Genomic DNA, 72089 nt, shown 5'->3' with positions numbered 1-72089 from the left:
ATGTAGAATTGTAACTTGTGAACAAAATATTAAAACATCCTAACAAAATTAATAAAGAAATCTATAAACACATTTTGCTGTCTAGATACTTTTCTATTTGATAAATTGGTCAATAGATTGACATCTTCGTATCCATATTGAGTATAAAAATGCATTCAGGGATCCATTAGACGTTAGTTAGGACGTCCAACGTATAATGATATATGATCTCGGTCAGACATTACAATGTCTAATAGTGTTATATCACTTAAAAGATTTGTGTAAGTATGTGCATTTCGCTTATTATTTCTATGAACTCATTATTATAAGATTTTCGAACACAGTTGACAACTTCAGCTACCCCAAAATATAATTTCAACTTCTTTTAACACAAATGTTTAATCATTGGATGTTTTAGATATAATTTTTTTTTTCATTTGACCAATTATTTTCTTACATGAACACATTTTAGCTATTGTTTCTACAACCTCAGTGATGCTTTCAAACAAAGTTTGGGGACAACTTTGGCTACAACCACATGTAATTTATGCTTTATTTAACACAAATGTTCTTTCATTGAATGATTTGAGTATGAAATTCTTTCATTTGATTGATTATTTTCGTGCATAAACACAGTTTAGATTACTATTTTTTCGTGATTATTGAAGCTTTCGAACATAGTCTGATGACAACTTCGATGACTATCATAGGTAATTTCTTCTTTCTTTAACACGAATATATATGTTAATTGGATTCTTTGGATAAAATTTTCTTTCATTTGATCGATTGTTTTCGGACATAGGACAAGTTCTTTTAACGACAAGTTCTCTTTACTCCCTCACCAAACGTCAATTTCCTCTATGTCCATTGTCAATGGACATCAATTTTGCTCAAGATCAAGGTAATTTGACGTTTTTGTTACTCCAATGTCAAATTGATATCTCCACCTAAGACATCAGACTAATGTCAAAGGTCAAAAATAACTAAGGTCAAAACTTGTTATAACTAAGGTCAAAACTTATTTTTGTATTAGTGTCAACATGTATTCTATTCTACTTACCTAAATTCTAATTATTATTAAACCGCAAAATAACCTCTAACATCTAGACTTCCTCGTCAATATATACACTAAAAAAACGTCACCATAAGAATTTCTTTAAGAAATTCAAGGAATTATAGAGACAAATTATTTATTATATCATATTATTTTAATTAAGTTGATTATATTTTTTTTATCATTATATATATCTTATTTTATTAATGAATATTCAATTTAGTATGAAACATTTATTTGACTAAATTAATCATTTTCTTATTGAATAAAATTTAATTTATACTAATTTTATAAGTTGTTCATATATTATGATGTATATTCTACAAGATTATGATTTTATATCTATTTTCAGGTTTACAGAAATTAAATAATTGCTTTTATTTAACAAAAATAATAATAATAATTAAATAATGATAAAACTTTTAGAACTACGTACATAATTGAGGAGATAGTGGGCCTCATGTTCCGCGATATAAAGGTAATCTAAAACCCTAAATCTCACGCCGCATCTCCTTCTCTTCATTATGTCTTCATTTTCATAATTTGGTTGGAAGTCTAAAAGCCGAAAACTTCTATGTCAGATTGTAAGTTTTCATAAAATACGAGCATGTTCTTATTTTATTAATGTTCTTGTGTATATTCTGAATAAATTTTTAAATATAGTTTGTGTACTTGTATAAGATTTTCTTTTTTCTTTTTCATTCTGAAGTAATAAGCATTATGTTTTTAACCATTTCTTTTAACATATATATATCTAATTACATTAACAAATCACTTCATTTATTCATCTCACAAAAGAAAGTAAAATAGTCTATCTATCTCAGAATTGAGAACTTAAAATTTTTTAGACATTATGTTAGTTTATACAATCTTATTCACAAATTATATTTTCTATTGTTTAATCTTCTGTGATTTTGCTATCAGGTAAGAAGAGATCCAACAAATGCATGCATTAAAAATCAACGGGGACTGATTTTATCTTTCACAGCAAAAACATTACATAATCATCGGGTTAGCATATAAAAACTACATTCCTCTTCAGATTGTTTTAAAACTTGCAATATTGTAACTTATTAACTTAAGTTAAATATATTTTTTATCTCTTAATTATATAAATAAAATTACTTTTTTTAATTTTAGATTAATATAATCTCTTGTCTTTAAAATTTAATACTTTTATTTAAATTTTATTAATTTTATTTGAGGTTTCAAATGTATTTAGCAAGTAAATCGATGAAAAAAAGTTAAATATTATAAATAATTCAAATGTTATAATAAAAATAATTAAAAAATAATACTTATTATATAGTATTTAATTATCAATAAATTCTATTAGTAATAATTAAATAGTACAAACAAATTTTATTCTGTATGTGTATTGAGAAATTGATATGAAAAAGATAAATATTGTGATACCTAAACTGTTGGTAAAGGGGCAACTTGAGCAGATATACTTTTAATCCTATCTTATATGATTTAAATTTAAAGAAATTTTGAGTATATATTTTTGACAATTTTGTAATCATATCATAAAATTTTGACATTTTTCAAGGATATTTTTTTTTTTTTACTGTTAGCAGGTAACTTGTAATAATATATATGGTGTAACTTTCTTTTAGGTGGAGAGAGCTTTCATGCCACTGGGAGCTGGAATAAGCAAACCGAGATACAGGAACTCTTTATCTGATAGAAAAAGTAGTATTACAAGATACTTCTGAATCAGATGATTTGTAGAAAAAAAATTTACTGTAGAAAATAAGCCCTTAAATAATTCCGTAGGAGAATTTTATCGAAGAAAATACGTTCTCTACTTTTTATTTGTATGCCTTCGTATATGTAGTGATGAGTACATTTACTTCATATATTGTATCAAACCCAATAGACTAAGGTTTGATAACCATCCAGTAAATCCTAAAAGAGGATTTTAGCCTATGAACCTGTTATGCTGGTGGTGGCGTTAAATAAAATTTATTTTTAATCTTAATGTAATTTGTATTGGTTTATCAACGTTAAGGATAGTAGATTAAAAATAATAGTTTATCAATGTATTCATCTTAAACAAAATTGTATAACCTTATTGTAAATAAGGTGTAAAGTTGTTTTGTATTACGAATTACTTATAAATTTTTAATAATAACAGAAATATATAGCTAAGAAAATAATAGAATTAATTAATAATGTTTCTTGGGAATGTATATATATATATAACAAATAATATTATTAATCGTAATAATATTAATAAGACAAATGTATATATTATACTTAAATCACTGGTTTCTTTGACTTGAATGGTTCCTCAATTGTTTTTCTTTTTGAAAATATGTAGAATAGTAAGAGGTGAAGGAAAATATGTTTTCCACTAATCCTTTTATAATTAGGTTTATACTTAGTTAAATAGATCATACTAAATGAGATTTTGATGCATATAAGTTTTTATGCATAAATGACAAATTGCATATTGTAAGATTCAACCATCTTGCATTTAAAATTGACCCATAATCTCTCTTATCGTATTCAAACATGCATTTACTTTCCTCACCAAAGGCTAACATGAACACATTAATGTAGCATTGAGATGCTGAATTAGGTAAATTGTGCTATTACAAGTTTAAGATAGCTGGCTCAACCAAGTTTATTCAGAAATCTGAAAAATTGTCTGAAAATGAAAAGCTAACAAAAAAGAACTAATTTATTCAGAAGGAAGGGAATTAGATTAAACAAACTTTTCATTAAGTTTTTCTATAAATCAGGATATAGCTGCTGAGCCTTAAGCGTTGAAATCTTTGTTTTGCATTCTCTTTTCAGCAATTTTCTTGGCCCTTACGGCCTCTTCTTTATTGCACTCCATCCAAAATTCAAAATGCAAAACCTAAAAGTGAGTCTACATTTAATGCAGGTTGCAGATTAACATAGAAACATAGAACCAACCGTGCCATGATCTATTGGTTGCATAATTTATTAAATAAATTTACATAAATCATTTAAAGATTAAAAAACAAGTAACGGTCTAACTTATATGCAGTATTAGTGATTGTTGATTCATTTTATTTACACATATACATTGAAATGGATATTCATTAAATTATTTCCCTAAGAAAATCAATATTCTATCAATACTACCCAAAGGTCGTCAGATAACAGTTTAAAAATCAAAATGAATTTGAATCTGAACATTGTATAGCTGCCATTTGTATTCACTCACTGTAATTCATTATCATTGCCTTTGTTGTTGACGTTGATTCTTCCAACAAGAATTGTTTGTAATTCATTATCGCTTCTAATTTTGTAAAATATACTATAAAATGATGAACTTTTAAGCATTACATTAGTAATAATAGATTTTCATCCTTTCATATAGGGTTTTCAAAATTACAAATACAATTTATTAGTCAGCTAAAGGATCCAATTAATTATTGAATAAATTCAATTTCTAAGGATTGATATATGTAATAATACATGTAACTATGAATAATAATATATCTAGCAAAATCCATAATATTAATATAAAAAAGTATTAAATTGATTAAAATGATTATCAAATTTCATTAATGCAAGTAGCTATAAAGAGTAGGTTGCAAGAACAACAAAACATAAAATAAGAACAAGTTACATGGTCATATTAATTAACACTTGCGTGTAACTTAATCTACTAACTGCACATCAATTCACAATATTAAACAAAGTGAGTTTCTCATATATACTATGCACTGTTAAAAAATAACTTTGGTGAATCATAGGATGAAAATGCAACTAAGTTGCTATCTCCTCCACAATATTGCATCTCTTCTTATCTATTTGCACAATAACATGGACTATTTATATTATAAGTACATGAAATTAGTTATTTTATTTTCTTTTTTCATATGAATAAATAAGATAATGCCAAATTTGATATACATCAAATAAATTTGGAATATTCTTATATGATATTATGCTGCTAATAAAATATACATTTAATCTTTCACAACAAAGACATTACATATTATACAAAATCTCACTACTTTATTATATTAGCATCCAAGTCACTGCAACAGATAATGAAATGTTTATTTTATAACGGTTAAGTTTGAATTCTTTGAATAACTTATTAATATTATTATGACAAATACAGTTATCTCTTTTTAAGTAATATTTGTCTAATGACATTTGTTTAATATTTCTTACAAAAGCAATGTTTATAAATATATATATATATATATATATATATATATATATATATATATATATATATATATATATATATATTCTTACTTAGATTATTGTGTTGCATTAAACTTGATGCTAATATGATGAATTTTTCTACATTATGTATTGTCTTTACTGTGAAAGATCGAATATTCACTTGATTAGCAGTATAATTCTTTAATTTTAAATATAATATAATTTTTTTATATGCAACAGTGAAGATTGATAATCATCTTGATCATTTTAACAATTTTTGTTGATATTTCATTCATTTATGGTATCGGTTAAAATATTTTAATTTATAAAATTTCATATATTAATCAGATATATTAAAATTGAATTAGGTAAAACATGTGACTAATGAGGCGTACTCATAGTTTTATAAAATAAATTATGAAAGGATGAAACTTTAACTTTTATATTAGTTATAATTGATTTTCATCCCTTCACAGTAGAATTCAAATACTACAAAAGACAATCAATTAGATACATATTTAGATTCAATTAATTATCAATCCTTAAATTTGATTAATAATAAAATCTAATCAATACATGTTACAATAAGTCAAAATATTTCTACCACCTACATTAATATAAAAAAAATTATTAAATAACTTAAAATAGCTATCAAATCTCAACAACCAATGCATATGTGACCATAGTTAATAGATTTGAATAACAAGGAAAAATGAAAATAAAGTACAGTGTCAAATCAATCAAATAATTCATGCAATTTAATATACTAATTACACTAAACAATTTATTCAGTTCACAATATTGAATTCCAAGAAATGTTAAAAAATCATTTTGATAAACAAAATGGGAATAGTACCTCTTGTTTTCTTCCTCTCCTTCCTCCACAATGATGTTTCATTCATTATATGTCTGCAAAATAGCATGGTTTTAAAGGATGGGATAACAGTAAATAAATATGATTTGTAAATAAATATCATAGAGTTTAAAGAGAGTTTCAAAATAATGACCTATTATATTAATATAAATTAAGGTTTCAAGTGTTTATAAATTTAACATAATTTCATTTTAATTATGTGGAAAGAAATAAAAATTGTTAGTTGTTTAGAGAGAAAAAAAATACTGATAAGATTAAAGAAAAATTTGAAATTTAATTATTTAAATATTTTACTTAATAATTTGACATAAAATATGAAAATATAGACAACTTACCGGCCGAGAAAGGAGCTTCCTGCAAAAAAATAAAAAAGAAAAGGAAAAAATGAGCGCTGAGGATGAGGTTTCAACTTATTAGGTTAAGTTTATATAGCCAAATATTATTTAATTATTTTTATTATTTAATTATTTAATTATTTTTATTAAATAAGACCTGTAATTCATCATATAACAATAGCTGACTTTCGATTAGAAAGCACAACAACAAAAATCAATATTCTATGATTTTCAAATTATTTAAAACTAAGATATCATTATAAGTTATCTGCTAACAGTAAAAATAAAAAAATATTCTCAAAAATGTCAAAACTTTATGTTATGATTACAAAAGTGTCAAAAATATTTACTCAAAATTTCTTTAAATTAAAATCATTGATATGATTGAAAGTATATCTGGTCAAGTTTATCTCACAGTAGTTATCTTTTTCATATCAAATTTATCAACACACATACAGAATAAAAAATAAAATTTGTCTGTAATATTGTACTATATTATTTAATTAATACTAATAGAATATATTGATAACTAAATACTATATAATGAATATTAATTCTTTCTCAATTTTATTTAATTAATTTTATAATAACATTTCAGTTATTTATACTGATTAACATTTTTTTAATGTTAATTGATAAATTTGAAACCTCAAATAAAATTAATAAAATTTGATTAAAAAATTAAATTTATACTGTTTCAAATATGAAAGATTAAATTAATCTAAAATTAAAAAAATCAAATTTATAGTTAAAAGAAAAAAAAAATATTTAACTGTGCACAGTGTTGCATGTTCTAAAAACAGGTAGATCTGAGGAGCAATGTAGTTTTTATATGCTAACCTGTAATGTTTTTGCTGTGAAAGATAAAATAGTTTATTTGATTAGCAGCCGCCGTTGATTTTTGATGCATGCATTTGTTGGATCTCTTCTTACCTGATATCAAAATCATAGAAGATTAAACAATAGAAAATATAATTTGTGAATAAGATATTTCTGCCACAACTGATTTTATAAACTAACATAATGTTTAAAAATTTTTAAGCTCTAAATTTTTTTGAGATGAATAAATGAAGTGATTTGTTAATGTAATTAGATATATATGTTGAAAGAAATTATTAAAAATAAACATAATGCTTATTACTAAATGAAAAAAAGAATCTTATAGAAGTACATAAACTAGATCCATGTTTTTCAAACAGATACCAATAACATACTATGACATAATATATTAATATAAATTAATGTTTCATATAAATTTAACATTATTTTTTAGTTATCTTAAAAAAAACTAAGAACATGCTCTTATTTTTATGAAAACTTACCATCCGACATACGACATACGAGCTTTCTGTTTGTAAGCTTCCAACCAAAATATGAGAATGAAAAGGAAAGAAGGAGGGAAGCGAAGGGAATGAGGCGTGAGACTTTAGGGTTTTAGGTTACCTGTCAAAAATTCGGCCCAATGTCGGTTTGATTCCCTGTAGTTGTAAAAGTTTTATTATTATTTAATTATTTATGTTAAATAAAATTAATAACTTAATTTCTTAAAAAATGAAAATAGGTATAAAATCATAATATTGTAGAAGATTAAGGTTTTTATTTTTTATAATTTAAGAGAATTTGGTAAGAACGTAGAAGTGACACTTGTGAACAATATATATTGTCACAAAATTAATAAAGAAAACTATATTTAAATTGTTTTAAAAGAGAATTTGAACTATTTAGTGTAAACTGAATTGAGTCGTGGTTAAAATAAGTTTAACAATATTTTCTAATTTTGAGAAAATAAAATAATAAATGTAATTATTTTTCATAAATTTATTATTATTTTAATTAGTGATTTTGTTCAAATTTTTTTCATCTTTTTACTGTATAAATTCACATTTTACATTTGAATAAAAATATGCCTTCTCGAAAGATATATCTTTTATTTAATTTTGCAACTATTATAACATTCCAGTTCTACCAGTTTATAAATGATAAAATAAAATATTATAAAATTAGTAAACAAAACAAATTATCTAATATATAAATATATAAATACGTGATATTAATACAATTATGTAAAAAGATAACCGTAATAATAAAATGCATTTAAATGAAAATGAAATATTAAGGTGTATGATTTTAATAACGTTATTTTTGTTTAATTAACCTCGTAGAACTATCAAATTCTATAAGTCTCTATTTTTAAAAATAAGGAATATTTATATTTTTTTAATTTTTGAGTTTTTAAGTAGAAACTTTAATAATAAATGTATATAACTAAAACAATAACACTTATTTAAATTTCAATAAATGGTTAGAAGCATAACAAAAGGGGTTTAAAAAGACTTACAATATACCAATAATAAAAGGTAAAATATTTATCTTTCCAAAATTATTTAATAAACTTTTAATTATTTAAAAAGTATAATAATAGAAATATCAATAAAAACTCAAATGTTTATCTTTTCTACAATTATTTAATAAACTTCTAATTATTATAAAAAATAAAATAATAATAACAACAACAAAAATAAACCTAATAAAAACATGATAATATCAATTATCACTTAATTAAGAGTAGATTAACTAAAACAAAACCAAATTTAAAAACAAATCCAAAATTCTAGTATTTTGAGTTATAGGTTGAATCTTGTTTTCGGGTCAAATAACTAAATCGATATTCAATTTAAGTTACAATTTATTTTTAAATCAATTCTAGTGTTTAGCATGTTAGTTGGATCATTTTGATGATTCTTAGGTACAACTAAATAAAAAAATCAGGTTGTTGTCAAAACCTAATAAGAATAATTAATTATCTCATTTGATAATCGATTATTTCAGTTAGAATTTCATCCTTTCTTCAAAGTTCTCTGATAAGATAATCGATTCTTTCAATCAAAAGGTCATCTTTGCATGGATTTTATCTGGAATAATCGATTATGAAGTGTGATAATTGATTATCTCTAAAAAAGAATTGTTGGGAACCTTATATATAGGTTTGGTTTCTTTTGTTTTCTTCTCTTCTGTTATTTATGAATGGACATGTTTTAATACTTTAATGATTGTTTAGTAATAGATATTGAATATTATAATGATTTATGCATGAGGTTATATATGTATTGAAGTATGGTTTGAAAGGAGTTTCTAAGGTGAAATTCTTGATGGTTGTTTCACATAGAGTAATGTATTGATGTAGGGATTGCATTGGAAGTTATTCTGACGCTTCAATAATTAGTCCATCTCAGGTAAAGAAGGGGATTATGTGGTGAGTAGTAGGAAGTCCTAATCTTGTGTGATAGTTTTGGGGAAAAAGGACAGTTGTTCCACCATTATAAGTGTACAACTTGCCATAGTCTGACATTAACTGGATTAGTCAAGTCTAGAATTTATATGTATAGTTATGTTTGATTTGGTTTGGAAATGAATTATGTTATATATTTTATAATTGCATGAGTTGATTCTTTTATAATATTAGATTATCCTTCTTGTTTTGTTATTTGTACTTATTGTATGATTTGAAATGATTATGTGATGAGTGCCAACAAAAGGAGATAAGATTTCATTGGAGTAGATATTAAGCAGTGAAGACAGAGATGTATAATGTGTTATAGTTTAGTTAGTTTTCTTTGTAGTCGTAATGTAAAAACCTTATTGCAAGTAAAAATATAGTTTCCGTTTAGAATTATATATATGACTTTGACTTATAGTTTTTAGATAACTATAAAAACTTTTTTATATACTTTTTAATTAATTTTTCTAGTTGATTAAATGTATAATGTTTCCTTAATAATATTAAACCACTTATTTGGATTTGAAGACTGATAATGACAGAAAGTGATTCATGGTGTTTGGATCCAAATGTATATTGTTGAAACTAATACTTAGACTTAAACAATGTGCCATATCTTGTCTAATGAAAATAATCTACACAATATATTGCTGAAAAGAAATACAAATGTTACTTAAGTGAAAAAAAAAATCTATAAATCCAACACTTTACAGAAATACTGAAGTGTAACCTTTCTTTTGTCTTTACACGCATATTTTCAATTAATAAATGTAAACAATGAACTAATACATTAATTAATAATTTATTTTAAATAAACTAACGTATTGTAGCATTGAGATGCTCAATTAGGTTATTAGTCGAAGACTGTAACAGTACAAAAGATTAAAGCTGTTTTAATTACAGTGAGTTTGATTGGTACAACAGATTATTGTCATTTTATCAATAAATGTCAAATTGATGGTTAGATTCAACAGCACAAGCAAATATGACACTTTTTTTAAGGTGTGCAGAACTGATACATGCAGACACAAGAAAATGTTATAACGTTAGGGACTGTTAGGACAGAAACTGATTCATGGTGTTTGGATACAAATGGCAGCCATGCAATCTTCACATTCAAATTCATTACTGTTCATTACAACTTTCTGAGATACAACAGCTGTAAATAAGTTAAATTTAAAGGAAATTATATTAAAATCTATACCTCTGTTATTTCTTTGTTCTCATTTTCATTATAAACTTGCTTTTTACTTTTTAACCGGTTTAATGCTATTTATTAGACCTACTCTGACAGTCTCCTAAGAACAGACGTTGGAATTCGAAATGGAATTCCAGCATTATCTTCTATTTTTTTTTTGGAGTAAGTATGGTAGAGAAATGATATTCAGAGATTATATTTTCTCTTATTCCATCTTCTAAACCATTCCAAAAAATGCATGTATTATCTCAATGTATCAAAAGTCAAGAAATGCTGATCTAATAAAAGATTTCATCTTTCACGCAAAATAAAAGTATCAAGTAGAACTTACTCATCTAATACACTTAAGTAGAACTAACAATTAACAAAAATGTTATATACTTTGAAATGTGTGCCATATGGATATATAATTAATTTAGTGATAGAACGTATTCAAACTTACATTTACTTTGTTCACCAAAGTTTCATGTTTAAGATAGCTGGCTCTACTAAGTTTCTTGAGAAAGGCAGAGAATTTTTGAAAATAAAAAGCCAATAAGTAAAACATCTGTCAGAAGGAAGGAGAATTCCGATGGTTAAATTTTCGGTGCCTTGGAATGCTGTCTCTACCTCGTTAAATGGAAACCAATGCATGTCTTTCATCTGACACAGTATGCAGAATGCTATCATATCTTTGCTCTTTTCATACATGTGTTCTGTAATGTTAAATGCTTGATTTGATTAACAGTGTCATTTTTTGGATCTCTTCTTATTTATTTGCAAAATTACATGGAATAATAGGAAATATTATCAATTAAGGCAATTTGTGTGTGGTAAACCTCTGCAAATAGTGATAGTTTTATCAAATCCTTCATAAATTGTTGCCGTCGGGAAAACCTCAAGTAACCATTTGTAACGTTGCTTTTTTTCAATGGTTTTTAGAACTGTGGGAATTATATTTTTTCTTGTGTAATTATTTCCTAAGTTTTTTTCAATTATTTAAATTTTCAATGCAAACAATAAATGATCTATTAATGGAGCATTGAGACAGGCACATAACAAAGCAACAAATGCGGTATTAATTACTGATTTTTTGTATCTACACTCTTAAAGAAATAATTAAATTAAGATTGTTAAATCGAAAGAAAAGTAATAACTTTGGTGTTCGTGAAATATGTTGAGATTAAAAGCCATAAAATCATAATACATTTAACATGATTTCGTTACTTTTGCATTTACTCTCGAATAATATCATTTGTTCTCTTTATACATATTAAAATAAACAAAAACATATGAAAAATTTAGAAAAAAAGTACATAAAAGTAATAGACACTCGAACAATTGAAGAGGCCAAGTCATAGACAATTGAGCAATTGAAAAGGAGCAGCCTCAACGTGTTTTCTGAAAAGAGAATTAATTAGCATTAACATTAGCATAAGAAACAAAGATAAATGTACATAATCACAACAATGAACAAACTGTTACTCACTTGCTTTCTCCATTATGTATTTACGTATTATCAACCTTTTTACACTGTACAACTCTTCCAGAGTACTGCTTTACAGAAAAACATCATAAAAAACAACTTAGGTTATATAAAAAATAAAAGAAAAAATTGTTCATTTCCGTTAAATTCATGTTATTTACAGTTGTTAAATATTACTATAACCTATTGTTAACAATAAAATAAAAAATGTAACCTCAAACTAATAAAATATTTTTCAACATTATCCCATTACCCACAGTTATAAGGTATCACAGTACTCATCTTTCACATCAAATTTCAAGATCAAAATTTTCAACACATAGAGTAGTTTTTACATACTAACCTAATGACACTGTAATATTTTTTTCTCTTTTTGACGGGAGCTTCTATAAAGTCCTTCAACCAAGCCACCCACATTCTGCTAAGATAGAATTTTGTTCCATCTAACACAAAAACGTGAACTAACTTACAGTATCATTTCCATCAACTTTTACATAGTTTTCTGCATATTCGTCATGTTCTCTATGAAAAATAATTTCATTTTTTTCGTCTGACTCCTCAAAGTTATAACGGGTCTGCAACTCGATCTTTCATAAAGTTGAATTTGAACTACTCATTTTCTCCTAAAAATATAGAATTTATGCATAATTAAGAGACAACAATAATTAATAGAATATTTAAAACAACTTCTATTGTAAGACCCATGAAAAAAAAAATATTTATAATAGTAAATTTTAGCATTTTATTAGTAATAATAATTTTAATGGATAGAAAAATATATATTTTGAATATAAAATTATAGTAATTTTAGAAGGAGAGGTTAAAATTTTTGATAACTTATTTAGTATTTTTTTTTTTTAAGAAAATCGAATAGTAAAAAATGAATAGTGAATAGTAAAAAGTGAATAGTAAATAGTAAAAAGTAAATAATAAATAGTAAAAAGTAAATAGTAAAAATAAATTTTCAGCATTAAGATTCCTTAGCATGGAAGAAAGTAGTAGGTAGAAATTAGGATCAGATTTGGTGAGAAAATGATTGAAATATTATTTTTAAATAATATTAAAATAATAAATAATATTAAAATATTAATGAATAGTAAATTTTTTTAACTATAAATAGTCATGGGAGGGAAGGGTATTTTGCACCAAGAAAAGAGGAATCAAGTGAGAGCTTGAGAAATAGAGAAGAAAGAGCTAGGGAGAAATTTTTAGTTGCAAGAAGAGTAGAGGTTCTGAAGGGTTTCGGGGAAATAAATTCAGATCAAGAGGAATCTGGAATAGAGGTAGGGGAGCTAATTTTTCTAAGCTTTTATATTATGATTTAGTACTGTTTTATTACTATTCATGTCTTGAAATTATGTATGAATATTGTTAATGCTTACTGTGTGTTTATCTATATTGATATTCGGTGTAAATATTATATGCTGTTGTTTTGAATCTGTTAATAAGAAATTTGTTAAAAACTAGTTGAGGAACACTTTGGCTAAGGAAAGACTTGGTACTTAAGTTGTCCATTGTGACGCACCTCTCTTTCCTGGAAGTCTACTCGACAGGTTTTTAACTTAAATCTTGTGTACAGATTATGTACTGTTAAATTATCATGTAATATATCTAGTTGGAATATATTCAGATTGTATGATTTCTGAAATGATTGAAGTTTATTTGATTTGAATTTATGCATCTGAACATGTATGAGTATTACGGGGAGATGTCGTAAGGGTATAATATGAGTCGATGAATGTGAGTATGGTATGAGTCTCGCGGAGAGATTCTGTAATGTCATGGTAGGTGTATGAGGATTATGGGTAGATTTCGTAATGGTATAATATGAGTTAAGGAATGTGAGCATTGTATGAGTTTCGTGGAGAGGTTCTGTAATGACATGGTATGTGCGTATATGTTGATGTTGAGGGTCATGAAGTTGGAGGTTATCCTGATACTCTAATAATCAATCAGTCTCAAGTAGAGAATGATGAATTATGTGGTGAGAGGGGAAGGAGGTCCTGGTCTATGTGCCGGTTTAGGACATAGTGAGGGGACTAACCTTGTGAATGGTATGGAGGGCAGAATGTCCTGGTCTATGTGCCGGTTTAGGACATAGTGAGGGGACTAACATTATGAATGGTATGGAGGGCAGAATGTCCTGGTCTATGTGCCGGTTTTGGACATAGTGAGGGGACTAAGAATGACATCACAAGTGAAAAACCTTCCGTTGTATCGCTCATCAACATATCGTTGGGATAAGTGCCTATTGAATATCGTGGGGATAAGTGCCTATTGGGTATTATGAAATGAGTGTTTATTTGGGTATTGTGGGATGAGTGTATATTGGGTATTGTGGAATGAGTGTTTATTGGTATTGTGGGATGAGTGTTTATTGGGTATTATGGAATGAATGTCTATTAAGTATTATGGTATTTATTGGGTATTGTGGGACGAGTGTCTAATAGGAATTGTGGTACGATGGTATGAGGGTGTCTGACATAATTATTATATGATGTTTGTATCGAAGTAATTATGCATGTCTTATAAATGAGTTGTTGCATGTTAGCTCACCCTACTTGTTTGTGTTTTGTGTTTGGGTATGTGCGATGATCGTATAATTCGTTATACGGGAGCAGATGAAGGAATGTCGCCTCACATAGTGCCAAGGAAAGGGAGGAGTAGAAGAACTATAATTAGAATCTTTTTACATGTATAGACTTATATTAACTAGGAAATTTTAAAGGGTGAGATTACGGAATGTTACCGTAAATGTAATGTTAATTATCAAGTGTGAAAATTTGGAATGTTACATTAATGTAAAAAGTTGGGTTTATACATGTGAGAATTTGGGATGTTACATCTATAGAAAGAAAAATACATTTAATACTTCTTATCATAGCAGAACCATGATATTTTATTTTATTACATTGACTCCTTGTTAGCTAACAATTATTACTTCCAATTTGAAGTAATATAAAACAACATTCATTATTCTCATTATTTAATATTAACAATGACAGTACTTTTTTTTATTAAATTATTAGGTAATAATTTAATTATACCTTTTAAAACACCTTTTCAATGACGATACTATAAACAATTATAACATTTACATCTATATATAATAAACTCATTTGTATAAATATATATTATCTATCAGATAAAAAATATCATATAAGAATAGCTGACTTTGGATGAGAAAGCACAACAACAAGAAATAATATTACATGAAATTAAAATTATTTAAAGCTAAAATATTATTACAAGTTATCTGCTAATAATAAAAATATTAAAAAACATATCTCAAAAATGTCAAAATTTTATGACATGATTACAAAATTATCAAAAATATATACTCAAAATTTCTTTAAATTTAAATCATATAAGATAGGATTAAAAGTGTATCTGTTCAAGTTGCCCCTTTACCTACAGTTTAGGTATCACAATATTTATCTTTTTCATATCAATTTCTCAATACACATGCAGAATAAAATTTGTTTGTACTATTTAATTATTACTAATAGAATTTATTGATAATTAAATACTATATAATAAGTATTATTTTTTAGTTATTTTTATAATAACATTTTAGTTATTTATAATATTTAACTTTTTTCATCGATTTACTTGTTAAATACATTTGAAACCTCGAATAAAATTAATAAAATTTGAATAAAAGAATTAAATTTTAAAGACAACAGATTATATTAATCTAAAATTAAAAATATAATTTTATTTATATAATTAAGAGATAAAAAATATATTTAACTTAACTTAATACATTGTATGCAAGTTTTAAAACATGTAGATATGAAGAGAATGTAGTTTTTATATGCTAACCCGATGATTATGTAATGTTTTTGCTGTGAAAGATAAAATCAGCCCTCGTTGATTTTTAATGCATACATTATTTGGATCTCTTCTTACCTGATAGCAAAATCACAGAAGATTAAACAATAGAAAATATAATTTGTGAATAAGATTGTATAAACTAACATAATGTCTAAAAAAATTTAAGTTCTAAATTCTGATATAGATAGACTATTTTACTTTCTTTTGTGAGATGAATAAATGAAGTGATTTGTTAATGTAATTAGATATATATGTTAAAAGAAATGGTTAAAAACATAATGCATATTACTTCAGAATGAAAAATAAAAAAGAAAATCTTATACAAGTACACAAACTATATGTAAAAATTTATTCAGAATATACAAGAACATTAATAAAATAAGAACATGCTCGTATTTTATGAAAACTTACAATCTCACAGAGGAGTTTTCGGCTTTTAGGCTTCCAACCGAAATACGAAGAGTGATTCTTCCTACACCTCACCTAGTTTATCGTGCATCTCCTAATTTACAGTTTTACCTTTCATTTAATAATATATGAAAAAGTACAATGATGATTTAATGATTAACATTTAATTAAATAAGTAATTTAATAAAAATTACAAATTTAAAAACAAATAAAATAAAATTAAACAAAAAAATATACATAATAAATAATATATAAAAAACTTAAAATTATAAAAAAAACAACAAATTCAAAAATAATTAACAAACAAATCAAAACAAATCAAAACATACTCTAAACCATATCAAATATTATTTAACATAAAAACATAACAAATAAATTAAAATTACAAAACATAAATATAAAATATTAAAAAAAAAGTATACTAAATATTATATAAATGAAAGAAAAAAAAAGTATAAAACAAAACCTAAACGCATATCCAAGTGCGTAAAAGTAAAATGAAGAAAAAAACTTAAATTGCAGATTCAACTACGGCTAACACACCACGCACCTCCAACTGCAGCTACCAACAACCGCACTTTTAAGTGCGGCTTTGTGGCTCCCATCACCCGCAACTCCAACTACGACACTCCCTTACCTGCACCTCCAACTACGACACCCTCTCACCCGCATCTCCAACTGCGGCACTCCCTCATCCGCATCTGCAACTGCAGTACTCCCTCATCCGCACTATGAGGCCTTAACTGCAGTTCCTGGTAAAATTGAGAGAGGAGGGAGGAGAGGAAGAGCACGAGAAGAGAGGAGAAAAAAAGAGGTTTAGGCTTTTAGATATAAAATGCGACAAAGAAAAGGAAAGGAGGGGAAATGAGGTGTAGGGTTTTGCAAATCTGAGATGCGGCAGGAGGAAGGGCTGGTGCTTTATATTATTCAATGGACTCAGCTTCTTTTAAAACTAAAATATTCTCTGACAAAATAAGGATACAATTGGAAATATATAAAAAAAAGGTGCAAGCTGAACTCAGTGAGGTGTAGGGAGAATCACTCAAATATGAAAATGAAGACATAATGAAGAGAAGGAGATGCGGCGTGAGACTTTAGAGTTTTAGGTTACCTTTATATAGCCGAACATGAGGCCCACTATCTCCTCGATTATGTCTGTAGTTCTAAAAGTTTTATCATTATTTAATTATTATTATTTTTGTTAAATAAAATCAATTATTTAATTTCTTAAAACATGAAAATAGATATAAAATTATAATATTGTAGAATATACATCATAATACATGAACAATTTTTAAAATTATAGTATAAATTAAATTTTATTCAATAAGAAAATGATTAATTTAGTCAAATAAATGTTTCATACTAAATTGGATATTCATTAATAAAATAAGATATATATAATGATAAAAAATATATAATCAGCTTAATTAAAATAATATCATATAATAAATAATTTGTCTCTATAATTCCTTAAATTTCTTAAAAAAATTCTTATGGTGACGTTTCTTTAGTGTATGTATTGATGTGGAAGTCTAGATGTTGGAGGTTATTTTGCAGTTTAATAATCATTCAAATTTAGCTAAGTAGAATGGAATATATGTTGACACTAATACAAAAACGAGTTTTGACCTTAGTTATTTTCGACCTTTGACATTAGTCTAAACTCTGATGTCTTAGCTAGAGATATCAATTTGACATTGGAGTAACAAAAAATGTCAAATTACCTCGATCTTAAGCAAAATTGATGTCCATTGACAATGGACAGGGAGAAAATTGACGTTTGGTGAGGGAGAAAAGAGAACTTATCGTTAAAAGAACTTGTCCTATGCCCGAAAATAATCAATCAAATGAAAGAAAATCATATCCAAAGAATCCAATTAACATATACATTCGTGTTAAAGGAAGAAGAAATTACTTATGGTAATCATCGAAGTTGTCATCGGACTATGTTCGAAAGCTTCAATAATCACGCAAAAATAGTAATCTAAACTGTATCTATGCACGAAAATAATCGATCAAACGAAAATAGTATCGATTTGATTTTTAATTGTTTGTAGACTCAAATTAAATTATGTCTATTTTAATTAAAATCGATTTGATTTGATTTGATGCATATTCTAGAATATTATGATTTTATGTCTATTTTAATGTTTTAAGAAATTAAATTATTGGTTTTATTTAATAAAAGTAATTAAATAATGATAGAGTTTTTACAACCACACATATAATTGAATAGACACCACACGAATAATTAAATAGAATAATTAAATAGTAGACAGTGGGCCTCTTATTCCTCTATATAAACTCCACCTAAAACCCTAAAACCCTAAAACTCACACACGACTCTCAGTTTTCTCTCATCTTTCCTTTTTTTTCTCGCCGCTTCCTTTTCATCTTTTTCTTTTTTTCATTTTCTTCCTTTTTTTCTTCCCTTTCTTTTACTTTCTACTTATCTATATTCTTGTTTCTGCTTTCTGATAAGTTTTCATACAGTAGATCTTCATATTTTTAAATTTATAATAACAGGTTACTTGTTTGCATGCTTTAAACTGTTAAGATCTGGTTTATGTATTTCTATATTTTGAATATATTTTTACATATACCATTTTGTTCTTTTTCATTTAGTGGTAAGCATTATCTTTATTTTTAACAATTTCTTTCAATATATATATTTAGTTACATTAACAAATCACTTCATTTATTTATTTCATAAAAGAAAGTAAAATAGTCTATCTATCTCAGAAATTTAATGCTTAAATTTTTTTAGACATTATGTTAGTTTCTACAACCACGAACTGTGGCAGAAAGATCCTCATTCACAGATTATATTTCTTATTATTGGATCTTCTAAACCATGTGATTTTGCAAGGGATAAATAAATCCAACAAATGCATACAAGTATATTATTTACAAATCATATTTATTTACTCTCATTAAGTTATAAGTATCATTTTGAAACTCACTTTAAATTATATTATATTTATTTACAAGTCATATTTATTTACTGTTATCTCATCCTTTAAACCATGCTATTTTGCAGCAAGATAATGGATGGAACACCATTGTGAGGAAAGGAGATGGTTATATTAGGTATTATCAGCATTTTTTTTTATCAAAATTATTTTTTAACATTTTCTCTTGTTATTCAAATATATTAACTATGTTTACATGCATTGTTGAGATTTGATAGTTATTTTAATTTATTTAATAGTTTTTTTATATTAATGTATTTGGTGAAATATTTTGATTTATTATCACATGTATTGATTAGATTTTATAATTAATCAAATTTAAGGATTAATAATTAATTGAATCAAAATATGTAACTAATGAATTGTCTGTGTAGTATTTGAAATCCTATTGTGAAAGGATGAAAATCTATTATAACTAATATAAAAGTTAAAGTTTCATCATTTCATAATATATTTTATAAACTATGAGTACAAGCCATTAGTCACATGTTTTATATAATTAAATTTTAATATATCTGATTAATATATATTATTTTATAAATTAAAATATTTCAACTGATACCATAAATTAATGAAATATCAAGAAAAAGTATTAAAATAATTAAGAACATTATCAATCTTCACTATTATATATAAAAATTTATATTATATCTAAAATCAAAGAATTATGCTGCTAATAAAGTGAATATTCGATCTTTCACATTAAAGACAATACATAATGTAGAAAAACTCATCATGTTAGCATCCAAGTTTAATGCAACAGAATAATCTAAGTAAGAAAATATATAAAAGCATTGCTTTTGTAAGAAATATTAAACAATGTCATTAAACAAATATCACTTAAAAAGATAAAAGTGTATTTGCCATAATAATATTAATAAATTATTCAATGAATTAAAACTTAACCGTTATAAAATAAACATTTCATTATCTGTTGCAGTGACTTGGATGCTAATATAATAAGGTAGTGAGATTTTGTATAATATGTAATGTCTTTGTTGTGAAAGATCAAATGTATATTTTATTAGCAGCATAATATCATATAAGAATATTCCAAATTTATTTGATGTATATCAAATTTGGCATTATCTTATTTATTCATAATATGAAAAAAGAAAATAAAAGAGCTAATTTCATGTACTTATAAATAGTCCATGTTATTGTGCAAATAGATAAGAAGAGATGCAATATTGTGGAGGAGATAGCAACTGATTTGCATTTTCATCATATGATTCACCAAAGTTATTTTTTAACAGTGCATAGTATATATGAGAAACTCACTTTGTTTAATATTGTGAATTGATTAAGTTTTTCTGTGTAGTTAGTACATTAAGTTCCATGAATGTGTTAATTAATTTGAGAGTGTAATTTGTTCTTATTTTATGTTTTGTTGTTCTTGCAACCTATTCTTTACAGCTACTTGTATTAATTAAATTTGATAATCATTTTAATCAATTTAATACTTTTTTATATTAATATTATGGATTTTGTTAGATATATTAATTGGATCCATTTACCTTACTAATGAGTTGTATTTGTAATTTTGAAAATCCTATATGAAAGGATGAAAATTTATTATTTGTAATTTTATAATATATTTTACAAAATTAGAAGCAATACCTATTAGTCAGATGTTTGGATTCAAATGATTGTAAAGAACATAAGATATTGTACATGAATAAACATAATAGAAGTAGGCATGAATAGAATAGGTTTCCAGAATAACAAAACTTGAAATAATGATACATTACACTCTCAAATGGATTAATGTATGAATGAAGTTTACAATGCAATTAACAAGGTGAGTTAGAATGTAAATTATGACAGCAATTTGATTGAAACATGATCTAAGAGCACACTCTCCTTCAAGATTGGATCTGAAATCTGATGCAACATGTGGCTTCAGCTTCCTCAATTATGTCGTTTAGATGTTCATTCAAAGAACTTACAATGTATTTTTATGTATCTAACCATTTCAATTATTTGTTTGGAGCATGACGTGTAATAGTTTATATTTGATTAAATTATTAATAACAATATTATAGATGTGATTTATTATTTGTTTGCAACGTTTTATGTTTTATTCACAAAAGCATCAATGCATTGCTATCTCATCAGACACTGTCTTCTGGAAATAAATAAAAAATATTGTCCTTTTCTATAATGAATTATAGTGAGTGAATACAAATGGCAGCCATGCAATGTTCAGATTCAAATTGATTACTGTGCGTTACAGTCTTTTAACGTTTTATACATAAAAGCCAAAGTAAATAACTTTAATTATCTTAAAATGTATACCACTGCTATTTCTTCGCTTATTGCAATTATTTCTGTGGTTTTCAAAAGTTTTCTGTGGTTACTTGGTGCACTATAAATACATCCAACATTCACCTAACACAATCAAAACACTTAGAATTTTCATCCTTATTCATATTTTCTTTAAACAGATAAACATTTTGTTGATGTTCAATCCCTGAGGTTTGCTCTTTCATCTTACACGAGTGAATTTATTTCTGATGCCTTTAGTTTATGCTTCTTTTTCTTTTGTGAATGTTTCTTCCTTTCATTTTCAAAAATACTTGTTGGGATTCCCTTCCCTACATTGATACATTTCCATATATCAGATTAAACTTCAATTATTCAACTTACAAAATCTGTTATCAACTTGATTTGTGTTACCGTTATCCAGTCAGAATGAATGACTTCAACATTTCTTACTGTGTTTGGTTATGCAAAAAAAATACGAAGCTCATGTACAGTTTGAAATGATAGCGTTTATTCAAGAATATAACCACACACCAATCAATATGGTTTGGGACCTCATGAAAAACATCTAGGCAATTCTCTGAATATAGAGTGTGAATTTCATGTGTTTTTTTCTTTATTTTCTATTGTATTTTTTGTTCTGTTTCAAGATATGTTTATCGTGTTCCTAAGTTAATAATATTAATAATTTGTTGCTTATTGTGATAGAATTAAACAAACACAATTTTCATTATCTGGATGTAAAATTGATAACGTATTAAAAAAGTGTTGCAGAGAGATGTTATTCAGAAATAATATTTCCTATATTTGTGATTTTACAAACAGGTAAGAAAAAATCCAAGAAATGGATGCAAGTATGTTATCTCAATGCATCAAAAAGAGATGAAGCTGCTAATCAAATCAACTATCTAATCTTTCACAGTAAAGACATTACAATATGATGCTGAATTGGATTATTAGTCCTAGACTGTAACAATACAAAAGATTAAAGCTGTTTTAATTACAGTGAGTTTGATTGGTACAACAGATTCATTATCATTTTATCAATAAATGCCAAATTGATGGTTAGATTCAACAGCCCAAGCAAATATGACACTTTTTTAAGGTGTGCAGAGCTCATACATGCAGACATAAAAAAATGTTATAATGTTAGGACAGAAACTGATGCATGGTGTTTGGATACAAATTCACTTATGAGATACAACAGCTGTAAATAACTTAAATTTAAAGGAAATTATATTAAAATAAATACCACTGTTATTTCTTTGTTCTCATTTTTCATTAAAAACTTGCTTTTCATTTTTTAACTGGTTTAATGCTAACAGACGTTGGAATTCAAAATGGAACTCCAGCAGACATTATCTTTCATTCTTTTTTAAGCTTTTTTTTTTTTATAGTTTCGATTAAAGTTTTATTTTGTTTAATGCAAATTATGTATTTGTAACATAATATGATGAATCCCAATCAGCATAATGGTATATAAAATAACATAATGATTATTTTCTGTTGGTACTCTATACTCTATAATTTAGATGAAATATGTGCATATTCATACTAACTGTGATTAGAGAGTTTTGCACGAATATAGTTTAAACTTTAAAGAGGGTAAAATTTTTAAGTAAATTCAAGCTTGATTTTTTAAAGTATTGATTGTTTTATCAAAACCTCTGCAGATAGTGGTATTTTTATCAAAAACTCTCAGAAATTGCTGCGGTCAGAGAAAACCCGTCATAACAATTAGCAACATTGCTTTTCCTAAGGGTTTTTATAACTGTGAGAATCATAATTTTCGGAAGTTAAAATCATCATAAATATTGAAAAAAACCTTGATAAAATTCAATATTTTTATAATCACTACGTTTTTTTTTTGTGTTTATTCCACAAAATCTTTTCAATTACTTAAATTTTAATGCAAACAATAAATGATCTGATACATTAATTAATAATTTATTTTTAAACAATTTAACATTGAAGCATTAATCTAGCATTGAGACTGGCACATAACAAAAAAACAAATGCGGTATTAATTACTGATTTTTGTATCTACACTCTTCCAGAAATAATTAAATTAAAATTGTTAAAGAAAATGTTTACAAAGAAAAGTAATAACTTTGGTGTTTGTCAGCTTATCAGTAAAACCAATGCTTTATAATAAGAATAACTGATCGGTTTTTATAGAAAAAACCAACTTAATATAATGGTAATGTGTTAGGGTATTCTTTGTAAACAAAAAGTTCAAATCTGACCTGGTGAGACACGATTATTATTTTTATCTTTACTTAATACAATGATACATGAAGTTTTAGCAAAAATGTTAATCGGAAATCATAATACTATGTCATTAAGAAGTCTTGTGTTTTGTTACTTAGTTCACCGTCTCAATACTACATTCATGTGTTAATGTTAATCTATTTAACATTATAACCACTTGTATGTTGAAATGAAGCTTTGATGAGAAAAGTAAATGATAATGAATATATTAAACCATTTCATAATAATTAATTAATAATATATATAATCAAATTAAGTTCTTTTATTACCCATGCTTTTAAATGATGATGAATATATTATAGTAAAAATAGAGTATGAAAAGAAATATCATTAACATGATAAAAAAGTATATCTTGAGATTAAAAGCCATAAAATCGGAATACATTTAACATGATTTAGTTACTTTTGCATGTACTCTCAAATAATATCATTTCTCTTCAAACATATTAAAATGAAACAAAAACATATGAAAAATTTAGTAAAAAATTACATAAAAGTAATACACTCGAACAATTAAAAAAGGAACAGCTTGAACATGTTTTCTGAAAAGAAAATTAATTAGTATTAGTATAAGAAACAAAAATAAATGTAGATAATCACAACAATGAACAATCTATTACTCACTTGATGTCTCGATGATGTATTTACATATTCTTAACTTTTTTACTCTTCGAGAGTACTGCATCACAGAAAACATCATTAAAAAAAATGTAACCTCAAACTAATAAAATCTTTTTCAACATCATCCATTACCCACAGTTATAAGGTATCACAGTACTCTTTCACATCAAAATTTTCAACACATGCAAGATCAAAATTTTCAACACATACAGTAGTTTTTACATACTAACCTGATGACAGTGTAATGTTTTTGCTGTGAAAGATGACATCGTTCATTTAATTAGCATCAGCATCCCTTGATTTTTTATCCATTGAGATAACATACTTGTATACATTTCCCAGATCTCTTCTTTTCTAATTGCAAAAAAAGAAAAAGACGATTTAAAAGATGGAATAATAGAAAATATTATCTGTGAATAAGATATCTCTGACACATTTTTAAAACACATGGTAAGAAAATCATGGCAAACTGGTGTATTACCTTGACAATTTAGGGTTTAAAAATGTTCAGAAAGAAAAAAACTAGAGCTTTCTGTATCACTTAGCAATCCTACTAAACTTGTCATGAGTTCTACCATTGTTTTCTTGTCAGAAACATTATAAGTTATCTGACTCTTCCTATTATCAGTTGGCATTTCATAGTTACATAATATTTTCTCATATCAAAGTAAAAGTAAAACTTAAATAAGATTAGAATTGTGAACCCAAAAAGAAAAAGAATGATCTTACAGTGTCACTTCTTTCAATTTTGACAATGTTTTCTGTAGGGTTCCCATGTTTGCTGTGAAGATATCTAAATCTTCTTCTAACTCATCAAGAATATAATTTGGCTTCTTTATACTTGATCTTTCACGAAGCCGATCAGCAAAACTATTCACATTCTGTTATGATTGAATTTTCTCATAAGCAAGCAATTCACATTATGCTATGATAGAAAAGCAGAAACAACACCAGAAAACTTTTTGTATCAATCAAGGAAATAAATTGAAATTTTAGGGAAGAAGCAACTTACATAGGTATCCCTGGTTTCCTAGGGAGAATAACTGAATCGTTAGAATCATCAATAATATTTTTTCGCTTCCTTTGACGGGAGCTTCTAGGAAGTCGTTCAACCAAGCCATCCACATTCTGCTAAGATACAATTTTCTCATAAGCATGCATAAATATATAACACAACATATAATACCAAGAAAAAAAGTTAAGAACTTAAAATATTTTATCAAATAATTCTAAACATCTTTTACATTTATCAAACTTTACAGCAAAATATCATTAACTATCATTCACTGATTGAGCAATTCCCACAATGCCTTAAATCATATAAAAATTGCTAACACAAAAATGTGAACTAACTTACGGTATCATTTCCATCAACTTTCACATCGTTTTCTGCATAATTGTCATGTCCTCTATGGAAAATCATTTGATGTTGAATCGAACTATTCATTTTCTGTTTCAAAAAAAATGTAGAATTTATGCTTAATAAAGAGAACGTCAGAATAATTAATAAAATATTTAAAACAACTTGCTATCGAAAGAAAATACATTTAATACATCTTATCATACCATAACCATGATTTTTTAAATAAGCTATAATCAATTTTGTAGTAGTGTATTGATAATAAAAAAGAATATTACAACATTTTATTAATGTTATACATTAATAATTCTCCCATTCCCGGGTAGCAAATAAAAGCATATAGAATAAAATTCAGTAGCATTTTTTATACATATACATGGCATGTGAGTTGGAAAGTAAATGCACTCATTACTACATATTTTTTTCAAATCTGCAGTAAACTTTTTTATTAACATTGAAATTTTAAAAATTACAAATATAATACATTTATCAGATGAATGTGAGCTTTTATTATAGTTAAAGCTAAAATTATGTAACTTAATAGCATATCAACTTAAATTTTAATCATAAATTTCCATTTATTCTATTAAATTGATTCCTGTTAGCTAAGGAGTATTACTTCCAAATATAAAACAACATTAATTATTCTCATTATTTAATATTAACAATGACAGTACCTTTTTTTTTTTATTAAATTATTAGGTAATAATTTAATTATTTAATTATTCCTTTACAAAATTAGAAAACCTTTTCAATGACGTACATATATACTATAAACAATTATAAGATTTACATCTATATATAATAAACTCATTTGTACAAAAATATATTATCTATCACATAAAAATATCATATAATAATAACTGACTTTGGATGAGAAAGCACACCAGTAAGAAATAATATTACATGAAATCCAAATTATTTAAAGCTAAAATATTATTTATCTGCTAATAATAAAAATAAAAAAAATATCTCAAAAATGTCAAAATTTTATGATATGATTACAAAATTGTCAAAAATATATACTCAAAAATTTCTTTAAATTTAATTCATATAAGATATTATTTATAATGTTTAACTTTTCAATGTTAGTTGTTAAATATATTTGAAACCTCAAATAAAATTAATAAAATTTGGTTAAAAAAATTAAATTTTAAAAATGAGAAACTAAATTAATCTAAAATTTAAAAAAAATCATATATATAATTAAGAGATAAAAAATATATTTAACTTAATTTAATACATTAAAGTGTTGCAAGTTTTTAAACATGTAGATCTGAAGAGGAATGTAGTTTTTATATACTAACTTGATGATTATGTAATGTTTTTGCTGTGAAAGATAAAATCTTTATTTGATCAGCAGTCGCCATTGATTTTTGATGCATGCATTTGCTGGATCTCTTCTTACCTGATAACAAAATCACACAATATTAAACAATAGAAAATATAATTTGTGAATAAGATTATATAAACTAACATAATGTCTAAAAAATTGTAAGTTCTAAATTCTGAGATAGATAGATTATTTTACTTTCTTTTTTCTTTTATGAGATGAATAAATAAAGTGATTTGTTAATGTAGTTAGATGCATATGTTAAAAGAAATGGTTAAAAATAAACATAATCCTCGTGCTTGTATTTTATGAAAACTTATTTTATGAAAACTTACTGTGTGACAGAAGAGCTTCTGCATTTAGGCTTCCAACCAAACCAAAATATGAAAGACAGAAGGAAGCGGCGTAAGCGAAGCGAAGGAATGAGGCGTGAAACTTAGGGTTTTAGGTTAGCTTTATAGCCGAGGCCCACTATCTCTTCACTCTGTTTGTATTTCTAAAAGTTTTAAATAAAATTTTACTCAATAAGAAAATTATTAATTTAGTCAAATCAACGTTTCAAACTTAATTGAATATTCGTTCATAAGATATATATAAAATGATAGAAAAGAAAGTATAATCAGCTTAATTAAAATAATATGATAACATCAACAGATTATTTATCATTATTAATAAATTAACTATCTAAATCTCTATGAAAATAATTGTAGTGTTTGTAAAAAAATAGCAAAAGTATTTAAATATTAGTTTATAAATTATAAATAATTTGTTTATATAATAGTCTTTATAATAAATAAAAAATTATAATTAATAACTAATTATATTCTATCACAACATTAATTATCAAGGTTTTGAGTACAAAAGAATTAGTATCTAAATTTTTCATTAATTGTAATTTTTTATTTATAATAGTGGCTATTTTAAAGACTATTAATTAATAGTTTATAAATTAATATTTAAATTAATCAATTATTTTTTGTCTATAAAATTATTAACTTTTTAAAAGTTTTTTATAATGAAATAAGTATTTAGTTTTAAAAAATATATAATAATTTATTTGTACTAAGGCTATAGTATTTAATAATAATTTAGACAAAATATATTAATGAATAAATGTATGGCTTCTACAATAAAAAATTTTGTCTAACATCCCAAAATATAATATAAAACTATATAATACTTATCACAATTTTTAATAATAACAAGATTAGTCCACATAGGAATTATAAAATTCTAATAGTCATCCAAAATAAACATGAAGTAAATTTATATACACATTAACTAATCAAAACTATATACAAGGTAACTAACTAATGCTACTAAACATTAGCAGTTCCCCCATCTAGTGTCTACTCCAGAGAAACCTCATCACTCTCTACTCATACCCACCGGATTATCATAGCAAAGAAAAGAAGTAAAAATACATAAAAACGCAATCACAAGAAAAATGGTAAGTTAGGTATTGAAACAATTCATATAATACACCAACATATTCATACATCAAGCATCATACATACTTAAACCATCACATAATACAATAGATACTTCTACATCATCCTCAAAGTTAAAGCATAACTCAAAGTTACCAGAAAACAAAGAAAGAAATAATCAAAATAGGTTCTAGACTAGTAGCTCAATGCACAGACTCGCTATGCAAAGACGAAAACAATGGATTCTGTTCGCTCAGCCACTACACTCGCTCAGCTACAAGTGTTTTGCTCGCTCAACTAGAATACATTGATTAAATACAATAAATCAAATAAATACACACAAACAGTTGACACTAGACTCAATTATCCAAATATAAACATTGATGTAAAATCTCAGGAACCTTTCACTTGTGGTGGCCTCTACTGCTTTAGAGAATCATTACCATACATAAGATTAGTCCATTATTATCTTTAATCAAGGTAACATCCCCTATATTAGAACATTTTGTATTTCTCACAATGCAAAATAGACTTTCAACGTCTATCGTTCAACATTTTTAATATTAAGAAAACATTTTTTAGATTAAAGTGTTTTGCGTTTACTATTTTATAAAACATTTACTTGTAATTACTATGTTTTATGATAACACAAATAATTATAATTTTTTCCAATTGTGATGGATTATGATATTTGTATATGTAAGTTAACCTAATTGGTTAAAAGTTTTAGCATTTCCTTTCTTCTTCACTCTTTCACTCTTATTTGTTGGACTATAAAACTAAATATTTTTTTTAGTGAGTGATTTTGTTCACACTCTACTCATACACAAATTTTAGAGGTATATAACTAAGTACAAAAACAATTTTCAAATTAACATAGATTTTAAAATGTCTTGCATTTATTGTAACATCCTATTTTAATAGTATAAAACTACTAAAATATTAAGTTACATATATGATAATAGAACCACTTAGATGAAAACAAACCTACAAGAAGACAATAAATCTACATTTGTAAACCTATTTAACGACTCATCTATTTTGCTCTCACCTCTCGTTGGAACAACCAAAAATATTGTTTGTCTAAGCTTACACCGTTAAGGTGATCATCACAAAAGAGAAACCAACACATAAATAGACAAGAACAAAAGCAAGGATAAGCTAGATACAAGACAAGTCATATAACATTTATAACATAGCATACATGAATCATATATATAACATACATCAACCTAAAAATCTTAACATGCAAGGACCTAGACTGACTATCCGAATATTATATGAAATGTCGAGTTGCAAAGGTTCCTGCACTAGTGTGGTGGAAGAGCTAGACTACCTCAAGCTACCATACCAGGTTAGTCCTTAAAATGCCCTTTTGCCAAATGGAGAAAGACCCCTCAAGCTAAGACCTCCTACTATTCTTACGATATGACTTGTCACTCTCTACTTGAGCGTGGATGATCATTAGAATGTCAAGATAAACCGTAGCTTAACTTCGATCATTCATACTAACAACACTTGAAACCACCAACAAGAAGTTTCTCATTGGAACTTATTTTCACAATTTTGAAACAGTTGATATCACTTCACATTCACATAGTATACCAATATCTTGGAACTCATTTTCACAACTTTGAAACCATTTAACCACATGTTCCAAACCATACCAAACATTCCATAATATATACCAAACACACCTTAAATTATCAATGTAATTATCCTTCATAAAAAAAATAAGAGAGAAATACAAAACTCATCATCATCATATATCATACATAATCATATACATAATCTTGTTTCCATTTCATATTATAAAACAATTCATACTTCACAATAAGCATTATAAGTCAATCATTCAAATAATCACATACATTGAACATACCTGAAAAAGTATAAAAAAAACTTAGTTGAAATTCTGGTATTTTCCCTCAGTCACCAGGTCTGCTCGCTCAACTAAAAGTGTCTGCCAACCCACTCGCTCAATCAGCATGACTCTATCTGCAAATATAGAAACAATGAGTTTTGCTCGTGCAGTGACTACACTCGTGCAGTGACTACACTCGTGCAGTGACTACACTCGCTCAGCTAGAAGTGTTCTACTCGCTTAGTGGATACACTCGCTCAACGAGACTACATAATTCTATAACACCAAAATTGCAGAATTTGCACCCTTCAACCACCCATGACCTATCCTATGCATATTTCCCAACTTCTAATACTCCTAGATTATATTGTAAACTAAAATGGACTTAACCAAAAGTATATAAACCAACCTAAACTCATTTTAAATTGTTCTACCACAAGATTCCAATCCAAAAATCACAAAAACCTCACTTTAGATACTAAACTTGAATTCCACAAGCTCTAGCTCATATTTGAGTAACTCAGGGGTATGAACAAGTTACAAAAGACTCAAAGACAGACCCTAACTACTCCAAATTGCCTCAAAACATTGACATAAAAATTTCACTACTCAAAACCCTCAATTTACGACTAAAAACCATCCAAAAACATCACCAATTGTATATTATACATTTCTAAACCATTTTTTCTACTAAATCACAACACAATTAAGTTTCAATTCATTATACCATAGAGATTAAAACATTATTTTTTCACTTAGACCAGTTTGCCTAAAATTCACTTATTTAACCTTCAATTTTAGACCAGAATGACCTACAACCAAGACTAACCTTTCCTTCTCACTAATTCCAATTCAATTAACATAACTAACTTCAGAAACACAAAATTCAACACATCCGAACAGATTCATCACATTCTAAAACATTCATCATCGCATCAAGCATCAATTAACTATTTTAAAGCATACAAATCTCAATTCATACAAAGGTAGATAAAATTTTATTTTTAACCAATTCAACACATCCTAATTAAAATCATGAATTAAAATAACATCAAGAAAGGTCACTAGCTCCCCTTACCTTTAAAAGAACTTTTACAACTCTAAGAACTCCCAACCATATTTTCCACCAAAAAAAAACTTTAGAAAAACCTACAACTCACCAATAGGGGATCGAAATCAACACTTAGAATCTCAAATGGACCAAAAAGCAAGAAATAAGCACTTTTGATACATGCAAAACATATTTCTCTACATGATCATAGATAAAAATAAAAGGAAAAGTGGTAAAAACTTACTTGCTCTAAACAAAGAACTGATCAGATAGAAGTAGAGATTACTCAACTATGATCTCAATGAAACTTCCTGATGGTCAAACAAATGATCAAGGAGTAAGATTTCTTAGAGAGAAGAAAGAGAAAACTAAGAGGAATAATTTTAGAAAGATAGTTTGTGTTTTAATTAAAGAGACAAGTTTAAGAAATTTTATTTATATTAGTAAATTATTTTAATTTTAAAATACTCGATTTCATTATTTTAAAATACCAATCAACTCTAATATTTTATTTTTTAGGTTCTTACATTTACTATTTTATAAAAAATTTACTTGAATTTATTATTTTTTTTCGAATAACATATATAATGATAAAATTTAAAAAACACTTAAAATTTTCATCGTTATTCATATTTTCTCTCAAGAAAACATATTTTGTTGAAGTTCAATGCCGCTCTTCCATCTTAGATGTGTAAATTTATTTCTGATGCCTTTTTATTTTATGTTTCTCTAGCTTTTGTGAAGGTTTCTTCCTTTCATTTTCAAAAACTCTTGTTGGGATTCCCTTCCCTACATTGATACATTTCTATATATCAGATTACACTTCAATATTCGACTTACAAACTAAATCATATCCATATAAGATTACACTACCTAAAGCTGTTTAAATTACAGTGAATTTGATTGGACAGATTCATTGTCATTTTATCAATAAATGCCAAATTGATGGTTAGATTCAACAGCCCAAGCAAATATGACACTTTTTTTAATGTGTGCAGAACTGATACTTGCAGACACAAGAAAATGTTATTACACTGTTAGGACAGAAACTGATTCATGGTGTTTGGATACAAATGGCAGCCATGCAATCTTCATATTCAAATTCACTTATGAGATACAACAGCTGTAAATAACTTAAATTTAAAGCAAATTATATTAAAATCTATACCATTGTTATTTCTTTGTTCACATTTTTCATTCAAATCTCATTTCTTTGTTCTTATTACTCCTAAGGCAGACGTTGGAATACAAAATGAGGAGACATTATCTTTTATTCTTTTTTAAGCTTTTTTTTTTTTAATTTGTTGCATGAGGTTTTTGGATTGCTAGTGATGTCTATTTATATTTTATGTTAAATATGAATATTTGTTGCATGAGATTTTTTTGGTCGTTTGCAATAATAAGCTTGCTTGCTGTTAGAGTTTTGTGATTTTTATTGTTTCGATTAAAGTTTTACTTTGTTTAATGCAAATTATGTATTTGATCTGACATAGTTAATAGAATCAGCTATGATGTTGTTTTGTAACATAATATTATGAATCCCAATCAGGTATATAAAATAACATAACGATTATTTTGTGTTAGTTACTCTATACCTCGTTAAATGGAAACCAATGCATGTCTTTCATCTGACACCTTAAAAAAAGAGCTACACAGTTATTTCTATGCACGGCTGAATATCTGAATTGCCATTTTTGTGTAAAATGATAAAACTTTTTACCTTTGCCATAAACTCCTGTGGATTCTGGAAGGTTTTTGCAACACCTCAATTAGTTTCAGCAATTTTTGAAAACTTTATAAATACTGGTGGTTTTATCAAAACCTCTGCAGATAATGGTATTTTTATCAAAATCTTTACTTAATATAATGATACATGAACTTTTAGAAATAAAACATTTATGAATCCTTTTACAGTGATAGTGACAGCAATTTGATTGCAACATGATCTAAGAGCACACTCTCCTTCAAGATTGGATCTGAAATCTGATGCAACATGCTGGCTTCAGCTTCCACAATTATGTCGTTTAGATGTTCATTCAAAGAACTCAGTGGCTACAATGTATTTATATGTATCTAACAATTTCAATGTATACGGTTCTTATTTGTTTGGAGCATGACGTGTAATAGTTTATATTTGATTAAATTATTAATAACAATATTATAGATGTGATTTATTATTTGTTTGCAACGTTTTATGTTTTATTCACAAAAGCATCAATGCATTGCTATCTCATCAGACACTGTCTTCTGGAAATAGTTAAAAAATATTGTCCTTTTCTATAATGAATTATAGTGAGTGAATAGAAATGGCAGGCATGCAATGTTGAGATTCAAATTAATTACTGTGCGTTACAGCCTTTTAACGTTTTATACATAAAAGCCAAAGTGGACACTCTGAGATACAACAGCTGTAAATAACTTTAATTTGAAGGAAATTATCTTAAAATCTATACACTGTTATTTCTTGGTTTAAAGTAATTATTTCTCTGTGGTTTTCAAAAGTGTTACGTGGTTACTTGGTGCACTATAAATACATCCAACATTTACCTAAACACAATCAAAACTCTTAGAATTTTCATCCTTATTCATATTTTCTTTCAACCGATAAACATTTTGTTGAAGTTCAATCCCAGAGGTTTGCTCTTCGATCTTAGACGAGTGAATTTATTTCTGATGCCTTTAGTTTATGCTTCTTTTGCTTTTGTGAATGTTTCTTTCTTTCATTTTCAAAATCACTTTTTGTTATTCCCTTCCCTACATTGACACATTTTCAAAAACTTCAATCATTCGACTTACAAAATCTGTTATCAACTGCGATATACATAAAGTAGCTAGATTGATGAATGATTTTGGTGACATCTTTCTCCTTTTTTCTTCCAAAAAAGCTTCATTTGTTTTTGGGTGCAGACTTCTTTGCATTGTAAGTTGAATCATTTACTTCACATGTTTCATTTTCAGACAATGAGTTTTTCGTTTTTTCTTTATTTTCTATTGTATTTTTTTTTTCAGTTTCAAGAAATGGATGCATATGTTATCTCAATGCATCATAATCAAGGGATGACGCTGCTAATCAAATCAACCATCTGATCTTTCACCGTAAAGACATTACAAGAAGTTTTATCATTTTACACATAAATGTCAAATCAGATATTACGAAGCTCGTGCATGGAAGTATCTGTAGCACTTGACCTTCTGCATAAAGACAAAACTCATGTATGGCGACGCTAAAAATGTTAAGATAGTGACAGAATTCAGCATCTCAATGCTACATTAATGTGTTCATGTTAGTCTTTGGTGAGGAAAGTAAATGCATGTTTGAATACTTTGTATAGGTAAATTCGTTGGATATAACCATATGTCACACAATTCAATGTATTCTGATAAGAGAGATAATGGCTCAATTTGTCTATAGCTATTAATTTGTCCATTAATACTGAGTATTTTGTTAATTTGTCATTAACTAAGTTTGTTTTCGGAAAGGTCTTTCATTAAATCTTTCTCATTAACAATTTTAGTTAAATTGAAATTTAATTTTTGTTATTACTTTTATTTCATATATATTTGCTAAAGTTTATGCTTAAAATCAAAAAAATTATAAAAGTTAATTCTTATATATTTTAAGAAATAAAAATTTATAAAATTTATTATTTCTAATAGATTAATTCAATGAAAATAACGTTACATCCTAGTATTTTAAATCCTATCGAGAGAAAATTATAAAATAAATATTTTTTTTATGCGAGGCAATGACCCAAAAATCAAATATTACATAGAATGATTTAGAAAACTTAACTCGCATGTTTTATACACAGTGTACTAAAAGAAAGTGAAACCCACATGCATTATCATTCTAAATATACTCAGACTTTACGAATTTTAAGTATATCAATTATGATTTTATAATGTTAGTTCATATATTATGTATATTCTACCCTTAGATATAGAAAAAGGGTGACGCTCCATTGCTAGAGATATAAGCAATTTAATTAAATTAAATTTTAAATACCAATTAGGGAATCACTATTAAAAAATTATAATTAAATATTATTATCCAGCCAGAATAGAGAGACATATAGGCAAAACTTTCGTCTTTAAAACTTGGACCATTACTAATTCTACTAGTGTAGCAAATAAAAACACATTCTAAGCGAGAATCAAATTCAGTAGCCTCTTTGATGCACATACAAAAGCTCGCATTTTCTTCTGTAATGTTGAAGAGCCTCTAATTGAACAACCTTCATTTATGCATAAATATGAAAGGAAGTGATTAAGTTAGTTCAAATCTGAATAAATAATAAGATGCATAGTATTGTTGGAAGAATCAAAATACATACCCCTTGAAAGATACTCGGGGCTGCTTTCATACTGCAAAAATTCTTTCTGCAAAAACTCATGTATGGAAGCTCTTTCTGCAAAAATTCTAAATTATTTTCTCCACTGACGCAAAATTCAACCGTTGAAAGATAAACTTTTTTTTAATTTATTAATGCTCGTGATTTGATCAGAGAATACGAGAGTATGTTTTGTCTTCATATGAGAATTAAGATGATACTTGTAAAATGAGAATGCTAATTATATTATTTATTTAAGAAAAAAAACAATTAAAAAAAACACACCAGTAGACATGGGTTACAGATTAAATACAATAAAAAGTAATCATATTTTTTTCAAATCTCCGGTAAATTTTTTTTAGACAAATATATTTAACTTAATTTAATATATTATTTTTGTGACTGTGCACAGTGTTGCATGTTCTAAAACATGTAGATCTGAGCAGTGTTGTATTGTTATATGCTAACCTGATGATACAGTAATGTTTTTGCTGTGAAAGATAAAATCCTTTATTTGATTAGCAGCCGCCATTGATTTTTGATCTCTTCTTACCTGATATCAAAATCACAGAAGATTAAATAATAGGAAATATAATTTGTGAATACAAGTACATAAACTAGATGTAAAAATATATTAAGAATATACAAGAACATAAACTAGGTCATGTTTTTCAAACAGATACCAATAATATGACATAAAATATTAATATAAATTAAGGTTTCATATAAATTTAACATTATTTTTTAATTATCTTTAAAAAAAATAAGAAGATGCCAGTATTTTATGAGAACTTACCATCTGATAAAAAGAGCTTTGGGTGTTTAGGCTTTCAACAAAAATGTGAAAAAGGAAAGACAGAGGGAAGCGGAGGGAATGAGGCGTGCGTTTTTAGGGTTTTAGGTTACCTTTATATAGCCTAACATGAGGCTTACTATCGGTTTGATTATGTGTAGTTGTAAAAGTTTTATTATTATTTAATTATTTTTATTTAATAAAATTAATAACTTAAGTTTTTAAAATAAGAAAATAGATATATGTATTGAAGTATGGTTTAAAAAGAGTTTTTAATGTGATATTCTTAATGATTATTTCAAGTAGAGTAATCTATTGATATAAGGACTTACCATTGAAAGTGATCCTAAACCTTTAATAATCACTCCATCTTAACTAAGAAAGGGGATTATGTGGTGAGTAGCAGAAGATCCTAGTTTATGATCATAAGTCGTTAACAAACTAATTTTGTGTAGTATTAGAGGATAGGAGACAACTGTTTCACCGTTACGAATATATAATTTATCATAGTTTGACATCAAAATATATATATATATATATATATATATATATATATATATATATATATATATATATAGATTAATCAAATATGGAATTCATATGTATGGTTAGATTTGATTTGGTTTGGAAATGAATTATGATATAGAATGTTTTATGATTGTATGAGTTTATAATATTATATAATTTAAACTAATCACCTGACGAGTGTCAATAAAAGAATATGAGATTTCACTATAATAGACCCTAAGGCGAAGATGTATAGTGTTTTATAGTTTAGTTAGTTTTTTTTGTGATTGAAATGTAAGAAACCTATTATAAATAAGAATATATATATATATATATATATATATATATATATATATATATATATATATATAATTTGATTTATAATTATATTCATGGTTTGGATAACTGTCAAGACTCTTTGGTATATATATTTTTTAATTAACTTTTCTAGTTGATTAAATATGTGATGCTTGTTTAATTGTTAAACCATTTAATTTAGATTTGAAGACTTAAAATGACAGTGATTCATGGTGTTTGGATTGAAATGAGAGGCATGTATATTGTTGAAACTAATACTTAGACGTAAACAATGTGCCATATATATCTCGTCTAATGAAAATAATGGACATATATTGTTAAAAAGAGATAAAAAGAGATATTAAAATATATATGTTACTTGAAAATAATGGACATATATTGTTAAAAAGAGATAAAAAGAGATATTAAAATATATATGTTACTTAAGTGAAAAAAAAAGTCTATAAATCCAACACTTTAAAGAAATACTGAAGTGTGAACTTTCTTTTGTCTTTACACGCATATTTTCAATTATTAAATATAAACAATGAACTGATACATTAATTAATAATTTATTTTAAATAAACTAACATATTGTAGCATTGAGATGCTCAATTAGGTTATTAGTCGAAGATTGTAACAGTACAAAAGATTAAAGCTGTTTTAATTACAGTGAGTTTGATTGGTACAACATATTATTGTCATTTTATCAATAAATGCCAAATTGATGGTTCGATTCAACAGCACAAGCAAATATGACACTTTTTTTAAGGTGTGCGGAACTGATACATGCAGACACAAGAAAATGTTAAAACCTTAGGGACTGTTAGGACAGAAACTGATTCATGGTGTTTGGATGCAAATGGTAGCCATGCACTGTTCACATTCAAATTCATTAGTGTGCATTACAACTTTCTGAGATACAACAGCTGTAAATAAGTTAAATTTAAAGGAAATTATATTAAAATCTATACCTCTGTTATTTCTTTGTTCTCATTTTCATTATAAACTTGCTTTTTACTTTTTAACCGGTTTAATGCTATTTATTAGACCTACTCTGACAGTCTCCTAAGAACAGACGTTGGAATTCGAAATGGAATTCCAGCATTATCTTCTATTTTTTTTTTTTTTGAGTATGGTAGAGAAATGATATTCAGAAATTATATTTTCTCTTATTTCATCTTCTAATCCATTCCAAAAAATGGATGTAAGTATATATTATCTCAATGTATCAAAAATCAAGAAATGCTGCTGCTAATCTAATAAAAGATTTCACGCAAAATAAAAGTATCAAGTAGAACTTACTCATCTAATACACTTCAGTAAAATATTTATTTTTTCTAAAATTATTTAATAAACTTTTAATTATTTAAAAAGTATAATAATAAATAAAAAACAAAGTACTTATTTTTTTCACAATTATTTAATAAATTCTTAATTATTTAAAAAGATAATAACAAAAATATTTTAAAAATAAACCTAATAAAAAGATGATAATATCTATTATCACTTAATAATTGGGAGTAGATTAACTAAAACAAAACAAAATTAAAAAACAAAATCTAAAAAAAGTAGTAGTCTACTGTTATGCCATAAAAGTTATTGATGTATGTTTGGTGCATTTAAAAGTCAACGATAATCTCTCTTATCAAAATACTTTGAAATGTGTGCCTTGGAATGCGGTCTCTGCCTCAGATACTTCCAATAAAGTTTAACCTCGTTAAATGGAAACCAATGCATGTCTTTTATCTGACAGAATATGAAGAATGCAAAGATGCTGCTGCTTTAATATTTTTGCTGTTTCCATACATGTGTTCTGCCATTGTGCAGAAGATAAGAAGAGCATCATCTTAAAAAAAGAGCTACACAGTTATTTCCATGCACGCCTGAATATCTGAATTGCCATTTTTGTTTAACTTAATCACGATAAGCAACATGAAATTCACAGTATCACTCTATATTCAAAGAATCGTCTAGTTGTTTTTCCATGAGCTCCCAAATCATATTGATTGGTGTGTGGTTATATTCTCGAATAAACACCATGATTTTAAACTGAGCTTCGTGTTTTTTTCATAGCCAATGACAGTTGGTACATCATAGTCATCTTCAATTGTCATGGAACGGTAAGAAATCTTGAACTCATTCATTGTCAATGAAAAACAGATTTTTCCACCAAAATATAAAGAAAGGAGACGCTAAAGAGAATGTAAAACTTTTAGCCAATTAGATTAACTGATATACACAAATATCATCATCCACCATAGTTGCAAAAAATTATTATTATTTATTTTATATTAAAAGATAGTAATTGTAAGTAAATGTTTTATAAAATAGTAAATTCAAAACACTTTAAAATATTTATGTTATTCTAAAAAATGTTTCTTAATATACTTTAGTATATATATATATATATCGAAAAATTATGTATGAGAGTGTGAATAAAATTTACTTACTCAAACAAAATATATTCAGTTTTCAGTTTCAATGCCCATTGTATAATAAAAATGATATCAAATAAATATATAAAAAAAAGAAGAACAAAAAGTGAAAATATCAACTCTCTTTTGTATAGACTTTGTTGTCAGAAAATTCAATGACCATTCGAATTTCAAAGTCCATTTTCGAAGCCGTCAGATTAGGTTTTATTGGCACTCCGAATTCCCATATCCACCTAAATGCATTCAACCAGTTAAAAAGAAAAAACAAACTTTGGATGAATAATATTATTATATTATGTTAAACAATTTGTTATATAAAAAAAATATGATTATTGTTTATTTATAATATTCTATTTTAATTTTAAATTATTTGATTGTGTGTTTATATATTAAAGTATTTTTATTATAATTAAATAAATTATAAATAATTTCAAAAAAAAAATTATTTTGCATTTTCGGCAGTTTTGACATCTCATTAGTATTCACAGTTTCCCAAACCTATGTAAGTTCGACGGTTTCATAAACTCCTTCAGGTTCTGACGGTTTTTACAAAACCTCAATTAGTTCCGGTAATTTTTGTAAACCTTTGTAAATACTGATGGACTTATCGAAATATCTGTAAATAGTGGTAATTTTATAAAACAACTCTAAGAAATTACTGCAGTCAGGGAAAAACTGTCATAACAGTTAGCAACATTACTTTTTCAACGGTTTTAATAACTGATGTATTTCTTTTGTTTATTCCACTAAATCTTTTCAATTACTTAAATTTTCAATGCAAACAATAAATGATCTGATACATTAATTAATAATTTATTTTTAAATTTAACATTGAAGGACGGGCACATAACAAAAAAACAAATGCCGTATTAATTACTGATTTTTGTATCTACACTCTTCAAGGAATAATTAAATTAAGATCGTTAAAGAAAATGTTTCGAAAGAAAAATAATAACTTTATAATAAGAATAACTAATCCCTTTTTATAGAAAAAACCAACTTAATATAATGGTAAATAATGTGTTTTGTTACTTAGTTCAGCATCTCAATACTACATTAATGTTTTCATGTTAATCTATTTAATATTATTAATCTATAGGTGAATTTCGTATGCATTGAGCTGATATACACGCATGCATGGTTGAATCTGACAACACAACATAAAACTGTATATGTCTCCATTTTTCAACGTTGTATAGCAATCAAAATCACATATATTTCATTTTCATGTGCATCCACAATAACTTTTATGAGTCAAATAAAGTTTTCCTTTTCTTTTTCCAACCATGCATTACTTTTATGAGTCAAAGAAACTTTCATAATAATTAATTAATAATATATATATATATATATATATATATATATATATATATATAATCAAATTAAGTTCTTTTATTACCCATGTTTTTAAATGATAATGAATATATTATAGTAATGGTAAAGAAATGTTTTAAATTTCTCTCCCAAGGAAAATAAAAATAGAGAGTATGAAAAGAAATATCATTAACATGAAACATAATAAAAATATATCTTGAGATTAAAAGCCATAAAATCAGAATACATTTAACATAATTTAGTTACTTTTGCATTTACTCTTGACCCATGAAAAATATTTATAGTAAATTTTAGTATTTTATTAGTAATAATAATTTTAATGGATAGAAAAATATAAATTTTGGATATAAAATTATAGTAATTTTATAAGGAGAGGTTAAAATTTTTGATAACTTATTTAGTATTTTTTTTTTTAAGAAAATCGAATAGTAAAAAGTGAATAGTGAATAGTAAATAGTAAAAAGTAAATAGTAAATAGTAAAAAGTAAATAGTAAAAATAAATTTTCAGCATTTGGATTCCTTAGCATGGAAGAAAGTAGTAGGTAGAAATTAGGATCAGATTTGGTGAGAAAGTGATTGAAATATTATTTTTAAATAATATTAAAATAATAAATAATATTAAAATATTAAGGAATAGTAAATTTTTCTTACTATAAATAGCCATGGGAGGGAAGGGTATTTGGCACCAAGAGAAGAGGAATCAAGTGAGAGCTTGAGAAATAGAGAAGAAAGAGTTAGGGAGAAATTTTTAGTTGCAAGAAGAGTAGAGGTTCTGAAGGGTTTCGGGGGAAACAAATTCGGAGCAGGAGATTAAGTCTGGAATAGAGGTAATTCTTGTATATGATTTTTATCCATGTTATGATAATGAATATGAGTTGTGAGTATGTTAAAATTTTGGTAATGGTAGTTATCTATTCACTTATATAAATTTAGTTTTTATGATTATAATTTTCTTATTTTCGAGTTAGTATGGTAAAACTTTTCTTTTAATTATTTTGACCGTTGGATTTAGCTACAATTTTAATATATGAATCCTAAGACCTATTTCTTCACTTTGACCGTTGGGATTTGTAATTAGAAGTCTATACTTAGAGAAATAAATCCTGCATGTTGGAGTAAATTAATTACACCTATAGATCTGTTACTGAGTCATCTCGGTAAAATATATATTACGACTTATTTGACCGTTAGATCAACTTGAAATTTTTATATATGATTCCTAAGATATATTAATACACTTTGACCGATCGGATTATAAATTGAAAGTCTATGTTTGGAGAAAATAATTTTTAAGTTTTTGAAAAATCTGATGAACACTATATTTTTGTTCTTAAGTTATCATGGTAAACATTTCCTATATATTTTATTTACCGTTAGATTGAGCCCAAAATTTAGTATGTAATTCATAAGACATATTAAGTCATTTTGACCGTTCAGATTTGTAAGTAAATGTCTGTGCTTAGGAAAATTAGTTCCGCATTTTGAGTATAACCAAAAATCACTTAAAATTCTGCACCTGAGTTACCTCGGTAAAACCTCAATATCTATCTAGTTAACCGTTGGATCAACCTGAAATTTTAATATGTAGTTTATAACAAATAGTGAATTATTGTGACCATTCAGATTTGAAATCGGAATTACAGATTTATAGATATTAATTTCGTATCTTCTCAGGGATCTCAATATTGCTTAATTTCTATTTTTTTTTATATATCTATATTAAATTTCGGTGTTAATATTATATGCTGTTGTTTTAAATCTGTAAATAAGAAATTTGTTAAAAACTAGTTGAGGAACGCTTTGGCTAAGGAAAGATTTGGTACTTAAGTTGTCCATTGTGACGCACCTCTCTTTCCTGGAAGTTTACTCGACAAGTTTTTAACTTAAATCCTATTGAACAGATTATGTACTGTTAAATTATTGTGCAATATATCTGGTTGGAATGGAAATGTCTGATGAATTCATGTTATTGTGGTAGATATGGAATTATGAATTATAATTGTGATGATTGCATTTTATTATATTGGATTTGAATTTATGCATCTGAACATGTATGAGTATTACAGGGAGATGTCGTAAGGGTATAATATGAGTTGAGGAATGTGAGTATGGTATGAGTCTCGCGGAGAGATTCTGTAATGTCATGGTATGTGTATGAGGATTGTGGTGAGATTTCGTAATGAGTTAAGGAATGTGAGCATGGTATGAGTTTCGTGGAGAGATTCAGTTATGGTATTTATGTATATGTTGATGTTGAGGGTCCCGTAGTTGGAGGTTATCCTGATACTCTAATAATGATTCAGTCTCAAGTAGAGAATGATGAATTATGTGGTGAGAGGGGCAGGAGGTCCTGGTCTATGTGCCGGTTTAGGACATAGTGAGGGGACTAACCTTGTGAATAGTATGGAGGGCAGAATGTCCTGGTCTATGTGCCGGTTTTGGACATAGTGAGGGGACTAAGAATGACATCACAAGTGCGGAACCTCCCGTGATCGCTCATCAACATATCGTTGGGATAAGTGCCTATTGAATATCGTGGGGATAAGTGCCTATTGGGTATTGTGGAATGAGTGTTTATTTGGGTATTGTGGGATGAGTGTTTATTGGGTATTGTGGAATGAGTGTTTATTGGGTATTGTGGGATGAGTGTTTATTGGGTATTATGGAATGAATGTCTATTGAGTATTATGGTATTCATTGGGTATTGTGGGACGAGTGTCTAATAGGAATTGGGGTACGATGGTATGAGGGTGTCTGACATAATTATTATATGATGTTTGTATCGAAGTAATTATGCATGTCTTATAAATGATTTGTTGCATGTTAGCTCACCCTACTTGTTTGTGTTTTGTGTTTGGGTATGTGCGATGATCGTATAATTCGTTATACGGGAGCAGATGAAGGAATGTCGCCTCACATAGTACCAAGGAAAGAGGAGTCGAAGAACTATAATTAGAATCTTTTTACATGTATAGACTTATATCAACTAGGAAATTTTAAAGGGTGAGATTACGGAATGTTACCGTAAATGTAATGTTAATTATCAAGTGTGAAAATTTGGGATGTTACATTAATGTGAAAAGTTGGGATGTTACATTAATGTGAGAATTTGGGATGTTACATTAATGGTATCAGAGCAGTTCGTCCTTAGGATGACCTTTGTGTCGTGGGTCTGTTGTGTCTTCTCTATGAAGAATTGAGTCTAAATGGTACACTTACCATTTTCTCCAAGTCTAGATAGTAGAGTATTGTGTCTAACTACTCATGACTTTTACGAGAGATGATTTTCCTTTCTTAATTCTCAAGGTTTATGAAAGATATTAGAATTAGTTAAAGCCTTCATAGGGAGATATAATACTAGAATCTGAGTTTCAAAGGATAAGTGAAGATGTTGGTGTTTAGAAGTTATGTTTTAAAATGTTTGCAGGACAAAATCAGAAGATTAGATATCTTACGTTTCACAAAAAGGAGTTAAGTTCAAAGGCTAGATTAAGAGAAGCTTTGGATAAGCATGAATGTAGCAAGGTTTGAGAAATCAGTTTGGTTTAGTATATCAGTAATGTTAGAAGTCAGAAGTGAGGGAAGTGTTGGTGAGAAACAGAGTGGCATTGTGTGAGATTGGTAACATGGATCGATGTATCAGTGATGGTTGGAATCTGAAGAAAGAAAATGGTGGAAGATTTGAAGATAAAGTTTAAAATAAAAAGGGATAGGAATACTAAAGTAGATTAAGGATAAATCAAATATTAGACGAAGAAGAGTAGAAGAGAAGTGGTATAAGACATAAAGAGGATTGAGAGAAAGTTTAATAGAAGGAGAAATTTGTAAGTTAAGAGAACACGAGGTCTTTAGAGAAGAATGAAGTATTGAATGGATTCTAAGCTAAATGGATGATCAAAAAGAGATGGTTAGATTTTTCCAGTAAATGTATTAGAGATAAAATTTGAGAGTATGTGATTTTGGTATGATGAGTGGTAGAGAAAATCCAGGTACGAAAATTTTGGCTTTCAGCTTATGCAAAGTTTTGGTATTTTTATGAGAGGATTAAAGAGTCCTGATTTATGGTTGAAAATCTTATTGATTTTGGAATATTAAAGTTAGTAGAGGTAGTGTAAGTTGAATTAATATTATGAACATGGCAAGATAAGGAAGAAGAAGAGTTTGGAAATAGATAAAAAGGAGAGTTGCAATACTAATGTGATTAGGGAATTTGGAATAATTAAGAAGTTGTAGGTTGTGATTGGAGCAATTTTCATCAGGTATAGTTATATGGTAGTACTCAAACCTCAATGGTGATGTAAAGGATGGGTAAAGATTTATATGTCGCACCTTGATCTCTGACCAATGATGTGTGTGAGTGAACTTATTTATATTTACTTTTAGTTCGCATAAGATAAAAATTTGAGATTTGGTTAACACTAAATATCCTGGGGATATGGTTTTGATCTAGGGAAGCACGTTATAATTGAGGTTGGTTGTGGTTGATTGCCTTGATAATCTCTCTAGATCATTTAACTTATGTGGCATAAGTGGTTTATTTAAACGAGTAGGTGCAGTACTGATAAAGAATATAGTTAAATTCGGCCTTATTGAGATTAAAATAAGTTGTTTCAGAATTTATAACATTGTTGATTGAGTGATCTGCTGAGTCTTATTAGAGATACACAATTGTTAGGTACTGGGTTAGAGACAACGTTAAGTTTGTGGATTCATGTTAGGTTAGGATGTGGGAAGGTATTTTGAGGACAAGGTTTATATTCCTAAGATTTAGAGTTTATAAGTTAATTCTTGGAGAATGTTTTAACTTAGGCTAGTAATGTTTGCTAGGAAAACAATTAGATGAAGGTTGAGGTAATTTGGAGTATAATCTTGAAAGAAGCTTGATTATTCTAGTTTTGTCAAGTATTTCAGAAGTGTTTATCAGGTGAAAAAAAAAATAGTGGTTCAACATTTAGTGTGGGTTAAATAAAGGATGAGGATCAGTATTTTAGGGATATCTGACCAATGCAAGTGAAGGATAGATATTGTAGTCTAGAGTATGATCGAAAGGATGGTTTGGTCATGTTCCAATATGTTTTTAGAAGTTTATGGTCTTCAACAATTGTGAGTTGATTGTTGAACATTAAGTGTGGTTAAGGGTGAAGGCAGTATTACCGAGAGTCAGATAAGTTCATCAAGGACGAGTGAAGGAAATGATGCATGATCTTAAGTGTGGAAGGGTTTCTATGGATGTTATAAATCATACTAAATATAGGTATTATTTTTGGACAAGTTCTTGTTAAATGGGTATAGAAAAGAAAAACATAAAGGATGAATTGTTTAGTAATAGTGTTTTGGACTCCGTGTAATCATCAGAGTAATTATAAATTTTACGGAGAATAGAAGTAGAGGGTAAGGTGGAACAATCTAGTATAATTTTGGTAAACATAAGTGGCTTTTAGAGGTGTACGATTTCTAGGAGTAGAAATTGTGTTGAGAAAATATAATGGAAGGTTGTTACGGAAAAAGAATAATTCCTAGAGTTTTACAGGGTCATGAAAGTCTTAAATAGGGATCTATAAGGAGAATCACTTTCTGGTTATAGTAGGAATAAAAAGTTTTCTGGAATTTTGTGATTAATAGTTTATGAGTAATGAGTTCTTTTAAAACATTAATGGATTATTTTGAGACTAGTGGGGTATGTGTAATGGTGGTTTTGACGAGGCTAGAAGTGACAAGTGAGAGTGTTTTGAAGGTTTATGATTTTAATTTTTTCGTGAGTACATTTCAATTTGATATGCTAGAAATTTTATGCACAAAATAAGTAGAGTAAATGAGTTTACAAGGAAACTAGAAGATAAGGTGAAATAATCATAACTTTATTTTTTATGTCAAATTTTCGAATTTTCGAGGACGAAAATTTTTGTTGTTGGGGAGAATGTAAGACCCATGAAAAATATTTATAGTAAATTTTAGTATTTTATTAGTAATAATAATTTTAATGGATAGAAAAATATAAATTTTGGATATAAAATTATAGTAATTTTATAAAGAGAGGTTAAAATTTTTGATAACTTATTTAGTATTTTTTTTTTAAGAAAATCGAATAGTAAAAAGTGAATAGTGAATAGTAAATAGTAAAAAGTAAATAGTAAATAGTAAAAAGTAAATAGTAAAAATAAATTTTCAGCATTTGGATTCCTTAGCATGGAAGAAAGTAGTAGGTAGAAATTAGGATCAGATTTGGTGAGAAAGTGATTGAAATATTATTTTTAAATAATATTAAAATAATAAATAATATTAAAATATTAAGGAATAGTAAATTTTTTTTACTATAAATAGTCATGGGAGGGAAGGGTATTTGGCACCAAGAGAAGAGGAATCAAGTGAGAGCTTGAGAAATAGAGAAGAAAGAGTTAGGGAGAAATTTTTAGTTGCAAGAAGAGTAGAGGTTCTGAAGGGTTTCGGGGGAAACAAATTCGGAGCAGGAGATTAAGTCTGGAATAGAGGTAATTCTTGTATATGATTTTTATCCATGTTATGATAATGAATATGAGTTGTGAGTATGTTAAAATTTTGGTAATGGTAGTTATCTATTCACTTATATAAATTTAGTTTTTATGATTATAATTTTCTTATTTTCGAGTTAGTATGGTAAAACTTTTCTTTTAATTATTTTGACCGTTGGATTTAGCTACAATTTTAATATATGAATCCTAAGACCTATTTCTTCACTTTGACCGTTGGGATTTGTAATTAGAAGTCTATACTTAGAGAAATAAATCCTGCATGTTGGAGTAAATTAATTACACCTATAGATCTGTTACTGAGTCATCTCGGTAAAATATATATTACGACTTATTTGACCGTTAGATCAACTTGAAATTTTTATATATGATTCCTAAGATATATTAATACACTTTGACCGATCGGATTATAAATTGAAAGTCTATGTTTGGAGAAAATAATTTTTAAGTTTTTGAAAAATCTGATGAACACTATATTTCTGTTCTTAAGTTATCATGGTAAACATTTCCTATATATTTTATTTACCGTTAGATTGAGCCCAAAATTTAGTATGTAATTCATAAGACATATTAAGTCATTTTGACCGTTCAGATTTGTAAGTAAATGTCTGTGCTTAGGAAAATTAGTTCCGCATTTTGAGTATAACCAAAAATCACTTAAAATTCTGCACCTGAGTTACCTCGGTAAAACCTCAATATCTATCTAGTTAACCGTTGGATCAACCTGAAATTTTAATATGTAGTTTATAACAAATAGTGAATTATTGTGACCATTCAGATTTGAAATCGGAATTACAGATTTATAGATATTAATTTCGTATCTTCTCAGGGATCTCAATATTGCTTAATTTCTATTTTTTTTTATATATCTATATTAAATTTCGGTGTTAATATTATATGCTGTTGTTTTAAATCTGTAAATAAGAAATTTGTTAAAAACTAGTTGAGGAACGCTTTGGCTAAGGAAAGATTTGGTACTTAAGTTGTCCATTGTGACGCACCTCTCTTTCCTGGAAGTTTACTCGACAAGTTTTTAACTTAAATCCTATTGAACAGATTATGTACTGTTAAATTATTGTGCAATATATCTGGTTGGAATGGAAATGTCTGATGAATTCATGTTATTGTGGTAGATATGGAATTATGAATTATAATTGTGATGATTGCATTTTATTATATTGGATTTGAATTTATGCATCTGAACATGTATGAGTATTACAGGGAGATGTCGTAAGGGTATAATATGAGTTGAGGAATGTGAGTATGGTATGAGTCTCGCGGAGAGATTCTGTAATGTCATGGTATGTGTATGAGGATTGTGGTGAGATTTCGTAATGAGTTAAGGAATGTGAGCATGGTATGAGTTTCGTGGAGAGATTCAGTTATGGTATTTATGTATATGTTGATGTTGAGGGTCCCGTAGTTGGAGGTTATCCTGATACTCTAATAATGATTCAGTCTCAAGTAGAGAATGATGAATTATGTGGTGAGAGGGGCAGGAGGTCCTGGTCTATGTGCCGGTTTAGGACATAGTGAGGGGACTAACCTTGTGAATAGTATGGAGGGCAGAATGTCCTGGTCTATGTGCCGGTTTTGGACATAGTGAGGGGACTAAGAATGACATCACAAGTGCGGAACCTCCCGTGATCGCTCATCAACATATCGTTGGGATAAGTGCCTATTGAATATCGTGGGGATAAGTGCCTATTGGGTATTGTGGAATGAGTGTTTATTTGGGTATTGTGGGATGAGTGTTTATTGGGTATTGTGGAATGAGTGTTTATTGGGTATTGTGGGATGAGTGTTTATTGGGTATTATGGAATGAATGTCTATTGAGTATTATGGTATTCATTGGGTATTGTGGGACGAGTGTCTAATAGGAATTGGGGTACGATGGTATGAGGGTGTCTGACATAATTATTATATGATGTTTGTATCGAAGTAATTATGCATGTCTTATAAATGATTTGTTGCATGTTAGCTCACCCTACTTGTTTGTGTTTTGTGTTTGGGTATGTGCGATGATCGTATAATTCGTTATACGGGAGCAGATGAAGGAATGTCGCCTCACATAGTACCAAGGAAAGAGGAGTCGAAGAACTATAATTAGAATCTTTTTACATGTATAGACTTATATCAACTAGGAAATTTTAAAGGGTGAGATTACGGAATGTTACCGTAAATGTAATGTTAATTATCAAGTGTGAAAATTTGGGATGTTACATTAATGTGAAAAGTTGGGATGTTACATTAATGTGAGAATTTGGGATGTTACAACTCTCAAATAATATCATTTGTTCTCTTTATACATATTATAAAATGAAACAAAAACATATGAAAAATTTAGTAAAAAAATACATAAAAGTAATAGACACTCGAACAATTGAAAAAGCCAAGTCATAGACCATTGAGCAATTGAAAAGGAGCAGCCTCAACGTGTTTTCTGAAAAGAGAATGAATTAGTATTAACATTAGCATAAGAAACAAAGATAAATGTAGATAATCACAACAATGAACAAACTATTACTCACTCACTTTCTCCATTATGTATTTACGTATTCTCAAGCTTTTTACACTGTACAACTCTTCCAGAGTACTGATTTACAGAAAACATCATAAAAAAACAACTTATGTTATATAAAAAATAAAAGAAAAAAAATGTTCATTTTCTTTAAATTCATGTTATTTACAGTTGTTAAATATTACTATAACCTATTGTTAACAGTAAAATAAAAAATGTAACCTCAAACTAATAAAATATTTTTCAACATTATCCCATTACCCACAGTTATAAGGTATCCCAGTTCTCATCTTTCACATCAAATTTTTCAACACATGCAAGATCAAAATTTTCAACACAGAGTAGTTTTTACATACTAACCTGATGGCACTGTAATGTTTTTGCTGTGAAAGATAATGTTCATTTGATTAGCATCAGCGTCCCTTGATTTTTTATGCATTGAGATAACATACTTGTATTTGGATCTTTTCTTTCCTAATTGCATAAAAAAAGACATGATTTAAAAGATGGAATAATAGAAAATATTATCTGTGAATAAGATATCCCTGACACAGTTCTCTTGTTGTATAAAATCTAATAATTTAAGTATTAAATTTCTCAGATAGTTTCAGTTCAGCTATTTTACATAGAATAAGCATCACGAAATCTCAAATTTTAATTGTTAATAATATCAAAAGAAAAAGTAAAACTTAAATAAGATTAAAATTTTGAACCCAAAAACAAAAAAAGAATAATCTTACAGAGTGTGTGACTTCTTTCAATTTTGACGATGTTTTCTGTAGGGTTCCCATGTTTGCTGGGGAAGATATCTAAATCTTCATCTAACTCATCAAAAATATAATTTGGCTTCTTTACACGAAGTCCATCAGCAAAACTATTCACATTCTGTTATGATAGAATTTTCTCATAATAAGCAAGCACAAACAATACCAGAAAACTCTCTATCAATTAAGGAAGAAGAAACTTACAGTATCAGTTGAATCACTTTTCGCAATGTTTTTTTCTAGGTCTCCCTCGTTTCCTTAAGGAGAATAACTGAATAAGATAGAATTTTGTCATAAGCATGCACAGATATATAACAATATATAATACCAAGAAAAAAGTTAAGAACGTAAAATATTATACCAAATAATTCTAAACATCTTTTACATTTATCAACAACTTTACAGCAAAATATCATTAACTATCATTCACTCACTGATTGAGCAATTCCCACAATGCCTTAAATCATATTAAAATATCTAACACAAAAACGTCAACTAACTTACAGTATCATTTCCTTCAACTTTCACATCGTTTTCTCTGCAGATTCGTCATGTTTTCTATAGAAAATAATTTGATCTTCCTCATCTGACTCATCAAAGTTATAATGGGATCTTTAACTTTCACATCGATTTTTTCACGATGTTGAATTGAACTACTCATTTTCTGCTTAAAAAAAATGTAAATTTATGCTTAATCAAGAGAGAACGTCAGAATAATAAATAGAATATTTAAAACAACTTGCTATCGAAATAAAAATACATTCAATACATCTTATGAACCATGATTTTTTAAATAAGCTATCTATAATGAATTTTGTAGTAGTGTATTGATAATAAAAAAGAACATTACAACATTTTTTAATGTCATAAATTACTAATTCTCCCATTCGCCTATAGCAAATAAAAGCATATTCTAAGCGAGAATAAAATTCAGTAGCATTTTTTATACATATACATGGCATGTGAGTTGGAAAGTAAATGCACTCATTACTACATATTTTTTTCAAATCTGCAGTAAATTTTTTTATTAACATTGAAATTTTAAAAATTACAAATATAATACATTTATCAGATGAATGTGAGCTTTTATTATAGTTAAAGCTAAAATTATGTAACTTAATTGCATATCAACTTAAATTTTAATCATAAATTTCCATTTACTCTATTACATTACTCCTTGTTAGCTAACAATTATTACTTTTAATTTGAAGTAATATAAAACAACATTAATTATTCTCATTATTTAATATTAACAATGACAGTACCTTACTTTATTAAATTATTAGGTAATAATTTAACTATTTAATTATTCCTTTACAAAATTAAAAAACCTTTTCAATGACTACGTATATACTCTAAACAATTATAACATTTAGATTTATATATAATAAACTCATTTGTACAAAAATATATTATCTATCAGATAAAAAATATCATATAAGAATAGCTGACTTTGGATGAGAAAGCACAACAACAAGAAATAATGTTACATGAAATTCAAATTATTTAAATCTAAAATATTATTACAAGTTATCTGCTAATAATAAAAAAAATATCTCAAAAATGTCAAAATTTTATGATATGATTACAAAATTGTCAAAAATATACTCTAAATTTCTTTAAATTTAAATCATATAAGATATTATTTATAATGTTTAACTTTTTTTTTATCAATGTTTTAGTTGTTAAATACATTTGAAACCTCAAATAAAATTAATAAAATTTGGTTAAAAAAATTAAATTTTAAAAATGAAAAACTAAATTAATCTAAAATTTAAAAAAGAAAATCATATATATAATTAAGAGATAAAAAATATATTTAACTTAATTTAATACATTACAATGTTGCAAGTTTTAAAACATGTAGATCTGAAGAGGAATGTAGTTTTTATATGCTAACCTGATGATTATGTAATGTTTTTGCTGTGAAAGATAAAATCTTTATTTGATCAGCAGCCGCCATTGACTTTTGATGCATGCATTTGATGGATCTCTTCTGACCTGATAACAAAATCACAGAATATTTGTGAATAAGATTGTATAAACTAACATAATGTCTACACAAATTGAAGTTCTAAATTCTAAATTCTGAGATAGATAGACTATTTTACTTTCCTTTTTACTTTTGTGAGATGAATAAATGAAGTGATTTGTTAATGTAGTTAGATACATATGTTAAAAGAAATGGTTAAAAATATACATTATGCTTACTACTAAATGAAAAGAAAAAGAAAATCTTATACAAGTACATAAACTAGATGTAAAAATATATTCAAAATATAGAAGTACATAAACTAGATCCATGTTTTTCAAACAGATACCAATATATTAATATAAATTTAATCTATGAAAACTTACCTATACAAGAGCTTCCGGCATGAGAGTGAGAAAGGAAAGACATAATGAAGTAGATGTAAAAACTTACTTGTAAATGAAAAAAAATATATTATATATATCTTATACAAGTACATAAAATATATGTAAAAATATATTCAGAATATACAAGTACATTAAAAAAATAATAAGAACATGCTCATGCTCCTATTTTATGAAAACTTACTGTCTGACAGATGAGCTTCTGCATTTAGGTTTCCAACCAAAATATGAAAGACACAAGGAAGCGGCGGAGGGAATGAGGCGTGAAACTTTAGGGTTTTTGGTGACCTTTATATAACCGAACATGAGGCCCACTGTCTCTTCTATTATGTCTATAGTTCTAAAAGTTTTATAATTATAAAATTATTATTATTTTTTGTTAAATAAAATCAATTATTTAATTTCTTAAAACATGAAAATAGATATAAAATCATAATCTTGTAGAATATACATCATAATATATGAACAACCTTATAAAATTAGTATAAATTAAATTTTACTCAATAAGAAAATTATTAATTTAGTCAAATAAATGTTTCATAGAATATTCATTAATAAAATAAGATATATATAATGATAAAAAAAATATAAGCTTAATTATGATATAATAAATAATTTGTCTCTATCACTTTGTACACTAATTTTCACAAACTATATTTTCAAATCCATTTTCATTTATTTCTAAATTTACTCAAATAAACTACAACAAAATTTACTTTCAAATCCTTTCAAATTCATTCAATCACTCTTCCCAAATCCATTGAAAGGAACAAATGGTATAATTCCTAGAATTTCTTAAAAAAATTCTATAGTGACGTGGATTTTTAGTGTATTACTGGTGTGAAAATCTAAATGTTGGAGGTTACTTTGACATGAATTATTAAATATATTGGTTAGAACTCCTTACTAATTGAATTTATTCAATAATTAATTGGATCCATTTACCTGACTCATGAATTGTATTTGTAATTTTGAAAATCCTATATGAAAGGATGAAAATCTATTATTACTAATGTAATGCTTAAAAGTTAATCCTTTTATAGTATATTTTACAAAATTAGAATCAAAAGCCCATTAGTCAGATGTTTGGATTCAAATTATTGTAAAGAACATAACATAGTACATGAATAAGTATAATAGATGTAGGCATGAATAGAATAGGTTTCAAGAATAACAAAACTTGAATTAATGATATATTACACTCTCAAATGGATTAATGAATGAATGTCCTTTAATGCACTAATATTAGAAGGTGAGTTAGAATGTAAATTATTACATAGAATTTGATTGAAACATGATCTAAGAGCACACACTCTCCTTCAAGATTGGATCTGAAATCTGATGCATCATGGTAGCTTCAGCTTCCACAATTATGTCGTTTAGATGTTCATTCAAAGAACTTACAATGTATTTATATGTATCTAACAATATCAATGTATTCGGTTGTTATTTGTTTGCAACATGACGTGTAATAGTTTATATTTGATTAAATTAATAATAACAATATTATAGATGTGATTTATTATTTGTTTGCAACGTTTTATGTTTTATTGACAAAAGCATCCATATGCATTGCTATCTCGTCAGACACTGTCTTCAGGAAATAATTAAAAAATATTGTCCTTTTCTATAATGAGTTCAGTTTGAGATGATAATGAATTATAGTGAGTGAATACAAATGGCAGCCATGCAATGTTGAGATTTAAATTCACACTGTGCGTTACAGCTTTCTAACGTTTTATACATAAAAGCCAAAGTAGAGACTGAGATACAACAGCTGTAAATCTATACCACTGCTATTTCTTCGCTTATTGCAATTATTTCTCTGTGATTTTCAAAAGTTTTCTGTGGTTACTTGGTGCACTATAAATACATCCAATATTCACCTAACACAATCAAAACACTTAAAATTTTCATCCTTATTCATATTTTCTTTTAACAGATAAACATTTTCAATCCCAGAGGTTTGCTCTTAGTTTATTTCTCATGCCTTTAGTTTATGCTTCTTTCGCTTTTGTCAATGTTTCTTTCTTTCATTTTCACAAACACTTGTTGGGATTCCCTTCCCTACATTGATACATTTCCATATATCAGATTGCACTTCAATTATTCGACTTACAAAATCTGTTATCAACTTGATTTGTGTTACCGTTATCCAGTCAGAATGAATGACTTCAACATTTTTTACTGTGATTGGTTATGCAACAAAATACGAAGCTCATGCGCAGTTTGAAATCATCTAGACGATTCTCTGAATATATAGTGATACTGTGAATTTCATGTGTTTTTTCTTTATTTTCTATTGTATTTTTTGTTCAGTTTCAAGATATGTTTATACCGTGTTCCTAAGTTAATAATATCAATATTTTGTTGCTTATCGTGATAGAGTTAAACAAACACAATTTTCATTATGATTAATATCTGGATGTACAATTGATAACGTATTTAAAAACTGTTGCAGAGACATGCTATTCAGAAATAATATTTCCTATAATAAGGTATGTCGTCTCAATGCATCAAAATCAAGGGATGACGCTGCTAATCAAATCAACTAATCTTTCACAGTAAAGACATTACAATATGTCAAACATGAGAGGTAAGAAGTTTTATCATTTTACACATAAATGACAAATGAAATATTCAGAAGCTCGTGCATGGAAGTAACTGTGTGGTACTGTTTTTTTAGGTGATGCTCCTCTAACCCTTGTGCATAAAGACAGAACTCATGCTTGGCGACGGCAAAACGTTAATTGGAATTCTTCATACAGAACAACATCTTCATACGTTAGAAATTCATGACTGGATTCCATTGCCGAGTGATTTATTGGAAAAAAAAAAAACTTAATGGAAAGTGCCTAATTTCCTTCCTTCTGATAGGTGCTTTTTTTGTTAGCTTTTTATTTTCAGAAAATTTCTCAGGTTTCTGAATAAATTTCATTGAGCCAGCTATTCGAAACCTGTAATATCACAATTTACCTAATTCAGCATTATGCACATTAATGTGTTCATGTTAGCCTTTTTAACATTTTAAACCCCTTGCATCTTGAAATGGAACTTTGGTGAGGAAAATGTTTGAATACGTTGTTGTATAGGTAAATTCATTGGATATCCATAAGCCACACAGTTCAATGTATTCTGATAAGAGAGATTATGGCTCAATTTTAAATGCATTCAACTAAGATGGTTGAATCTGACAATGCAATTTGTCTTTTATGCATAAAACCTTTGATGGTGATCTATTCAACGTTATACCAATCAAACTCACAAAACTAAGAAAGTTTTCCTTTTCTTTTTCCAACCTTGCATTACTTTTTCCCAGATAATGATTTTCAAAGTGAATGTTTACTCCGATCAAAATCTCATTTTACTATGATCTATTTATCTAAGTAATCCTAATTATAAGAGATTAGTGAAAAACATATTTTCCTTAACCTCGTACTATTCTACATATTTTCAAAAAAAAAAAAAAAACAATTGAGGAACGTTTTAAGTAAAAGAAACCAGTGATTTAAGTATAATATATACATTTGTTTAATGTGTTTGTAAACTCCCTTTCTTTTATCGTTTTATACTTCTAACCATTTCTTCAAATTTAAATAAGTGTTAAGTGGAGTTCTTACATGGATTTATTAAAAGAATAATTGGGTTAAGTTAACTTTGTCAATTTACTTTTTGTTCTTTCATAATACCTCCGATTTTGTTGAAACCACCATCTCTTTCGTACTATTACTCTCAATTATCACTAATTGCAAGATAATGATAATATTACTTGAATTAGGGTCATCTCACACGCATATATGTTCTCAGCCAATAATATAACTTTTATTTTATATATATTTGCTATCAAAGTTTGTACTTAAAAATTTTTAAGAAAGAGAAATTTATAAAATTTATTATTTCTAATAGATTAATTCAATGGAAATAACGTTACTAAAGCCATACATCCTAGTATTTTTATATCCTAAAGTGTTTAAAAGTAATGTTATATTTTTATTAGATCAGAATCTTATATAAACTAAATTTACATATCTTTTATTTGCAACATGACATCTAATATTTTATATTTGATTAATTTATTAATAACAATATTATAGATATGATTTTAGTTATCACCTATCTCCAAAAGTGTAAATTAAAATGTTAAAATAAATATTTCATCTCAAATAATATTAATTAAAGTAGTTACTAAGAAGACAAAATTCAGCACTGTGTGTATCACGCTTGAAGAATTATGGAAAAACATTAAACTGTTAGTTCATATCAAATGTTTGACGCAAAACAACCTTTCAAGAAATTATTTATAAATTAGAAAATATCACAAAATCTACTTTTAACTTATTCTTTATCCATTTAATTTAGCATTAGCTAAAAATTAAAAAAAAAAATCATACCCATTATATTTTCAATTATTTTTATTTTTTCTTTATATTCTATTGTATTTTGTGTTCAGTTTTCAACATATGTTTATCCTATTCCTAAGTTTTCAACATATGTTTATCGTATTCCTAAGTTAATAATATTAGTAATTTATTGTTTATCGTGATAGAATTAAACAAACACAATTTTCATTATGATTAATATCTGGATTTAAAATTTATCAATACATTGAAACATACAAATATAAAATGAGACTAAGCGAGAATAAAATTCAGTAGTCTCTTTGATACATTCACGGTGTGTCAATTACAAAGTAAATATATTCATCACTATATATATACACAAAGTCATACAAATAAAAAATTTCATTCTATACGAAAACTTTCGCTGTATATCCGTTTGTTTATTCCGACTCCAAGTTTCTCCCTCTATTAAAAGAAAGTTAAACCATATATTATTAAGTTTTTTTTGCTAACAATAAAAAAAAAATATCCTGAAAAATGTCAAAATTTTATTTTATGATATAATTAAAAAAGTGTCAAAAATATATACCCAAAATTTCTTTTAATTTAAATCATATAAGATATGATTGAAAGTACATCTGGTCAAGTCGATCTTTACCTACAGTTTACGAATCACAATATTTATCTATTTCATATCAAATTTCTCAATACACAGAAATAAAATTTGTCTGTACAATATTTAATTATTATTAATAGAGTTTATCGATAATTAAATACTATATAATAAATATTAACTTTTTAAATTATTTTTATAATATTTGAATTATTTTTACTGTTTAATATATATTATTTTAATGTTAATTGATAAATACATTTTAAATTAATAAAATTTGGTTAAAAGAATTAAATTTTTATGTTTTAAAAATGAGAAACCAAATTAATTTAAAATTTAAAAAAATAATTTTGTATTTAAAATTAAGGAACCAAAAAATATATTTAATTTAATTTAATATATTATTTATGTGACTGTGCATAATGTTTCATATGTTTTAAGAAAGGTAGATCTGAAAGAGCAATATAAGTTTTTATATGCTAACCTGATGATTATATAATGATTTTGCTGTGAAAGATTAAATCTTTATTTGATTAGCAGCCGCCATTGATTTTTGATGTATGCATTTGTTGGATCTCTGTTTACCTGATAGCAAAATCACAGAAGATTAAACAATAGAAAATATAATTTGTGAATAAGATTGTATAAACTAACATAATGTCTAAAAAATTGTAAGTTCTAAATTCTGAGATATAGATAGACTATTTTACTTTCTTTTTTCTTTTGTGAGATGAATAAATGAAGTGATTTGTTAATATAGTTAGATGCATCTGTTAAAAGAAATGGTTAAAAATAAACATAATTCTTACTACTAAATGAAAAAACAAAAGAAACTCAGTACATAAACTAGATGTAAAAATATATTCAAAATATAGAAGTACATAAACTAGATCATGTTTTTCACACAGATACCATTAACATACTATACTATGATATAATATATTATATAAATTTAATTTATCAAAACTTATCGATACAACAGCTAAGGAATGGAAAGACAGAAAGAAGCTGCGTAAGCGAAGCGGAGGGAATGAGGCGTGAAACTTTAGGGTTTAGGTTACCTTTATATAGCCACATGAGGCCCGCTGTCTCTTCAATTGTGTACAATTGTGTATGTAGTTCTAAAAGTTTAATCATTATTTACTTTTTTTATTAAATAAAATCAATTATTTAATTTCTTAAAATATGAAAATAGATATAAAATCATAATCTTGTAGATTATATATACATCATAGTATATGAACAACCTTATAAAATTAATATAAATTAAATAAAATTTTACTCAATAAGAAAATTATTAATTTAGATAGAAAAGAAAGTATAATCAGTTTAATTAAAATATATAATATGATAACTTCAAGAGATTATTTATCATTATTAATAAATAAATTATCTAAATCTCTATGAAAATAATTTTAGTGTTTGTAAAACAATACCAAAACTATTTAAATAGCAATCAATTTTAGAGATAAAAAATAATTAATCACAATATAAACTAACATAAATATTAATTTATAAATTATAAATAATTTGTCTATGTAATAGTATTTATTATAAATAAAAAATTATAATTAATAACTAATTATATCTTATCACAACATTAATTATCAAGCTTTTGAGTACAATTAGTATCTAAATTTTTCATTAATTATAATTTTTTATTTTTTATAGTGACTATTTTAAAGACTATTAATTAATAGATTATAAATGAATATTTAAATTAATTAATTATTTTTTGTCTATAAAATTAATTACTATTTAAAAGTTTTTTATAATGAAATAAATAATTAGTTTAAAAAAAATATGTAATAAAATAAATTCTAATTATTTTTACTTAAAGTGATAAATATAAATATTATACATTTATTTATACTAAGGATAAATATGTAATATTTAATAATAATTCAAACAAAAAATATTAATAAATAAATGTATGACTTCTACAATAAAAATTCCTTGTCTAACATCCAAAAATAACAGTCGACAAAGATAAGAACTAAAGTTGTTACACTCATCCAAAATAATCATAAAAGAATTTTATATACACATTAACTAATCAAAACTATGTTAGGTAACTAACTAATGCTACTATATATCAGTAGTTCCCCCATCTAGCGTCTGTTCCAAGAAACCTCATCACCCTCTGCTTACATCCACCGAATAATCATAACAAAAAAAGAAGCAAAGATACATACAAACACAATCACAAGAAAAATGGTAAGCTAGATATTAAAACAATTCATATAATACACCAATATATTTCATACATCAAGCATCATACATACCTAAACCATCATATAATACAATAGATACTTCTACATCATCCTCAAAGTTAAAGCATAACTCAAAGTTATTAGACAACAAAGAAAGAAAGAATCAAAACAGGTTCTAAACTGGTAGCTCAGTGCAGAAGCTCATTATGTCAAAATGGAAACAATGAGTTCTGCTTGCTCAGCTACTACACTTGCTCAACCACAAGTATTTTGCTCGTTCAGTAGAATACTTTGATTAAATACAATAAATCAAATAAATACACACAAATAGTTGACACTAGACTCAATTATTCAAATATAAATATTAATGTGAAATATCGGGGACCTTGCACTTGTGGTGGCCTCTACTTTTTTAGGAATCATTGTCAGTTAGTTTTACTCTACCATACAAAAGGTTAGTCTATTATTATCTTTGGTTAAGGTAAAACCCCCTAGACTAATAAGAGAAAAAAAATACAAAACTCATCATCATCATATATCATACATAATCATATATATAATTTTGTTTCCATTGCATATTATAAAACAATTCATACTTTACAATAAGTATTATAAGTCAATCATTCAAACAATCACATACATTGAACATACCTGAAGAAGTATACAACAACTTAGTTGAAAATTCTGGTATTTTCGCCCAGTCATTAGGTCTGCTCGCTCAGCTAAAAGTGTTTGCCAGCCCCCTCGCTCAACCACCATGACTCCATCTACAAATACAAAAACAGTGAGTTTTTCTTGCTCAGCTAGAAGTGTTATACTCGCTTAGTGGATACACTCGCTCAGTGAGACTACATAATTTTACAACACAAAAACTGCAAAATTTGCACCCTTCAACCACCGATGACCTATCCTATGCATATTTCTCAACTTCTAACACTTCTAGATTAATTCTAAACTAAAATGGACTTAACCAAAAGTATATAAGCCCACCTAAACTCGTTTTAAATTGTTCTACCACAAGATTCTAATCCAAAAATAACAAAAACCTCACTTTAGATACTAAACTTAAATTCCACAAATTCTAACTCATATTTGAGCAATTTAGGGGTATGAACAAGTCACAAAAGACTCAAAGACAAACCCTAACTACTCCAAATTGTCTCAAAACATTTACATAAAAAATTCACTACTCAAGACCCTCAATTTGCGCCTAAAAACCATCCAAAAACATCATCAATTGTATACTATACATTTCTAAACCAATTTTTCTGCTAAATCACAACACAATTAAGTTTCAATTCATTATACCATAGAGACTAAAACATTATTTTTCCACTTAGACTAGTTTGTCTAAAACTCACTTATTATAACCTTCATTTTTAGACCAAAATGACCTACAACCAAGACTAACCTTTCCTTCTCACTAATTCCAATTCAATTAACATAACTAACTTCACAAACACAAAATTCAACACATCCGAACAAATTTATCTCATTCTAAAACATTCATTATCGCATCAAGCATCAATTTACTATTTTATAGCATTCAAATCCCAATTCATACAAAGGTAGCTAAATTTTTATTTTTAACCAAATTCAACACAATCTAATTAAAATCATGAATTAAAATAACATCAAGAAAGGTCAATAGCTTCCCTTAGGAAGAACTCTTACAGATATAAGAACTTCCAACCATTATTTCCACCAAAAGAAACTCTAGAAATGTAGAAAACCTTAGGTTAAACTTTAATGGAAAGTGACATGGAAAGTGACAACTATCTTAAACCACTTTGACGAAGAAAGTAAATGCAAGTTTGAATACATTGTATCAATAAATTAATTAGATATCCATATAACTCACATTTCAAAGTATTTGTAATACAAAACAACATTATACCTTATTTATAATAACATTATACAATATTTTTTCTTTTTTATTTTGTTGAAGGTGAAGACATTACAGGATAAACTCTTTTTTTTAATCTACTATCCTTAGTGTTGATAAACCCACACAAATTACATTTATTTAATGCCTGCACCAGTACAATAAGGGCCATAAGCTATTGTAGAGTTTATTCGAAGATTATCAAATCTTAATCTTTCGGGCCATAGTATAAAGTAAGCTTTTTGAAGTACCAATTGATCCATAGTTTATTATTATCATTTATAAAATACATTTCTAGCCATAATCATAGTTTAATATTATTATTATTTATAGATTACCATTTTTTCAATAATAATAGTCTATTATTATTTATAGGTTCAATATTCTCCCAAAACTGTAGTCTATTTAATAGATTCTATCGTCACTTATAGATAATAACCACAATATATTATCACTTACTGATTAGTGTTTTCCAAACAACAGTGGGACTACTACTTTTTTGGATTTCTTTTTAATTTTGTTTTGTTTTAATTTCTCTGTTCTATTTTCACTTATAGACAATGAATAACCATAATATATTATTATATTCTACAAAATTGTAAGTTTTCATAGAACACCTTTTCATATTGATAAAAAATTTAAACAATTCTATTTTAATTCTTTTTTTTCAATGTTATCAGTTTTTTTTTAAACAACTAACAGTTTTTATTTCTTTTCACATAGTTAAAAGAATGTCATTCCGTTAAATTTATAAACACTTTTGTATTTGGTGGAAAAAGAATAATTGAACAAACGTTGAATAAGATACTGGTCGAAGATTCACATGTAGCTTAATATTTATTCCGGGTTTATTTAATTCAATCGTTTCACGTAATATTTTTAAAAGGAGCTGTAAGTGAGTTCTTTTAGTTTCATAATTTCTTTCTTTTACTAAAAATGAAAGAAATTATGAAATTGAAATAAAAAATCAAAACATACATTATCAAAATAATAAAATAAAAAAAATACTAAGAATAAGAAAAAGATATATTATGATATAGAAACCTTAATTTATATTAATATATTATGTCATTAGGTTATCGGTATCATTTTGAAACTCACTTTGATATTAATTGAATCTAAATATGTAATTAATGGATTGTGTTTGTAGTATTTGAAATTCTATTCTGAAAGGATGAAAATCTATTATAACTAATATAAAAGTTAAAAGTTTTATCATTTCATAATATATTCTATAAAATTTTGAGTACAAAGTCATTAGTCACATGTTTTATGTAATTATAGGATTTTATAAATAAAAATATTTCAACTGATACCATAAATGAATGAAATATCAAGAAAAATTATTAAATTGTTTCAGATGATTATCAATCTTCACTACTGCATATACAAATTTATATTATATCTAAAATCAAATAATTATACTGTTAATCAAGTGAATATTCGATCCTTTATAATAAAGACAATACATAATATAGAAAAACTCATCATGTTAGCATCCAAGTTTAATGCAGCGTAATAATCTAAGTAAGAAAATATATATAAACATTGCTTTTATAATAAATATTAAACAATTGTCATTATACAAATATCACTTTAAAAAGATAAGTGTATTTGTAATAATAATATTAATAAATTATTCAACCAATTAAAACTTAACAATTATAAAATAAACATTTCATTATCTGTTGCAGTAACTTGGATGCTAATTTAATAAGGTAATGAGATTTTGTATAATATGTAATGTTTTTGCATTTGATGTACATTTCATTAACGTCATAATATCAGATAAAAAAATTAACTTCATATACATTTGATGTATGTCAAATTTGGCATTATCTTATTTATTTATCTGGAAAAAGAAAGTAAAATAGTTCGTTTGAGAGTGCAATTATTACATTAAGTTTTTATGTGTAGGTAATTAAGTTATATGCATGTGTTAATTAATTTGAGAGTGTAATTTGTTCTTATTTTATTTTATGTTTTGTTGTTCTTGCAATCTATTTTTTACTATTACTTGCATTAATGAGATTTGATAATCAATTTAATACTTTTTTATATTAATATTATGAACTTTGTTATATCATTATCACTAGTACATTAACAAGAAAAGACACCGATTATTTTTTATTATTGACATCGGTTTTGCAACCGAAGCATACGTGACCGAGGTAAAAAGGACCGATTTTATACCTCGGGTCATGGACTGAGATAAAAAGCAGACAGAAATATGCCTCGGTTCTTACATAACCGAGGCAGTATCCTATTTTTTTTTTTCAGATGCAACCTGCAACCTGTTTACAGTAGGCAACCAAAAATGGTTTCAGAAACCAGAAATTGTTTCAGCAAAAAAATTTTCAGCAACAAGAAACTGTTTCAGCAAGTCAATGTTTTTCACACGACCGGAAAATCCCAATCCCAATCCCAATCCCAGATCAGATCTAACATTTTACAATTTCAGAAACCCAAAGTGCTTGTGACTGTGAGTCTTCACTGGCCTGGCCTCAAAAGCAGAAGAACAAGAGTAGATGAACACCTTCTGCAACGAATCAGGAAGCTCCCTTAGGGTTTCCCATCACACAAGGCTGCGAGCGGCGGAGGTAGGCAGCAACGACGGAGGGCTCGCCGATCTGGAGAGGCGGAGGCAGGTAGCAACGACGGAGGCTCGCCGATCTGGAGAGGCGGAGGCAGCGGCGATCTGGAGCGGTGGATGGAGAGCGGCGGAGGCAGGCAATAACGACGGAGGCTCGCCGATCTGGAGAGGCGGAGGCAGGCAGCAACGACGGAGGCTCGCCAATCTGGAGCGGCTTGGCGATGACGATCTGGAGCGGTGGATCTAGAGCGGCGGAGGCAGCGGCGGAGGACGTACAGCGGCGGAGGCACGGACAGAGAAGAGTGAGAGCACGAGGGGAGTGAGAGCACGAGGGAAGTGAGAGCACGAGGGGAGTGACCACGAAGAAGAGAAGAAGAATGGGAGCCACGGGCAGAGAGAAGGGAAAATGAAGAGTTAATGTCAGAACCGTGTTAGGTGGCGGGAGTTATGCCTCGGTTTCGCCTAAAACCGAGTTAGTAGTGTCCTTTAGGCATCGGTTGCTAGGCAACCGAGTTAGTAGCTCTTATCAGACCCAACAGCTGTCAGTGGAGCAGGCTTGGGCAGAGTTTTATGTCTCGGTTTTACATAAAACCGAGTTAGTAGCGTGCTTTAGGCATCGGTTATGGAACAACCGAGGCATATATTTAAGTTATTATTACGATTCTACCACCGCACTATTATACGCTTCGGGTTCGCTTAAACCGAAGCGTATATTGCGCTTCCTAATCCCATTTTTTTACTAGTGTATTCATATAGTTGCACTTTTTAGAACTCCTTATTAATTGAATTTATCAAATAATTGGATCCATTTACCTAACTAATGAATTGTATTTGTAATTTTGAAAATCCTATATGAAAGGATGAAAATCTATTATTACTAACTTAATGCTTAAAAGTTCATCCTTTGATAGTATATTTTATAAGATTAGAAGCAAAACCCACTGGTCACATGTTTGGATTCAAATTATTGTAAACAACATAACATATTGCATCAATAAACATAATAGATGTAGGCATGAATAGAATAGGTTTCCATAATAGCAAAATAATTCACTAATATAAATAATTTTTTTTAAAACCGTCTCACTACTTAAAATACAAATCATCTCTCTAAAACTATTTCTCTTAGTTCTCTCTCTCTCTCTTCATTCTAAGAAATCTCACTACTCAATCATATGTTTGACGATCAAGAAGCTTCTATTTGATCACAGTTGAGTGATCCCCATTTCTAACCGATTAGTTATTGGTTTAGAGCAAGTAAGTTTCTACCTCTTTTTCCTTTTTGTTCTCTGTTTATGATCATGCTTAGGAACCTCTGTGTCATTTATAATCTATTCTTAGTTCTTTGCCAATCTGTGGTCTTAAGGACTAACTCCAACCACAATTTGGTGATTTATTGGTGTTTCTAGAAATCTTTGAGTCATAAGCAAGAATTTCAGCATTTTTTAGAGTTCAGTAGCTTTGGTGAAAGGTAAGGGAAGCTAATGTTTTATCATAGCTAAATTATGATGTATGAATTGCTAATTATTGGTGTGTATAACTAATGTATTTTGTTGGTTGTGTTAAAGATGATTGTTATTAAGTATTGAGTGTTTGAAATGATGGAAATTGGTTGAATGATGTAATGTATCTTACTGTTTTCGTTTGGAATTGATTAATTCATGAATGCTTGTGTTGAAATGCTTAATGATATCAATTTAGTTAGGAAGTTGAGAAGAATTTACTTGGAGAAAGTTATAAGTTGTTTTCTGTAGGCAAAATGTAGGTTTGATAGGTGAATATTAGAATTGCTGGTCTAAGGTGAGAATTGGTGGTTTAGATATGTTATTTTGATCATTTGAAACTTGTTAGACTTTTAGTTGAGTAAAAATATGATGTTGAGTTGATAAATCTGCAAACAAGTTGTGTTCTAGTTATTTTTTGTCAATTTTAGAAGTTTTGAGTAGTGAACTTTCAAAGTAAGTGAATTGAGGTCAAGTGGAGTGTTTGGGGTTTGTTAGTGGGTTATTTGAGACTTGGTCAGACCCCTGAGTGTCTAAGTTATGGGATAAAAGTAGTAGATTTGAGTTATGGTCTATAAGTTGAAATTTTAATTGGCTTAAGTTAGAATTTCATTACAAAATTAGTTTAGTTTAGTTTTAGTTGAATTATACATGCTGGGATGGGTCTAATTAGGTCTAGAATATCAAATGGAACTTATAGATGTTAGTAGAAGTGTATAAGTTAGATAAGTGTAAATGAGGGGTGTAAATTATGCAATTTTGGTGCTACAGAATTATGCAGTCTCGTTGAGCAAGTGTAACCACTGAAAGAGTACAACTATATCTAGTTCAGCGAGTCTAGTCACTAAGCGAGCATAACTAACTGCTTTTAGATTTGTAGAGCGACTCATGGTGGTTGAGCGAGTGGGCTGGCAGACACTTATAGTTGAGTGAACAGATCTGTTGGTTGAGCAAAAATATTAGAATTTTCAACTAAGTTTTCATATACTTCTTAAGGTGTGTTCAATGTATGTGATTATTCAAATAATTGGTTTATAACACTTACACTAGTAAAAAAAGGGATATTAATGCGTCTATTATGCTTTAAGTGTAATCTAAATATTTTTGTATCTAACTTACCCTTTCTCTTATATTTCATTGGTATGTCTTGATGCTTTGATTGTCTTGACTATGATCATCCTATGAGTGTGAACAGAAAAAGGGTGATAAAGTGATGGTGGAGCAAGCTTTGAAGGAAAATCTATATATGTTTAGTTTTTTTTAGCTAGTTTCCATGTATATAATTTTGTTTAGTTGTTTATATATAAAATTTCTTTTATGATTACCGTAAATAATTTTATATTTTTGTCTATTGAATAGTTTATTTTATTAAAAAAATTTAGATAAAGTTCTGATAAGCAAAATCGACTTTCAACAAATCTGTCTAAAAACTCTCCTTAAGACTTATTTAAATTTGCATAAATGGTTAGAAGCATAAGGATAAAAACACATTAGATAAGATAAAAAGACTTATACCAATATACAATACCAATAATTATTTAAAATGATAATAATAAAAATACTAATAAAAGGTAAAACATTTATCTTTCTAAAATTATTTAATAAACTTTTAATTATTTAAAAAGTATAATAATAAAAATACCAACAAAAAACAAAATGTTTATCTTTTCCACAATTATTTAATAAACTTCTAAGTATTTAAAAAAGTAGTAGTCTACTTATACATCCATAAAAGTTATTGAATCTATGTTTGGTCTATATAAAATTCATGATAATCTCTCTTAAAAAGAATACTATGAAATGTGTGGCATATGGGTATCCAATTAATTTAGTGATACAAGGTATTCAAACTTACATTTACTTTCTTCACCAAAGTTTCAATATGAAAGTGGTTTAAGATAACTGGCTCAATAAAGTTTCTTGAGAAAGAAGAGAAAATTTCTGAAAACAAAAAGACAATAAGTAAAACATTTATCAGAAGGAAGGAGAATTCGACTGGTCAAACTTTCGGTCAATAATGCGTCCTGCCTTGGAATCCTGTATCTACCTCAGATGCTTCCATTAAAGTTTTACCTCGTTAAATGGAAATCCAATGCGTGTCTTTCATATCACACTTAGAGTCTAATGTCATCTAATGTTATATATTATTCACCAAAGTTATTTTTTAACATTGGTTTTAGTGATGAATTTGTTGCCATAAAAATTTAGCAGCATTTGTTGGATTGAAGTAGCCATAACTATGTTATATCTACTAGAGAGCAAGTCTTTTTGCAAATTCTTCATCTAATGTTATAAATTATTCACCAAAGTTATTTTCTAACATTGGTCTCTCTCTCTCTCTCTCTCTCTCTCTCTCTCTCTCTCTCTCTATATATATATATATATATATATATATATATATATATATATATATATGAGAAACTCAATTTGTTTAATATTATTAATTAATTAAGCTTTTTGTATAGTTACATGCATGCGTTAATTAATCTAAAAGTGTAGTTTATTTTTATTTTATGTTTTGTTGTTCTTGCAACTTATTCTTTACAGCTACTTACATTAATGAGATTTGATAATATTTGAATTAATGTAATATTGTTTTCTATTAATATCATGTATTGTAATAATAATGCAATTATTCACTGTAGATGTGCCAAGAGAGCAGAAGACCTAATCTGATAGCCTCCTAAATGCAGATGTTGGAATTCAAAATGGAAATTGAAAGCAGACTTTGGAACTCAAAATAACAATTGAATAGTGTGGTTTGTCTATTGGTAATAAAAAGTTATGCACAATCCAATATAAATTTGACCCTAATTAACTTTTCACAAATAATCAATTATTAAAAAATGACTCAAATATCACGACATCACATTAAATTGTTAGTTCAAATCAAATGTTTGACGCAGAACAACCCTTGAAGAAACTATTTATGAATTAGAAAATAGTATTTGACCATCACGACATCACAAAATCTTCTTTTAGCTAAGTCTTTATCTATTTCATTTATCATTAGCTAAAAAAAAACCAGTATATTTTCAATTATTTCTATTTTTCTCAAATATTATTGCATAATTAATATACTTTAATATAAACATTTCAATCATATCTTATGTTAAAAGATATATCAAGTTAATTTTTAATTTCTTTTTATCAGTAAATATTAATTATTAATATTTTATTAGTGAAAGAAATTAAACTCACAACTTCTCTCAAACTCCTTTTCAATTCTTTTTATAGACATAATTTTAAAATTTATTTATATTCATGAACATAAGTATTATAATATTTAATTCTATATAAGTATTTATACATAATTAATCACACACACCTAAGGATTACTCAAATATTTAATGAAGGAAACAAGTGTGCAAACAAATATACCGTTATAGATATTGATTCATAGATTGAGTTCTTTGAACTTCCTAATTTCTTATTCTCTTTTGATTTCTTAGAAACAGGTTTCCTATGCAAGAATTCGATTTGCTTAATTTGATTGTCTTATTTGCAATTACATGGATGTTGATTTAATCCTTTCATACTATTATCTTTTTTATGCTATCTAACCATCTCTTGAGCAAGACGCTCAAATATAGAAATTTATTAAAATGATTGTAATAAGAATAAGTGATAAAAAAAAAACAAAGAATAATTTACTTACTAAGTTATTCCTGTAACACTATTTTTTTAATCCTATTTTTGTTAACCAACTTTTCGTATTTACTTAGTTATCTAATCTATATAATTGCCCAATATATATATTATTGCTGATAAAAAGAAGTATATAATTGTCCAATATATATAATCTGATTTTTCGAACAAATTTGTTTTAGCCAGTAATGAGTTGTTTACAATGAACAAATTTTCATTTCTTTTAAACTTAACCTAAACCAAATTTATTAATGTATCATTTACATTGTACTTTTTCTATAAAAGTAAATTAATGGAGCAGTTATTGTTTTGTAGCAGTCTTGCGTTATTAATGCGTTCATGTTAATCTGTTTCACATTTTAAACAACTTGCATGTTAAAATGAAACTTTTCGTGAGTAAAGTAAATGCAAGTTTGGATTTTTTTTTCTGAATTAATGCGTTATTAATGCGTTCATGTTAATCTGTTTCACATTTTTCTGAATTCTGAACAAATTTGGTTGAGCTAGTTATCTTAAACCATTAATATACGAATTTACCTGAGTTGTTTACAGTGAGTAAATTTTCATCTCCTTTAAACTTAACCCAAACCAAAATTATCATTATATTGTTTTTTTTTCTATAAAAGCTAATTAATGCAGCGATTATTGTTTTGTATTATTAATGCGTTGATGTTAATCTGTTTCACATTTTAAACTAGTTGATGTTGAAATGAAACTTTTCTTGTGTAAAGTAAATGCATGTTTGGATTTTTTTTTTTTACGATAATAGGCAAATTTGCCTCATATTATAAGAAAAGGTAGATTTTAAAAAAATTATGAAATGTTAATATTGTGGAGCTTAATTTAATTCTACGTTATCGCTTAATAGTGTGAGATGTTGTTATCTATTTAGTTATATAAACAACTCTATGTAAAGTTTGAAGTATATACCAAACATAAACATACTTCCTAGTGTAGTCGTGGATGTAGACATTTGTACGTTGAATCACATCAGAAAAGATTTACTTTTTTTTTTGGAATCTCGGTTTGGAGAAGTCGTGGGAGCTTTCTTCAAAAGCAAGAATGTTGCATTCAACATGAACGAGAAAACAACAACATATTTGATGCAGGCATTGTCAAATATGTATGAGAAGCCCTCTACTGCCAATAAAGTGTAGTTGGGGTGCAACTGTTATTGTAGTTAGTAATTCAGCAAGCAACAATAAATTGAAGTTTGATAACACTCGTGATTTGATCTTAAGTGAAGATTTTTGTAGGAGTGTTTAGTGGAATCTTCCAGTTCTAATTTTGGTTCAGCATTGAATGTTGAAAATAGAGGAAAAAATGACCAAAAAGGTCGTAATCAAGGCCGAGACAGATCAAAGTCTAGCGGAAGACCACAAACAAAGGTACAAAATGATATCACTTATTGGAATTGTTAAAAAAAGGGTCACTTTACAAATCAATGTTAGGCTTCAAGGAAGAACAACAATAAAAAGAAGCAAGATGATGATCAATTAGCAAATGCAACAACTTATGAAATAGTAGATGCACTATTATGTAGCTTAGACAGTTCCATTGACTCATAGATTGTGGACTCAGGTTCGTCATTTCATACCACACCCTCCTTAAAACTATTATCTATGTTTCTAGAAAGTTTGGGAAAGTTTACCTTATAGGTGGAAAAT

The 72089-nt window shown here is 27.0% G+C and overlaps 3 long non-coding RNA genes across 4 annotated transcripts; 1 reads left to right on the top strand and 2 right to left on the bottom strand.

Annotated features, from left to right (window-relative positions):
* Positions 1-24467: 24467 nt before the first annotated feature.
* LOC128196454 (uncharacterized) lies at positions 24468-27866 on the bottom strand. Its single transcript, XR_008248754.1, has 8 exons — positions 27749-27866; positions 27388-27488; positions 26078-26170; positions 25733-25848; positions 25450-25601; positions 24951-25074; positions 24724-24778; positions 24468-24641 (listed from the first exon to the last, which is right to left on the bottom strand). It is a non-coding gene; the product is annotated as an uncharacterized LOC128196454 (long non-coding RNA).
* Positions 27867-50334: 22468 nt separating this feature from the next.
* Positions 50335-53881, bottom strand: LOC108339986 (uncharacterized). 2 transcript variants are annotated; one of them, XR_001833137.2, is made up of 8 exons: positions 53813-53881; positions 53153-53253; positions 51757-51916; positions 51457-51523; positions 51229-51373; positions 50849-50962; positions 50503-50563; positions 50335-50410 (listed from the first exon to the last, which is right to left on the bottom strand). It is a non-coding gene; the product is annotated as an uncharacterized LOC108339986 (long non-coding RNA). The 2 variants fall into 2 exon arrangements; XR_001833136.2 differs by having other exon boundaries at positions 51229-51523.
* A 1630-nt stretch (positions 53882-55511) lies between these two features.
* On the top strand, positions 55512-56921 carry LOC108340059 (uncharacterized). Its single transcript, XR_001833149.2, has 3 exons — positions 55512-55592; positions 56090-56224; positions 56315-56921. It is a non-coding gene; the product is annotated as an uncharacterized LOC108340059 (long non-coding RNA).
* Positions 56922-72089: the final 15168 nt, after the last annotated feature.

Source organism: Vigna angularis, chromosome 5 (genome assembly GCF_016808095.1).
Source record: "Vigna angularis cultivar LongXiaoDou No.4 chromosome 5, ASM1680809v1, whole genome shotgun sequence".
NCBI classification, from domain to species: Eukaryota; Viridiplantae; Streptophyta; class Magnoliopsida; order Fabales; family Fabaceae; genus Vigna; species Vigna angularis.
Note: the sequence above shows the minus strand (reverse complement) of the source record. Positions and strands in the feature narration are given on the sequence as shown.